The sequence below is a fragment of the Osmerus eperlanus genome, chromosome 13 (genome assembly GCF_963692335.1).
Source record: "Osmerus eperlanus chromosome 13, fOsmEpe2.1, whole genome shotgun sequence".
Taxonomy (NCBI): Eukaryota; Metazoa; Chordata; class Actinopteri; order Osmeriformes; family Osmeridae; genus Osmerus; species Osmerus eperlanus.
In genome coordinates, this window is record NC_085030.1 from 8,308,207 (window position 1) to 8,379,905 (window position 71,699).

The 71,699-nt window shown below is 45.1% G+C and overlaps 3 protein-coding genes across 6 annotated transcripts in view; 2 read left to right on the forward strand and 1 right to left on the reverse strand.

The window, feature by feature from the left end:
* Window positions 1-1,763: 1,763 nt before the first annotated feature.
* On the reverse strand, window positions 1,764-23,278 carry apln (apelin). The gene is made up of 3 exons (XM_062477136.1): window positions 22,730-23,278; window positions 9,753-9,925; window positions 1,764-6,265 (listed from the first exon to the last, which is right to left on the reverse strand). The coding sequence occupies exons 1-2, from the start codon at window positions 22,794-22,796 to the stop codon at window positions 9,759-9,761; spliced, it is 234 nt and encodes a 77-aa protein (XP_062333120.1). The 5' UTR covers window positions 22,797-23,278; the 3' UTR covers window positions 1,764-6,265; window positions 9,753-9,758.
* Window positions 23,279-57,957: 34,679 nt separating this feature from the next.
* xpnpep2 (X-prolyl aminopeptidase (aminopeptidase P) 2, membrane-bound) lies at window positions 57,958-65,574 on the forward strand. The gene is made up of 21 exons (XM_062477010.1): window positions 57,958-58,109; window positions 58,645-58,709; window positions 58,906-59,013; window positions 59,205-59,268; window positions 59,940-60,044; window positions 60,127-60,213; window positions 60,394-60,537; window positions 61,084-61,185; window positions 61,578-61,659; window positions 61,837-62,038; window positions 62,131-62,220; window positions 62,592-62,701; window positions 62,861-62,938; window positions 63,085-63,156; window positions 63,243-63,303; window positions 63,389-63,458; window positions 63,654-63,758; window positions 63,904-63,963; window positions 64,051-64,127; window positions 64,254-64,343; window positions 65,156-65,574. The coding sequence occupies exons 1-21, from the start codon at window positions 58,058-58,060 to the stop codon at window positions 65,354-65,356; spliced, it is 2,025 nt and encodes a 674-aa protein (XP_062332994.1). The 5' UTR covers window positions 57,958-58,057; the 3' UTR covers window positions 65,357-65,574.
* Window positions 65,575-67,616: 2,042 nt separating this feature from the next.
* sash3 (SAM and SH3 domain containing 3) overlaps window positions 67,617-71,699 on the forward strand; it is a 7,379-nt gene continuing 3,296 nt past the window's right edge. For 2 of the 4 annotated variants that reach the window (XM_062476510.1, XM_062476511.1), the window contains exons 1-4: window positions 67,617-67,796; window positions 69,836-69,931; window positions 71,047-71,193; window positions 71,494-71,632. In XM_062476510.1, the coding sequence (XP_062332494.1) occupies window positions 67,722-67,796; window positions 69,836-69,931; window positions 71,047-71,193; window positions 71,494-71,632 (457 nt within the window). In that variant the 5' untranslated portion in view covers window positions 67,617-67,721. The remainder of the gene's footprint in view (window positions 67,797-69,835; window positions 69,932-71,046; window positions 71,194-71,493; window positions 71,633-71,699) is intronic. The other 2 variants (XM_062476512.1, XM_062476513.1) reach the window with 1 other exon arrangement.

Below are 71,699 nucleotides of genomic sequence, written 5' to 3' on the forward strand. Positions count from 1 at the left end.
GCGTTCCAGATGTTCTACCTACACCCCAGTTCTGCACTGCAGCGTGACACAGAACACTGTGTACCTCCACATGAAAGATCCCCGTGCCTTTCGTCTCTTGCCACGGGGAGATTGTCAATTATTAAAAGAGTCACGAGAGAGTTAGTGACTGTGTCTGACACTCATTACCCAAAGTACCTTTCTCAATGTCTCCTATCCCTCGAAATGTTTTTTCTCTCTCTTCCGTATCACACTTGATGCCCCACTCCTCACCTCCTTCCTTCATTCTTCCCAACTTTCTTCAGCTCTGTGAAGCAGAGACACACATTTTCTAGCATTGACAGTGAACAGACTGGTGCCACTCTTTGTGTTGAACCTTGAACTGTTAAAAGGCCCGTCTGGGGCACTTGCAATGCCCCGCTGGCAACGCTCTATGTCCTGCTTTGCACTGTAACTCTATATCCTCATTGTCACGCACCATATCGCCCCCGGTGACCCCTAGCCCAATTATACAGCTGACCCGGTCTTGATGACATAACCTTGGGCGGCATGGGGTGCGGCAGCTCAGAGGGGTACCCCTTGTGTCTGTCAGGCCATGTCAGCGGTGCATGCTAACCAGACACTTCCCTGAGTGGTCCCGCTGGGGCTGGAGCAGGAGCAGGGAGACTAGCCCCCCACAAGAGCTGGAGCAGAGAGACTGGCCCCCACGCAGGGCTGTGGACCTCCGTACATTCAACATCACCTTTCTGATTCTTTACTGTTGCTCACAGAGACCCCCAGCATTATAGTTGGTGTGAGGAATCTTTAAAGGAAAACTTACAGCACAACTATAAATGTGTCCCTTTTCTCAGCATGAGAATAACAACAGTTAAAAGGTTGATCGAGTTTATTTACTGTATCACAGTGTAATGGCTGATTTCCTTTATGAGTCAATAGACCTTGACATTTTCCTTGGAACATTCCATGGATCAATTGGAAATATATGTTCAAGGTTACAAATAGAATCATAAAATAAATGTAATGATGTTTTAATATAAAATCAAAGGACATTATAAAGCGTACAACTTTTGGTGGTGGTTGTTGTAAAACTGTTTTTAAACTTTGATGGTTTTAACAAGGCACAGTGAGAGCAGGTTTAAGCCTGAGGCAACAATTCAATAATGTGTAAAGTGTTCATGGGAAATAGAAACGTTTTGACTCAATATGTCAACAATAATTGCTTTAGCTAAATTCCTTGAAGATTATCCGGCATCTGAGTGTCCATAATTCTTTGAATCGGGGAGCCAATGTAGCAATAAGTAGCATGATTGCTAAATGCTAATACCTCTAGACTTATCCATGATCTCCATACTCAGCACTTATGCAGTAAATGTACAGTATGCTTAGTGAGCTCTTTAAGCCATGACAGCCTGTCACCAGTGCGGTGCCGTCTGATGGCCCATGGCCTGATTCCCCCTATCAGAGATGGACATTCTACAGTGGCTCAATTGCTATGCATGAAGCATTTAGCCTAGACCATTCTCACTGGCATTGATGATGACAGCCCGACTTTGGTATGAAGACTATTTCCCCACTAAACAGTTTTAGGACTTGTAAATAGTGAAAGGTTATTCGCAGGCTATTCATTGAATGTCAAATTTACATTTAAATGTACTGTACTGTATAATATGATGAATTATAAAATGTACTTAGCAGATACAAATGGTTGTCAGTGTTTCGAAAATGGCAGTTCATGGCTGGAAAGTATCATTTTTAACTGATACAAAATGGACACAACACAAACGTTTCTTAAAATAAGATTTTTTAATATTACTTATTATCATAAAGATATATTTACACACTTTACAGAAATAGAAAATAAAAACACAAAGCTACGCATGAAAGGAAAAAATAAAATAAGTACTCCAAGAGCTAAAGCTTATCTTTTATAAATTAGAAACCAAAAGTTCAAATATGTACACAGTATTTCAACCATTTCTGATACACTTGTTTTATTCATTTATTTATTTATTCATTTATTTTTGCCCAGTTCAACATCAAAACAGAGACAGGGACTGTACATTTGGCCTGGTGAGTAATATGAACACACACCTTAAACAGGATTAAACAGGGTTCAGAAGTAATACATTGTATTTTAACGTTATTTAACACTGTTGCAATGGCATGTAAGCCTACAGACTCTGGAGTTCTCCTCAGACTGATCTGAATGATTTTGATGTTGGACGTAGTGGACAAGTACTATAAGTGTGCCATTATAAATGGAGGAGGGCTGATCTATTCTGGGTATAGGGAGCCTCACTTGAGGCTGGGAGATAATGACAGATCATTCGCATTTCCCACAAGAGTTTAAATCTAGTTATCCTGGATTGGATTGCCCGGCCAGTGAAAATGTGTGAATGCACTGGATTGAATCTCAGTCACTTGATCCTGCAGATATCCTGAACATGATATGTGGTGAATTTAGATGTTCAAGGTACAATGCAGTAAAACCATGGAATGTATTGCACGCTAACTCTTCTTTTACCTTGGTGGCCAAGACAGAATGTTGGACTGATGTTATTAGGAAATACATTTGGGCTGCTAGAGAATTGAAAGTTGATAACAGAAATTTGGAAGATAACAAATCACAAAGTTTTCACTGACTGTCTACACTACAGCTAGAGGAAAACAGTCACCCATGGCTAAGCTATTGCTAGCTATCTGCTAGCTTGCTCGTTGCTAACCTCCTCTCTTTTCTCTGCACCAGTCACGTTCATTTCCATCCCTCTGCTCATCCCTGCTTGTCACACACTCCCAGCCAAACACACATGTTGACAAGTGAAAAATAGCTAAACACACACACACAAAAAAAATGTTTTCTGAACTAACATACCAGGAAAACATGCTAACAAGTGCATAGGAACATTACTCAGGCCTTGTGATGTCACAGAGAGATGAGGAATCGTGAGGGAACCATAATGAAAGGATGGGAATAGTTTCTCTTGTGTAAGCCTGGCTAGAAAAGACCATTAGGGGAAAGAGTTATGCTCTGCAAGCATAATGTATTGGTTTATCATTTCAGTTTGAGCTTGGACACGCTTGTCGTTTTACACCACAAGCCCCATTAACCTGATGTTCAGGGCAAGGCTGTGGGCAATGGGTTCTGAAGAGGATGACTGAAATCTTTCTCAGGTCCACGACATACTAAGTTGCAGACTAATTTTCTATCATTGTTACAATCGCAAAAGATACAGCTTTCCACACTATAGGCTATTCAAAAAGTAAGCTTTGGACAACCAGCTAGACAAGAATCAGACAAAATAAATTGCAAAGGAAATACACTGGAAAACCATTTCATACCAAGATACTCTTGTTTTCACGGTTTATTTTCCAGCAGCATAATGGAATTGCCAAGTGCAGCCTTGCGTGCCCATACAGAAAAGTCTTGGAGCCATGCCAGGTTGATTGATGGGACTTGTGAATATTGGAGGCTTTGGATCGTGTCATATTTGGTTTTGCATGATCCAATAACCGTCATCATGGTGCAGTAGCAGTGATGAGGGTAATGTTTGGGGGACCAAGACTCAGATTGGTCCTCTACATAAATATTGGTTTGCTCCACTCCCTGGAAGGGCAGCTTGGCTGGTGCAGATGGTGAGGATACATTCATGAAGAACAATGCGGAAACAAGCATTGCTCAGCTCCTTAAACAACTTCACTTCTCAGGCTGCAAAATTGTGATTTGGCCAATTATTTTGACCCTGCTTCAACTTCCCAATTGTTGTGGTTTATGTCTCTTTTCTAATGGCTCTATCTTCCTACCATGACCCCCAATAATACATCAGACACTCGGGCAAAGCTGTCTCATTCCCAAAGAGCATTAATGAAATCTACATCTCTGTCTGAGTGGGTATTAAATAATAATTGTGCAACTGAAATGATTACTCTTCGCAGTGCCCTAAATTTTAATACATTTTTTATCAAGGTTAGCTTGGCTGGATGAATGAGAACTATGATTTTAGATGCTCTCTTAATGAGAGGTTCTTCGTGCTCGGAGGCAGAGGTGCCTGAGAATACTTTTTTCCAGTGTTAGAGAGAGAAATGGTAAGGGAGGGGAGATAAGTTATAACACTGGGATACTGTAACCAAACATGTTGGAAAACAACCACAAGTTTCCTGGTATGGTCATTTTGTTTACACTGCTTGTGTTGAAGTGTTTGGTAACAGTCTGATAGTGAATGTCAGTCATACTGTAGTTAAAACCAGATTTTTACTCATGAGAATTACTGAAAAACAGATTTGCCCATATGCCCCACACATTTCATAAACAACAGGATGGTAGTTAATGGCACTGTATGGGTCTCAGTTGTGACTTGTTACTTAGTTAGCATAGACCATCAGGCGGTTGAGGTTGGAGAGGGGTGGAGTGTGGTTCCAATCTAAGACAATTTGATAATAAGCTCAGACTGTGATTGGCTTCAGTCAGGCTTGGGGGAAACCCATGTGAAAAAGATTAGCCATGGGATTTAATGACCCTAATGATCAAAGCCATGACCACCTGTGCTGTGGAAGCGCGAGCTGGAAAGGCAACTGTACCCAACGGAGGGAAATATAACCATAATGACTAGCAAGGACTGAGTATGGATACATGGCTATAGTGGCGTATACATAGGCAGGGAGAGTAAAGATACAGTATACGAAAATATGCTCATATATAAACGTATGTTGTGTGTTTTATTTAAAATAAATGCGCAAAATAGAGACTGCTCTGATACAGGCTTCTATCACAGCACCCTGAGAAAAAAAGAATTGAAAATAGAACGAAGATATCTAAACAAAACAGTAATATATTCCAGTATGATGGAAAGGCATAGCATTCCGTCAATCAAAGATCTCGGTCAAAGGGTCAATCCAGCCTCATGCTAAACAGTCAGAAAACAGAGCACTATTGGTAGGCTGAACATGGTGGTTTATTTACTGAGCTGACAGATGACAGCTTGAATGTGTTTTTGGTCTAATTTAACTGTCCTCCTTGCTACCACTGCCTTTAATGGGATTTTATTTCTCTTTTAGAAACGTATCATAATGCATATGTGTCAGTGTTTCGAGACTTCAAACAAGAGGTAATGTGTTTCTCATTTTTCCCTTCCTTTCGTTCTGTCGTTCCTGGCAGCATTGTGGAGTAGGTTATTATTTGGCACTTCATTAAAAGGCGAGCTAGTCTGTCTGTTGAAGCAGACCACCCCTGCCAGTTAACAGTCGTGTAGAACAGCTGCCCATGGCAGCAGAGTGGTGAGGAGGCCAGGGAATATGAGTGGGACTGGGATCAGATGACTCTGATTACCAATCAGGACACTGTACTGTAGCATTAAACTTGAGCTCATCTTTAAACCCCTATTTAAATGAGTTCAAAACATGAAAAGAGCTTTGAACTGAATCTGTTTGGATGAAGGAATTGTTGAGTTGCTCAAAGCATTTTTGACAATGCATGCTGTTTAAAGTGGCAAAATGGAATCCTCACCTCAGCCCAATTTTGTTAACTTTACATGTGAATGCTGCTACAGAAATACAAAGCACCAACAACAATGGTAATGTAGCCGAAATGAATGTAATGGTTTCAATGTTTCTCTACTTTCTGAAAATAAATCCTTGGATCTACTTCCTCCTAGGCAAACAGGCTAAACTGGCTGCCATTGTATAATCTTGTATAAGTGTTGGATAACTGCAGTCATCAAATTTGGGAACTCTGCCACTGCCCTTCCTCATAATCACCACCCTTTCAATAGTAAAGCCAGAAGTAGCTACACGGCAATGGAAATAATGGCTGTGGTTACCTTAGTATTTGAGAGAATGGAAATACCACACCATGGAGAAGTGACTGGCGCTTTAAGACTAAGACTGTTCAGGACCGGGCTCTCCCTCGGCCACACGTCATGCAAAGTGTGCGACACCCAGGGAGACGGCTATGACAGGGCTCTAGAAAGCAAACGATAGAGAAAACACTCGGGAGGAGACAGGGATAGAGAGTGAGGGAGTGAGAGAGAAAGAGACGGAGAAATAGAATCTGGTAGCTCGGGCTCAATACCCCCCCACCCCCCCTTCCCTGCCCCCGATCCTTCTCAGAGCTGAGGGTGAGCGGCTTGTCCTGATTTTTTTGTGGACAGAAGAAGAGTTGCTTGAAGAACCAGCAGGTGCTATGGACATCACTCTTCAGGATGGGCAAGCGTAGACCCCTGGTTGCAAGGCCCCCCAAGGCAAAGGAAGAGCATAGGAAACAGAACCTGGGGGAGGGCGCTCGAAGCAATGCCTGAAAACACAGAAGAGAAAAACCGCCGTTAGCACCCTTTGCTTTTCACAAACATTACATGAGTCATGCAGACACTTCGTTTTCCCTTTATAACAGAAAAACCCTGAGGGACTGGACCTGCAGAAGTTTCTTATCTTACCGTTGAATAATGCAATGCTGCATTGAAAAACAGTGATGGAACATTATCGTTTTCAGACCCATATATCGAGCTGATTTAAATGCATAGATAAAAGTGTACTGTCTCAGGGAGAAAGAAAACAATGACATGTCTCAGGCATAAGTTATACAGCCTACTGTCCACATGGAACTGGATGAGTTCCTCACTATAGGGGTCAATCTTTTATCTTCCAGTAACTTTTATCTTCTACGTTTTATGATAACTCAGGGAGATGCTAGATGGCTAGCGCTTACAGTCAGCTTTGTTGCACACTAGCATGGTCCTTTGACTGATTACAGAGAGCTCTTGTTTCTAGATTGCATATTTCTGTGGTTGTGTAATGCCAGTGCACCAAACCATATTTAAGTGTCGTCCCAGTTGTAATTTTTGTTTGTGTCTACATATTGTTTATTTTCTCTTTGGAACTGCATAATATGAGTATTGTAGCTCATTCAGGCAAGGCCCTCTAACTGCATCACAGAGAGAATGCCTGGGTGAAATCTCTTTCTGCACATTGAGGCTTTGAACCTAATGTCCTGTAGTCTGTTCGCGTCATTGCTGTGGCTGGGACTTGAACATACTGATAGTTCACCATCTCTCAGCACCTCTTCATCTCCTGGACTCCTTTCTGTCTCGAGGGGATGACCGAGGTTCCTGCGTTTCTTCTAGTGTTCCCTCACATCTGGATTATGTCATTCTGTCTCTGTGTCTCTCCATCTCTCTCTCTCTCTCTCTCTCTCTCTCTCTCTCTCTCTCTCTCTCTCTCTCTCTCTCTCTCTCTCTCTATGCATTAAAGCCCCGCTCATCTCTCACGTTTGTCTCAGGTGTCAATATATAATGTATGAGCTACCTTTGACACCGAAATGGAGTGGTGGGGGTTGGGGGGGAAAGGATCTGAAAAAGTAAACTGTCAATCCTTACTCATACACGGTGGTACACTAATTAGGAAGAGACCTATTATGACTCATCCACATGTATCTGGAATGAGGAAAGAAGTCACTATTTTTTGTTCTGATCTCAGATCTTTCCTCTTGGGTGTAAGCCACATGCCTTCCTTCCAAGGAGCAGAAGAAGAAAGCAGGAGACAGGAACAAAGACCGAACCTTTAAAGCTGATATGGTCTCAATGTTTCCCATTGGAGGGCTCCCTGCTGATTCTCAGCCCTGTGAAGAGTTCATTCCTCTTGTCAGGCACTCCGATGCACTCATTGCATTAATGCACTCAGCTGGTAAAAGTGGACCGGGGAGGCTGGGGAGGCTGGGGAGGCTGGGGAGGTTCTGGGGAGGCTGGGGAGGCTGGGGAGGTTCTGGGGAGGCTGGGGAGGCTGGGGAGGTTCTGGGGTTTTCCAATCCTGGAGACTGAGCACCAGCAAAGATTAAATGTATCTGACTCTCAAACAAATTCACACTTTAGTTAATTGTGTGTGGATTTTATTATGCTACGTAGAGTCTCTAACGTGACTGAACCTTTGATTAAAATGTAGTTTATCTAGAAAGAGTGTAATTATGTTCTCAATTAAGGACAGTTGATCATCTTCCTTTCGTGTCTCCTAATCTATATTTCAACCAACATAGACCAGTAGCTTGATTGGCATTCTGGTCAGGTTCAGTTGGCACTTTGGTTGGAGAGTAGAAAAAAAGAGATTCACTGAATGAGGTGAACTATGAACCTGAGTAAGGCATGAGAGGAGCTGTAGACGGGCTAAACAAAAAGAGAAATCTTCGTCTTGTTGTGATTGAAGTGGTGTTTGTGGAGACAGCATTGTGAGTCAGTGAGCCATTCCCTTTTATAGAGCTTCACAACTTCCTGAAGCTCCCCTCTTTGTGTGGTCACCATTCTGATGCTGAAAACAAGCATTGATCGCTCGACGCACAGAGAGAATGCTCTCATTTTAATGGCCGTGCAGAGCTTTGAGCTTCTGAAGTGCTGTGTTTTTCCTAAAACACAGAATCCCGTTGCTTGAGTCTCTCTCTTTGTGTTCCTACTGTTGCGCCACTGCCTCTGAAGTTTCCGTTGGGCAAGAGACGGGAGGCAAAAGAATTCTCAACACTGCCCAACAAATGTATCGGAACAATAACAATCCATAATTCGCCACAGATTGTAAAACCTATAAAGTAGGGACTTCTCAGACTGGAACTTCTCACCTTCTGTGCCATTAATTTGCTTTTCTTTAAATCTGATTAACCATGCCTTGAGGGAATGACATGTCTGTCACTCCCAACATAGCCCCCTCTGGTATGAGGTTAATTTATGGTGGGCCTTTGCAGGCTGGCGCTGTGTGGTTGGCACCTCCTGCAGGGGTATTGTGCCCTGCGAAGCTCCCAAGCTCCCCTGGCTCACACGGGGTCTGGGAGAGATGTAGAAATGGGCCGATCTCTTCTCTGCTCATGGATAGGCTGAACTGAGGTCCTCTATTTAACGGTTGTTCAAAAGGTCAGCAAGTGCAAATACAGAGGCTTCATGCTAGCAGCTCTGAATATGTATTAGTCAAGAGTTGATATTTCCACACCTACATTAGTAGTGATGCTACTGGTTGTATCACAGGCCATTCAGTGAAACCAGCTCTGAGTTACTGTAATTGCATGACACAGGATTTGTTTTCGTTGGAGTGTCAAAATGTTCATACCGATAGAACTCAGAATAGGTGAAAACGTCAATATTTTCCTTGGTTTATGGATGAAAGAACTTTCAGGCAAGGCTTATTTGTCTTCACTGAAAGTAAAATAATTCTTATGAAAGATTCGCCATGGTGGTACTGCTGAGAAACTAAATTCCAGCAAGTATTATCTTTGGTAAAGGATTTTAATTGACTTGATCAGATTGTAGGTGGATACTCACAGATCTTGAGTTGACACACAGGTAATATTTCTAAGAATAAACTTCTCCTCTCAAAAGACAGCATATTTGGTTTCATCACATAAACACAACTGGAGCACTATTGAGACATAAAAATGGCTGGGCTACAGTCCAGTAATCTGCTTCTTACATAGTAATTCTCAGTGCCAACAATAGCCTTCCTGTGTTGTGGTTGAGTTTAGAGAGGGGCTGCGACGTCCATTAACAGATTTCCCGTCTTCCTGTAACAGTTTCACTTTCCCATTTACTGTCTAAACGCAATGAGGGACTCTGCCAGGAGAAGAGCCAGCCTGGCAGACTTCAGGATCTTACTGTACACTAGCCGCTTGGAAATCCATTCCATTTGGCTACAGCAGGTACGCATGAATTCGGGCTCCTTCTCTCTTTCTGACTATAATAGACTGCCATTGGTGGGAAGGTTGTGTCAACCAAAATGATCCAAATCATACAGTGTGACAGTAGCATTGGTCTCACCTTGCTTTAGAATGGCATGGGCCCCTTGTGGGAGAGACGGGGCCGTGGGCGTCTCCTCTTCCAGCCGGCTGGTCTGTGGGTCTGACCGCCCCTGACGGGGTTCTGCTGGACCATCTTCCTCACGGTGGCTGCCTCCTCCAGCTCTCTGCCATGCTCCGTGGAGGTCATGGGACCTGCAGGAGAAACACAACTGTTACGCACATGCCAAACGTTCACCTCTGAAGACCCACAATTCGTCTCCTATCATCAGCCAGTGTTTTTGGTGGTGGGCTGGTTCAGCTGCATGAGTGTCTGGAGAGTGTGTATTGAGATTCAAACATCACATAGAAATGGTGGATGAGGTAGTCAAATATGTATAGACAAGAGCATGTGTGTGTGGGGGCTTCTTGCAGCCCACCCAGCGTCAAGAGTTCATCAAGTCAACGTGGTGGAACCAAAGCAGGCCAGATGGAGCTCAGTGAGAAACTCAAACCCTGGTGTCTCATGTCCCCTGTCACTCTGCTTAAGATTACACATGTCTCACACACCAGCCTCTCTGGAGGCGCATCTCACACCACCCTATGTCTGACCCAAGATAAGACTTGGGTAGACTGAATGGTAGCGTGAGTGTGGGTGTGCTTTGTGTGTGTGTGTGTGTGTGTGTGCTCTGGATAAGAGCGTCCACTAAATGACTAAATGTGTGTGTGTGTGTGTGTGTGTGTGTGTGTGTGTGTGTGTGTGAGTGACTGACTGACTGACTCCAGATGTTTCTGGTCATCTCTCAATAAGTTTGGTCTGATCCTATAAGCCACTCTCTCCCAAATGCTTCCAAATAGTTTGATCCACTTCAGTGTCTCGGTAACCTTTCAACCCGCCATACATCCTCAAGGGAAGACTTTTTGGGTGGTTTTCGTGCAGTATCTGGATATGTTATTTGATATTTAACACGGTTGATCTTTCACACCACAGATTTTCTTCTTAAGTCCAATGAGATTTAAATGTAAGCTTTAGTTAGACTCTTTATATGGTTCTGTCAGAAAGATTGAAAGTCTCAGAGTGGAAACTTCCAGCAAGACTAAATCTACTGCAGTCAAATGTTTTCTTATCCTTATGTTCCATTGTTTTGCTAGGTTGCTAGATGAATTAATCAAGTAAGGTAATAATCTCCTTGAGTTAGCCTAGCTATTCATTAATCAGTCTATTGTAGATCAATGGAGTAGGTAGGCTATTTAAGATTATTGTCCCTATAAAGTCCCTTTAAAAGTCCATCAAACACAGATTGATTTAAACTGTATGTCCTACAGCAGGGATCTTATACAAAACACCATGCCACTCAGAGACACAGTATTCTCCTCAAAAGTAAAAAAGGATTCCCTTTAGTCATTGGCTGTCACATACCTGTGTAACATCACTAACAGGGGGCCATGACATTCCAGACTCCTCCCATGAGAGAGACTGGCACCATTTTTAGAATTCTCCAGAGAGCAACCATTCTTGGTTTTATGATGCTCTCCTACCATCAACCTCCTAAAGATGACTCCACAGTCTCCCACAGAGGTGGGGAAAAGGGAGCCGGGTTACTTAAGACTGCATTGGAGCAGCTGTCAAAACCATGGTGATGCCAGGCTCCAGTGATTCCCTTAATTGACCAGCTTTGTGGAAAGTGTCTAGAGCCATCTCTGCTTCCTGGCTCTTTTCCCATGGCCACATCCTGCATTCAGCATACAAAAACAGACCAGGAGACAAGGAGGCTAACATGACGCTAACATGGCCTATCAATAGGTGGGGATTTTCTGACAGGAGCTTTCAGACGAAGGTTCACATACTTCTCTAATGCATTCTACATGTTATATCCTCTCCATCTGATATGGTGAACTCATTTAAATGGAGGACAGCTTTCTGCAGGTTTCATCAGAATTTACAATGGGCATGCCATCACAGTAAAAGCAAGCCTGTCTGCATACATACAGCACTAAATAACATCTATAAAACTCATCAAACTTCTACACACAGTGTCTAAGTACTTCCACTGACAAGGATGGGAGAGAGAGGGAGAACTAAGGGTTGCACAGCTGCCAACCACGATGATTGCTCTAGAATCTGCAACTTTTCGATTTTCGTGCATTTTCAATTCATAGCCCCTTAAAAAACAATCGTCTCGAGTTCCATGTCCTAGCTAATATTCTTCAAGAAGCAAATAAGATATTTGCGGCCGAACAGTGGGCTAATTCATTTGTGCCAGTGAAAGACAGCATTTATAACAAATCTAAAACCCATCTTTTCCCTGGCTACTCTAATCCACACATTATCCTCATGTTATTGTACCAGATACATAGAATGAATGAGGGACGTTTACACATTCTGACAGCGTTCAGCTCATTTCTTTCTAATCTGAGGGATTTAATGTGTAGAAAATTGCCATATGGAAGCTGCTTCAGGGTCTGACAGGAGCTCTCACCCAGGGCCCCATCTAGGATTGCCCCCTGAAACACCCTCTCCAATGTAACAGAGGAACCACAGCATGGAGGCCCGAGTCTGGACCATGCCAGACCTGACAGTACGACCATTAACCAGCCCTCCCCAACCCCCCACCGTGACTTATGTGAGTGGCAGGCTGTTTTAACAGGCTCTGCACAGTACAAACTAGAAACCCCCCAAAAGCAAGCTCACACAGGCTCACAGACACACATACACGCTGACACACGTACTGACACACACACACAAACACACACACACTAACAGACTCTCACGAGGCAAGCCAAGCCATACAGTAATTACACCTGGGCCGGCTGCACTGAACACAACTCATCCCCTGCTTTCCTCTGGACGGCCCTGTCTGTCATAACCCTGGTCTGTAATGAGACAATTTAGATGTTTCCTGCCATGGCAAGCTGTCAGCCACTGCTTGGAGCCGAGCTTTGAGGGGAGCACATCTCCTGACAAATATCGGCCCCAGTCGTCGCTCCACAGGAAAGAAAAGTGTAATGAAAGCTGCTAAAAATACACCCAGTCCCAGTGATAAGACTGACAGTTATGTATTAACTCCTACTGCCAGGAGGAAAAACATCGCACTGGGCAAGACATGATATAGCAACTTCCCACTGCAGCAATATCCACAGCCATGATGGCCTGAACAAGACAGCAGCCATTACAAATGAATAATATATTGATTGAGTGCTCAGTATTGTTATCATTGGTTAATGCATATCTTATCTGCAAAAATACAAATATTTGTATTGCTGTGGAATTGGAACCAGTCCGTATTGCATCCCATCTGATCCTCCCTTCATGGGATTACCATTTCCCATAGACATGATAAGCTGGTGAGGAAACAATATGGTCTGATAAGATAGTTCTCACGATAGCAGGTCCTTATCTTCAGGTCTGACCTCAAAGCCCAGGCTTTGCCCTCATCCCAGCAATCCCAATGTTTTTTTTCCCCCTCCCCATTGGTAATTCCCTAATTAAACTTTAATAAAGAGGGAATTTATGGAATGCATGGCTATTGCCAGTACTACTGATGCCTTTCCAGGCTGGAGAGAGGAGCAGGGGAGGGAGGAGGAGCAGGGGAGGGAAGGAGAGAGGAGAGAACCGGCAGCGTCACTGACTGGCCAGTTTCCAGACGAATGATGAATAGCTGGTCAGCAGATATCTAATTCTCTGTTCTCGCCTCCACACCCTCCTGAGGTGCTATCCATTATGTAGCCTTTTTCGTCTCACCCTCCTTACTCTCTCTCTCTCTCTCTCTCTCTCTCTCTCTCTCTCTCTCTCTCTCTCTATCCCTCTCTTTTTTTCTCCCTCTGTCATTCCATCTCATCCTAGCCCAGTACTTCGGACAGCCTTTCCTTGTCAATTCCCCCCTTCGCTGATCACCCTGGGTGAGTTGTACATCTCAGAGCACTTGTCTGTCACAAGAGAAGAGAAATAGATACCCGCTGGTGTGTTGCCAGGTTCATCGATTTCCAACCCCCCTACCCCCACTCTCTTCTCCCATTGGATGGTCTGAGCCACTGTAAACCCAGGATATGGCACGAAGATGGGGGGAAGCACAGTGGGTATGATGAATGTAAAAAACAAAACAAAAAAACTTTTACTGCAGAACCAATAATGCCACACTCTAGCTCTAGCCTTCGGGAATGGGAGATTCAATCTCTGGCTGGCAGTGATAAACAAGCAATAGGTAAGAGGTCTGCTCTATCTGTTTACAGATTAAAGCTGCATGAACGTGCTTGATCATGCATAGCTGGAGAAATTGAAATCTTGCTGTGTTTAATTTTCAGAGTGGAACAATGAATTGATAGACCGTTCTGTCAAATCTTATCTGTTTGTATACTGACACAGTCGTGGTTATTGTCTCGCTACACTGATTATCAACCAATTGTGTGCCTTCATATTGATCGACTTTCATCGACGGTAGGGCATTCTATTCTCCATCTCCCGTGCTTTCTGCTCCTATAATCTGTCTCTCCTCACTACTCTCCCAACAGCATGTCCAAGCACGGAGCAGGGTGTGATGCAGTCAAAGAGGCATCTGATGTATGAACAAACATCAGTGGAACTGAAAGCACTGGCCTAGAACTGACGGGTGACAGGAGAGGATGGGAGGCCCAGAGTGCCCACTGGGTGCACCGCCCCTTCTGGGGACATCAGGAGGCTCCTAATTGATCTTGGCACAAGCTAAGTGCCTCCTGTCACAGATGATGGGGCATCATAATGAGCTTCATCTATTCACAGATTAATTATCCGTTAAAAACTTGTTTCGCCAGAGGCCTGTATTCAGTACACATTAAAGCACATTATGTTCCCTTTCTACGGTAGACCAACATGGACATGCAGGTGTAGGGATGATGCACTCACGTTAGGACATGGAATGAGGAAGTAGGCATCTTCAGTCAATGTAGCACAAGCTGTGTAATGTACTAAAATAATAATATATTCTGGATCTAATTGTCAATATGGCTACAATGGTTAGTTGTGATGTATTGTGAGGGATTTCCAGTAAAATATGTACAAAACAAAGCATGGATATTTCACATTTGAACAACCTTTTAAATATCTCCTTTTTACTTAGTGCATGTTGCGACTCGTCATTGTACATAAGCCTATATAATCCTTACGGGGAACACTGCACAGTGTTATATAATAAATACCCTACTGTGTGGAGCCATGGTTTGTTCTCCTGACATTGGAAGTGCTCCATCACCTGATTCGAATCCTCCATTCACTAAACTGAGAGGACTAGCGTTAGCACGGTATCTTTAGCAGGTTGCTCCAGCTACACAGACACGCTAACCCAAAAACCCAGACACACACGCCCAGAGACGTCTCTCTCTCCAGGAGCCCATAAGGGGATCAGGAGCATTTAGGCAGAAAGGAGACATGTTAATCGTGCCAACGCATTCTCCTAGCTTAGCCTAGTGTAAGCCTCTGATGCCTCCACATAGCATAATGTCACAGGCGGTGGATTTGCTAGCCGTATGTTAGCCTTCTTGCACGTCCACTTGCTACAACTTCAGAGATGGGAATGCAGCACAGGAAAGCAACACTCCTCCCTCCCTTTTTCCAGCACTCACAATCGACAGGCTCCATTCTCCAATGCCTTTTGAAGCTGTTGAGTGTGTGTGTGTGTGTGCGTGCTGCTTATCGCATGCCTACCAGTAAATCAGGGCCTTGGCAGAAACTGGTACCAATCTCTAGCCGATTTTCAGACCACGTTACCATGGCAGCCACTGTGAAAGGCGCTCAGTTAGGAGCAAAGAATGACATTGTCAGTTGGAATGGATCAGGTTTCCAGTGTACAAATTTCAGCACACAAGCCCTGAATCCTTGATTAGGCTGACTTACGGCTGCTGTATTTTAACCCTTCCCCTTATGGAAGGGCTCCTTTTCCTTTCCCTTTCCAGCTTTTCCTTATGGAGGAAAAGCTGGGCCACAGAGTGTTTCTCTGGGATGTTTGTTTGGGTGGTGAACGCTGTGTCCCTGCTGCCTCGCACTGTTTTATATGCAGCATTGTTATGCAGTGATAGAACCGGGCTTCTGGCTGAAGCAAAGGCTGTCTTTGTCTCGTTCAACTCCATAGAGGAAGAGAAAGTGCATGAAAAGTTCTGCTCGTTGCCCAGGCTCTTAACTTTAACCCCTTTGTAAGCCCGCAAAAAATACCCCCCTCTCCGTTCTGGTTAAGGCCTCAGAAACAAATTAAAAGCTAATTGTGTAGCCCTCTACACTCTCTGTTCCTGCAGATGTCCTTTTGAGTCCCTCTACCCCCTATGAAGACAGCAAAGTCCCAAACCCTCAGTGAACTACACATGCTCCCAAATGAGTGAGAGTGTGTCGTGATGAGGTGCGAGGCAGGCTGTTCTGGTATGATCAGAGCACTGGGCCTTCAAAGGCCCTGCAGTGGCGGTTGCGGCAGCTCTGGGCCAAACTAATGAAGCCACAGGGTCCGCCCCCCTGAACACCCCCCCTCCCCCAACAGCACTGCATCCTCTCATCCCCCCTTCCTTCTCTGGTTCTGGGGGTGAATCTTCGGCTAGAGGTTACCATAGGCTGGGCCCTGCTAAACATAGGGAAATCAAAGAGCTGATCACGCAAAGCATCTTAAGTGAGATTTCTCCCGAATTGGCTTCCAGGGTAATGGCACGCTGTCTCAAAGAGGATTTAACCCTGAGGGGGGTGGAGGTAAGCAGGTAAGGGAGAACACGTTCTGCTGGCCTCACAAACCTGGACGTTCCAGTCAGCAGGGTAGGCAGGAAGGTAAGAGCCACCATCCGTAGCTCTAATCTCCAGGGACAGTGTGCCAAGGGCAAAGGATCATCCAACAGACCGTTTCCATGGGCACGCTAATCAGATGTGAAGCATAGCCCCTCCCTCTCCTGTGTCATCACTGTTCCCCTGCTGTGAACCTGCATGCCTTCTCTCCCATTGGAGGGGAAGTCTGTATGTGTGTGTATGTGTGTGTTTGTGTGTGTGTGACGCCACTGAGCAAGGTTTACTGCAGCTCTCAAGTCTATGGGGACCATCACATCCCCCATAGGATGAGCTTACAGGAAAATAGCATCTCCATTGCATCAGGCTGTGCAATCTCTCAGCCAACGGGAGCATTATGACAAACATCTATTTCAAGGAAGGTCTGGCGAGATAAATACACATGGGTTACCTGAATCTGTTCCAGTACTGTTTTTCCAACATTAACATTCACTTTTCAGCAACTGTGTGATTTATTTATGTGAGGATTACATTTACAACATGCAGTATATAAAAATTGCCCCTGGAGGTAATGTTGAAAGACTACCTCCAACAATCTTTCCAAACATATAAAGCTAAACTATAAAATTCAGAAGACATTTTATTGATACCTGAGGTACCATAGGTAAACCAACTTGAGTTTTTATGGCTGAAATCCATGAAATATTTATCAACTGCTTAGAATAAACTGCATCTGTTATCCAGGTACATGTTTATAAATTCTATGTATTGTTGTTGTCTTCCACTTAAACAAACAGCTGTTCAGCGTCAGGATCTGGAGGGGAGTGAGGGAGCCTCTCCACAAGGAGGGAAGCGTGCATGGCCACAGTGGGAGGCCCTGCCCTACACCCAAAAATAGCAACCAGGAAATCCTATTCTCCACTATAAGGTGAAATCAGACCTATCCTTTTATCGACCCATGTTTGAACACTCGCTAGCGTGCATGAAATAGTCTCAAGGTAAAATATCATTGGTAATCAAAGGGGGAGAGAGGACAACTTCCTCACACATGAATAATTTATAGTTTCATAAATGAATGATTCCCGTGTAGCGAATGAAGGGACCCACCAGGGCACAGGAAGGAAGTGGATCTAATGGTTTTCATTTTCATGCGTTTCATTTCAATCGGGTGAATAAACTAGCATAAGGTGCACCTTGCCTGTCTGTCTTTTAGAGAATAAAAGGTGTGGGCCAGACTAGGATTTCCTGTGGCCTGAGGCATTTAGGATGATCCCTGTGGGGATGCTAGTAAATGTTCCCAAACTCTACTAAGTCCCTCTGAAAAATCCATAGCTCCTGATGCAATCTCCAGAACTTACCTCGAGTCCAGTTTATAACAGTATATAACACAGGCCAGCTGTTTAGGGCTTTGGACTGGTAAAATGAAATATGACGAATCGTTAATGGCGTCTCAATAGCCTTATTATTAGAGAGATCGTCACACCTTTGATCCTATACTGTCAAGTCGACTCTGTTCCCTAAGTGATGTCCAGCTGCTTCTCTGCATACGTTTTACATTGAATTATGAATAGCTGCACATGAAACAAAACAAAAAAAATTCACAGGGAAACCATATCTGTGACTACTTCAGTTCTATAGTAATATTTTGCCATTCCATGTTCTCGCAAATTGAGCGTGAAGGTAATTAAAGCCCATTCATTCCACAACTCCAGATATTTATTCTGCGGTTTGGTGTGCTGTTAATAAAAATGTCCTGCTGTGGTCCTATCAGATGAGACACCATTATAAATCTAACACTTAATGTTTAAACATAGAGTCATAAATCACGTTAATATTGGGCCCCAATGGAAAATAGTGTGGCGTTTGAAAATATCTGGCTTTAATTAAGTTGTCGGGAGACAGCCTCACTGGAGCTCTGCTGGACTGGGGACAAGGTCTGGTGTTCAGGGGAGGCCTGGTTATCATGATGGCTGTTCGCACCCTTGAGGCCCCAGGCAGCGGGCTCACCACTCTAAGGGCAGGGTCATACAGACAGGACCCAGCAACAGGCCCCAGAACCATGGCTTCCAAAACACCTCTCTTTCAAATCAAATGTGAGACACTTTTATATCTCCCCCACTTGTCCACCTGCAAAATGGGAGAAGTCAGACGAGACCACCAGCTGTGAATGTCAGGGTTGGTGTGCTCCCTCTACACTGAAAGCCCACACGACTTTCTCTTCCTCTGCCCTGGCCCTTCTTTCATCCCTCTGTTTTCTCCTCTCCATGTGCTCCCTACCACGTTTGTAAGTGAGTGGATTTATTCATTCAAAGGGGTTCTGAATTACATTACACCGGCCAAGCAGTCACACATGCCAAAGCATTCACCAGCTGAATCCTCCAGGGAGTGTTAGCCCGAAGGTTAGCCTCATATCCTTACCAAATGACTTATGATTTCCTTCAAATCTCCTCCCTTCCCCTACCCTTCTTGAGTGAGGATTATTTTTAGGAAGCCCAATGTGAGGGGGAGTAATGCAGATGTATGAGGTGGCTTATCCCAAAAAGCCCACTGTCCAAACTCCCCCTTGACACTATTATGGGTCACATATTTTACAGTAAATCAGGTCTAATGGGATCTTTACATGCGCTGGGATAACCTTGACAACATTTTTACAATGAATGTGAGTGCCAGAATTGGCCACAGTTATGCCCTCCGGATAGTCACCATGCTGTACTAGATGTTTAGCTAAAACCAGGTACTGAATAGCCACAACCCATGTTGTCAAATGCTGTAGACGCAGATGCTGATTTCAGTGTGTAATAAGGTGCGCATGTGTGTTTGTTTGTGTGTGTGTGTGTGGGTGTGTGTCCTGTCTGCTGCAGACAAGCCACCCTCATCTTAGGCTTCAGCAGCCTGTTGGCTCTGATTCTTTGCAAGTGCTGCGTAGAAAAGATAACCAGGTTATTCACAAAGTACATCTGATCCACTGACCTGTGTGTGTGTGTGTGTGTGTGTGTGTGTGTGTGTGTGTAAATGAGGGTAAGCCCCCACCCAGTAAGCCCCAGTGCCTCAAAGAGCGTCTGTATGATTCTTCATAATCCTGTAATAACTTTTCCCCCATGGCCCCCCTCTGAAGAAGCAGTTTGCCCACTGTTATTATGTTATTGCAGGACATCTGGAAAAGTTTGGATGTTTCTCTTTTCTCCGAGGCCCCTATAATCACGACGGCCTACACATCATCTTGTGTACATTATCTGGGTCAGTGTGTAGGAGCTGAGATGATCATTCAAGACTTCCTGGCCACTGTTACTTTAGGTCCATTGGTGTTGTTTAACCAAATATCCCATTCCTTTTAAAAGAAACATTGAGTGTGTGTAGGTACCTATAGGACGTGTTGTATTTATTTAGCCGGCCTCTCAGTGGCGCTCCCTAATTTTGACCCTTGGAGCCAAACAGCTGAAAGGAACCTAGGTACTGTGTGTGGGTTGAACATCCCTCTGCCAGCAGCACATCAAAGTTTCATACAGAATAACAGCAGTGCTGACAGCTTTGGTGAAATGCCCCCACCTCCACCCCCTCTTCTGGAAACCATTTCTTTCACAGATAATGTCAGGGATCCCAAAACCCACATGCCCTCCAACACACACACACACACCTCACCTGTTCAGTTGTGCTCCAGTAGAGTCAGAGTCAACTGGGCAATTAAAATTACACACCTCAGGGGCTTTCTATGTGCGTGTGGTGTGTGTGTGTGCGTGCATGTGTGTGTGTGTGTATCAGACGGCTTGTTTTCCTCCCCAGCGCTCAGGGAGTTAGCCCATGTTTTCAGCCTGTGAAGGATGGGTCTTTTATATGTTTGAAGGGCTGACAGGCTTGAGAGGCCAGCCTGTTTCCACAATAAGGATTGTTTACATACCAGCCCTGAGAGTTATGGGAGATGGAAGTGCGATCGTCCTCCGAATGAATTATGAATACCACGTCTGAAGCAGTGGGCACTCTCGGCAGAGTGCTCTCTGGAAATGGGTTGTAGTATGCTGTTCAGGGATGCTGATATGTCATCCACAAGGCCACAGTCAGTTTGGGAGTTGATAATGAGTGGGAAGGTGGATGGAGGTTGATGGTTAGTCACTGTTGCCTGTTGCACTTCTGACTGCCACACACACACACGCACGCACGCGCTCAGTCCCCACCCTTTCTCTGCCTGAATGGAGCCTATGCTTGAGCTTCCAGGAAATAAATTCAGCAGCTACAACCTCACACGCGCACACACACGCGCCAGAAAGAGATAGCCTGGCAAACTCCCGGTGAACTGGAAAAGCGTTTGTCTGAAGATGAAAGGCTTCACACCCACTTCCTACACACAGAGCCTCTTCCGACACCTTCCCGCGACAGCGCATGCTGTACAGCAGAGGCTTGTGCTGCACGGACAGACTCCAGCCTCCGCCGTAGCATCCCTCCCCACACCCACCGACGCTGCAATACCACAGCATCCTCTCCTTCCCTTTCTCCCTGTGCCTCTCCCTCTGACGCTCCCTCTGCCTCTCCCTCTGACGCTCCCTCTGCCTCTCCCTCTGCCTCTGCCTCTCCCTCTCCCTCTGCCTCTCCCTCTGACGCTCCCTCTGACGCTCCCTCTGACGCTCCCTCTGCCTCTCCCTCTGATGCTCCCTCTGCCTCTCCCTCTGCCTCTCCCTCTCCCTCTGCCTCTCCCTCTAACGCTCCCTCTGCCTCTCCCTCTAACGCTCCCTCTGCCTCTCCCTCTGCCTCCCCCTCTGCCTCTCCCTCTGCCTCCCCCTCTGCCTCCCCCTCTGCCTCTCCCTGTCATCGAGAGCTGGACTACTACGCTGGCAGACAGGGAACGGGCCGGCACATGAACAGCATGACCTGAAAGACGTGAGGAAGAACAAGCCTGGAGGCACAAGCCTCCTCTTCCTCCGTCGTCGGAGCACACGCGTAGCACGGGGCTCTCAGGCGTGGGGCGTTCTCAGCCACACGCAGGGCGTGAAAAAAAGAGAAAAAACACACTGACCGTAATGCAGGGTAATTGCTTCCCATTTACTCGTGTGCCGAGAGCCTGAGACTAAAATAGCATGTCACCGTAATGAATGTGCTGGGGAGCATGGGTACTGAGAGAGCTGCACCTCGCACTTTGATACAGGCAAAGTGGACAGCACCTTACACACACACACACACACACACACAGGTAGGCACCCAGGCATATATGTACTCTGCACAGGGATGCATACAGCCCACAGCGAAGCACAGACATGCAGATACAGCTTTGCAGACAAACACACTGCGAAATAGACACAATGGACAGTGTCTTCCACACACATGCCTGCCAGCAGTGGTTCATAGATAGGTGTCAGTCCTCCGAGAATGAGCAGCAGGCATTTACACAAGCCCGACTGTTGTTTTCTCACACTACACTGTCACTTGAACCACATCTGTGGCTTGGCCACCTAACTGACCCCTACCGTCACATACTCTTCTTACCCAGACAGGCGTGTGCCTTGTTCTCTGTAGAAATTGTTACTCGTAAAACAATTTGTAGCCGAGAGACATATTCTTTTCGTACTGGAATCCAACACAATGGCACCAGAGCTGCAGCGGCACTTTACGGAAATTTACTGTGACAAATGAGCTCCTCAGGAGACCCTCTCTGGTGAAGCCATACATCTGGGATGTATGTCCTCCCCGTGGAGACACACTGAATACAGTCACGGACATCACTGAGACGACCCCGATGGAAGGATTACCATTAGAACAAGCACGCATTAGCAAACATCATATGTGACCCTGTAACGTCAATAGACTGGGATTCAGCCAGGTTGAATAGCTTGTACAACATGCACCTTATCATTGAATACAGTGTACCAAACCACCTTACAGTACATGTGCAGTGCACATCTTTCATAACAGCCACAACAGCCATCCACATATTCAGCCTCTCACTGAGGCATGGCACTCTGCATAGACAGCAATAGCCATCAATAAAAGCCTCTAAATATTTCACATCACAAGTCACAGTCTCTGCATATCCTCAAACAGAATCCAGTACAAGACAAGCCCATGGCACCTTCAACTTCCATATCAACCCCCCTAGCCACAATAACAGAAGGAACCACTGCAGTGCAGTACTGTACAAAACCAGGTGCTGATATTGCTTGTCTTTTAGAGACAACAGAATGCTAACCATGCTGGGGAACTGATCAACTACAGCTGCCTGGCCGAGCCCAAGACTAAAATACACAGAAAATACAAGCAGAATACAGAGAGGCCACAGGCAACAACCTGGGAGCCTGTGTAACACTTACCAGCACTGGCAGAACACAGCAGACACACCAACAGCACAATCACCAGCGTCAGGATCTTCACATTCATTTCTGCACTCCCCTCTGGCTCTCCGTTAGTCGCTCACTGATATACTGTAGTGGTGTGTGTGTGTGTGTGTGGATTGGAGAAAGGGAGAGGGAGGGAGAGAGACAGAGAGAGCAGTTGAGCGAGCGAGGGAGGGAGAGAGGGAGAGAGAGACTGTTTGCTCCCCTATGTGTGTGTGCCTCTGTGTGCACGGTGGTACGTGTGTGTGTGTGGCTCCTTGCCAGTGTGTGTGTGTGTGTGTGTTTGTCAGTTTGTGCGTGCGTGAGTCTAAATGCGTATTTGTATATGAGTGTGTGACAGCGCCACTCCAGGACTGAAGGCACGTCTTTATGGGAGCTGAGCGGCGGAGGTGTGCGTTGTTTCTCCTCTCTCTGAGCACGCAGGCAGGCAGCCTCGGACAGGTTCACTGGAGCTGGGAATGTGCTGGTCGTCAGCTTGCAGCAGGTCTGCGTACAAGTCCTGTTTGGCTCGGATAAGGAGCTCCGTCGCTCATGTGGCTTATGTATCACTGACTCTGTGGGTCATGGAAAAGGGGGCCTCCCCACCCCCCATGTTGCCTCCCCCCCCTCCCCTCCCCCCCCCCCCCCCACACACACACATACTCATTGACCCTCCCACCAAAGAGAGAGAGAGACAGAGATAGGGAGAAAGAGAAGCGGGGGTCGGGGAGGAGTGGGGTTGTTAGTGTGTGTGTGTGTGTAGTGGGGGGGTCCAGGTTTATGATAATACCCAAACAGATGCTCTTGTTGAAAACTCTTTGAATTGCAAAGAGGTTGCATGCCAGGAATCTACCAATCAAAATACCAGCTTATAGGGGGGAGTGGATGAAAGAAGGGAAGGTGGGAGATGAAAGAAAAGAAAAAATAGGTTCATGTTTTCCTGCTTTTGTGTCTTTCCCCAGCTGGGTAGAATAAGCTTCCTTACATTATTTTCTACCTTATACAGCAGTCATGGCAGTCCTGTCCAACTCAAGGGAGGGAATACATGATTTGTGCCACTTCAAAGCATGCTCTGTGACATTGGTAGGAACCAGAGGAAAAGCTTATCAGACTCAATGACTGATCACATCGCTTTTCTGCTTCTTCTACCAGCTCAAACTCCTTTGTTTAATTTTGTTTTGGAGATTTTATTCTTTCGGTGAACAAAGCCCACAGAGAAATGCCTCCCTGTGCCACTCTGAAAGAAAGTTCATATATGTTCTCATTTGTTTATCTTACAGTAAACAGGAAAGGTTACATTTCTGGTGCTGAATAGTGAGAACTGTGTGCATGTACCAGTAAAACTATAACAAGCTCGCTTATCGGGTTTTACCACAGATAGGAGAAAGACCAGTGTGACATCAGCGCAACTCGTCTCTCTGTCCCCATATGGAATGAAACCCTAGGTTAATTACATCAATGTTATATTTTTAAGTAAAAATATTTTATGGTGCTTGTGGACCAACCAATTGGTTCTTCACATGTTTTGTAAGTTCAGCCTTGACAGTAGAACCAATACATGCAGAAGTCAACACAATGTTTTGGAAAAAAAACGTATCAAGTTTGAGGTTGTAGGAAATTGACATCATACCACCTAGAACATAAAATGTGATAGGATTTAACAATCTTACATCTTACATACTCTTTAACGATTGAAAAAAGTATGAATAGAAGCCATGAACATAAACCATGTTGGTGGAGTGGTGTGTATAATCCATATTGTTGGTGCATAGAGGCCACTAAGTCTCAGCCCATTGACCAGAGTCCCTAAAGAAGTCCAGTGACACATGATGGATGGACTGCCCTTGGTCACAACCCCCTGCCTCAGAGACCCTACTCTATGTGCTGTCACAAAAAGTCACTTTACTGGCATAGACCTAGGAACAGAGGCTTTGTCCCCTCTCACATAGCCCCGCCATTGTCTCTGCCGAGCCCCAGTCCCAGGGGCCAGCATGTCCCTGCCACCCACTTGAGAGGCAACAACAGGAGCACCTTCCATTTTTACATGCCGCACTTGAAACCTTCACCTCATGTGAAGTAATCCTCTCGCCTCAGGAGTGTCTGAGGCCTGGGCTAAAGATGCTTATCTGAGCCTGTCCTTTTTTTAGCATTCAGATAATTCGCTCAAGCACTAAAAAGAATCTGTACATTCTCCCATTGGTGCTCATGATTCCTAGTAGAGAAAATGGCTTTTTTTCTACGGGTGTACTGTGAGTGATGCTTTTGAGAAACAGCATATTCCCAACATGGTTGCTAGTCAGACATAGTCACATTCCTTCCTAGTTACCGTGAGCTGCATCATGTTTCAGGCCTATTGGGATAACCACGTTAGGGTTAATTTACTGCGTGTGGAAAGCAGAACTGAAAAGCCTGGTTACGGCAGGGTGAAAGCAGTACATACTGGTGGGATCCAGGTGTCGATCTGGCCATTAGACTTCATGGCTTGGATCTATTACTCGTGAAAACGTCTAATGCAAAGAGAGGAAGGTGCGAGACATCGTAAAGGTGCTAATAAAGTTCAAACATTTGCACCATATTACATTTAATTATCTTAGTGTGAAGTAAAGCCTATAGTGAGAGCATTGCAGATGGCATTTCCCCCCATAATGCGGTGGTGGTCTGGAAGGTTTGTGCTGACGTGATTGCAGGCTAGTGGAGGTCTGTCTGGTTGGTCCTCCCAAAGGGATGGGGTGAGTCATAGCGGATGTGAGTGCCAGGCGAAGGGCATCAATACAGTCACATCTGCCCTGACAGAGGAAGCACCTCCATGTTTACAGGAAGTCTGTATGATAAAAGAATTCCGTGTATGTCTGGATTTTGTCAGCAGTGACGACACCAGTGATGCTCTTGTGGTCAGTAAAGAATGTTCACCTAATTCCTGAGTTATTAATACTAGGCAAACTTTACATTCCACAATTTTCAATGTGAGTCTGCTGTAATAGGAAGGACAAGGGAAATCGGTGCATCTCTTCATCAACGTGTTTTCCACTCTGTCACTTGCAGAAATATCAACAGGTGCCTCTCAAACCGGTGCTCAAATTAGACCATTTGACGTTAATAAAGATCTCTACCGTTATTTTCTCCATTCAAGATATGGAGACTTCCTGTTGATTTTCCGCCTCTAAATGAAGAATAAGAAAATGCTAATGATCCTATGATGACCTTAACTGGACGGATGTTTGTCTGTGTCGCTGGGATATCCTGTCGTTTAAATGAGTTGAAGTTGTTGTCGTTATTACTGTGAAGACGTCAACAACCTGGTCTCAGTACTAAACCTGACCAGTCCCATTCCCTTATCACACTTCAGTCAGTCAGCGCAGGTTCAGAAAGGCCTCTCGTTATAAAGCCATGCAGACGAACACAAGGACGCAGTCAGGCCTGTACTCTAAGTGATAGTTAGAAGATAAGAGTTCTCATGAGATCACTGAGGTGAAGGGAGAACTGTTCAGAGACGTCTTCATCGGGGCTGCTTTGGGTCTGCGTTCTAGGAGAGAGATCTGAGGACGTGCGCAGAGCTCTGTGCCAGCCGACTGGCAGACATTTCAAACCAATCCTTTCCTCCCCCTCAGGCGGACTGTGCTTCGTAGCGCAAATGTCAAGAATCAGAGGGCTGGAGTAGGAACTTATCTGCCTTTAATCGCGACATTATCAGCGGCGCGGCGATTCGACTGAGAAATGCGCTCTGCTCCCTGAGGCTCTAGGAGATAGGGGGACAATTTTCTGCCAGTCTTTGATTCTCACTGTCACCTTGGTTTTCGACGATCACATTCACGCTTCCCCATCAGGTCACCCTCGGCATACAGAGCGGCCCTCCTGGGAAGGCTTTCCTGGAACCCATAAAGAATATAAATTCAAGAAGGAGGTGTCTTGAAGTCATGTGACGGTCGATTACATACTGTAGCTCATGCAACTCTTTACACGTCTCTTCTGAACAGGCTCCATCTACGGGATGTATTACACTGAGTGGGAGCTCTTGGTTTAATATATGATGGCTGTGGGGTGAAAAATGGGGGATGTGCTTTGTTTTTTGTCACTATCTGGCAACCCGTCAGGGTTTTATCTCCTAGGTCTGGGGAGTCAGGAAAACAGGCTCACTTTGTGGTGAAGAGTAATCACTGACTCTTCATTTAGACCACTGCTCTGTCTGGCCTTGTCTTGAAACGACTCCACAATCACCCCATCAATACAAATCAACTCCCCAGCTTCCCTCCCATAATAAAAAATCCACAGAACATCATCTCTGTTGGCCTTCACTCCTGACTGGATTGATGAGTGCAAAAATGAGAAGCTTTTTTTAAATGATGCATTACTGTAATAACTTCGAAGATCAACATCTCCTCTCTTTCCTTCCCTGTGAGAATACTTGCCATTCATCCCAATATGCATGCAAAATGTACATAACTTCAACTTGTTCCCTGTATCACCTTCACTACCCAGTTTTCCCGCACACTCTGAGCTGCCTTGGGCAATCATCCCATACAGCCATTTGCTGTGGCGTTGCATGATGCAGCTGTGTCTGTAATTCTCCCCATCCCTGATATGACATGTGACAGTTTAGGGTTGATGTCTACACAGAGGAAAGAGGAATGATCACAGGGAATCTGGTCCTCCACCATCCAGCCTCCAAGACCCGTTTTATAAATCATCATATTCCTGTCAGGTAACTTCCTTCTGGGATGATTTGTGGGTATGGAGAGCATTCTTCTCTGTGATGTTGCACCTGCAGGATTGGACTAGTTTTATCAAACATGACAGAGGCTTTTTAGACAAGTTTTCATGTTGGCTATAGCTAGTGCATGTACAGTATATTTGTTGCTGTCCTCTGAAGCGAGGGCGTGATAAAACCCAGAGAGTGTGTATAAAACATTCTCCACACCCTCATAAGCCTGTCAGATCCTGATTCTCTCCAGATATCGTAAAACAACAAACAAAGGGTAGCTTTTGAATTCTTTCTCTCCCTTGCTCTCTAATCATAGGTAAGATCTTCTGAGGGGTATCTCCAGGTGGCAGGTGATACCAGCCCTGTCCCTGACGTCACCCACATTGAGTTGTGACTCAGGAGAAGTGTTAAATGTCTGTTCAAGTGATATCAGGGTGCCAACAAAAGTCTAACAACTAACCCCTGGTTTGATACACCCTGTACCCAGGGTGTATGACTTGATGGGCATTTCTGTTTGTGTGTGTGCATGCATGTGTGTAGTTGTGTGTGTTTGTGTGGAAAAGGAAGAGGGAGGAAGCCTGCCAGATTCTCACACACGTCCATGCTCTTCACCGTGTCAGACGTCCAGTCTCTACTCTGTGTCTCTGGAAGCATGTCAGAGGGACGAGATGTTGATCCTCCGTGGTTCCTTCATTGTAACAGAACATCAAAAAGAGTCATAACAAATTGAACACTAAATACAGTAGCCAAAGCGGATAGCTGCCTCTTCCCTTCCGATATTGTTGAGCTTATCGGAATTTCAATCAGTCCACACACTGTGGCACGCAGTTTGGAAACGGCCGGCTTGTTTCCTATGGATCCTGGTTTTTAAGTGCTGGGGGCTCGAGAGAGAAGGGGACTGTGCGTGCCGCGGCTTGGTCTCTCTGACACATGGTGAGACGGAGAGACGGAGAGAGGTGACCTGACAGACGAGAGATAAGAGTTTGTTTTCTGAGGGAGAGGACGGGCGCTGCAGACAGGCATAAGGTGTCACAGAATGGGTCTTTGAAAGTGCACAAAGCCCCAGCCGCCATCAGCTAATAAGAGCTGGAGATCAATGTCTCTCTGTACCGTTTCGCTGAACCTTACACTGAATTCTCTCCTGTTTACACATTTTTCTTCCTCTCGGATATAAGAGCTGGGAAGTTCAAGGACAAAAGGTTGTTTCAGAGAGTGAAATGTGGCAAACATGTCCCAAGACGTACTGCAAGGTTGGTAATCCAAAAACCTGTTCAGCATGTTGTTGTGAGCGGATTTTGGCTCTCTCACAAACAAGTGTTTTCCTGTGCTCGTTTAAAGTCATGTTGTAAATTTCATCATTAGCTAATGGTCAATGTCTGCAACACTCTTTTCCATTCTTGGCAATGGGTCGCTGCCAGCAAGAGATTTTCACTCAAAAATTGAAGTAATTTTCTCTGAGAGGTTATTTTGGTGCTGATGCAATCAGGCCAACAAAGCTGAGAGGGAGAAGTGTCATTAAAGAGAAGGGTGTAGCAAGTGCTGCTACGGGGTCTGCCAATGCAAAACTAGTTTTCTTTTTCATTTCCCTGTCGTGTGACCGCACCTCTCCCAGACTCACGTTGACAAACTGTCGTTTCGCTTCTCGGAGTGGCCTCTGGGTCATGGACAGGGAGTCTTGTCAGAGTCTGGGATGGGGAAGATGGAGGAGCACACAGATCAAATGAAAGTTTTTTGAGGCGTTGACTGCCGCTCTTCCCATTGGACTTGAGAGAGTGAAATATAAACAGCCTCTGCAGACGCCAGGGCAGACTGGCAGTGTTCTGAAACCAGGCTTCTTTTGTCTCTTATCTCTGTGAAATTCTTCTTTGATGTGCTGTCACCTTTTCTATTGTGGATTCTCTTTGCTCTTTCTGTGAAGAATAACAGTCATGATTCACACTTCATCATTTAGCATTTTCTCCGGTATGGCATGTTATAAAAGTAATTTATTTATTTGTCTCACATAAAGTCAAAGTCAATAGGTCCTCCAACACTTCTCCCCCAGCTGTGTATTGTTATCAACTGAAAGAGAAACAGGAGGGAAAAAGGCAACTCCGTTAATGAGCCAGAATAGTTCATGGCTGGCTTAGAACTTCAAATATCCCCCACATAAATCCTCTCTTTTTGTTATGTGCCACTCTGGACCCCACCTGCTTCAGCCAGTGGAGTTTCAGGGCTTTTCTCTCCATGGGCTCAGGGACCTATTAAACAGGGTGAATTCTTACTTAATGGAACAAATATGGAAAGCACCTGAAAATCTCCTGGATGGCTATCGAATTCACTGGATCACACCGAGAAACGGAACTCTTTTTTTTTTATTGAGGTAGGTGAATGATATCCAGAGAAAACGAAAACTGTTTTCAGTCACGAATGATATCTGTGATAATATCACTTTAAGGAAGCATTATCTTTTTTCTACCAGGATGAAATACTGTATGTCAATGTATTTGTGTTGTGACCAGACTCTGAAAGAGAGTTCAAAAGAAGAACAGAAAGGAGAAAGAGACACAAAAAAGGGAAATGGAGCCAGTGAAGGATGTGTTGTCCTTTGTATGTTTGGCACGTTGGCGGCACTTGATAAATGGACTTCCCTGGAGAAACCCGTTCTCTTCACACAGTGAGTCTGACCCCTCTCAGTTACGTAGCAACTAGACTTTCGATGGAAAGAATTGTATTTCACATCATTTTTATCTATGCGTGCACACAGTCATAAATCTGAGGGAGCATGTGTTTCATTAAAAAGAGAGGCAAACATTTTTTTTTACCTGTGCTTGGGATCTAGTGAACAGTTTATGTGATGTGGTTTCAGGCCTGCTGGACATTGTAACACTGACATTATGTCTGACACCACCAGACAAATGTCTCACGCCCCAGTTCACCCCTCAAACACAGACACACACATGCACACACACTCACCAAGGTAGGATCAACTGTTCAGCTGGTGTTGTATTTCCCATGATATTTTCAACCTTGACCACTTGTTCACCACACAACAACAGAATCATTAAACATGATCTGCTTTGAAATGTGATTAATAATATGTCTTGATGTTTGACAAGGAAAATATGATATTATGAGTGAAATGCATAACTGCTACCAGATGAATCAGGCAATTTTTCACAACACTGACTGGGAATCAAAGGCTCCAGGCCACCATCCAAAGCAATTATGAGAAAACGTTTATCGTTATTGTACTGGGCATTTCAGCCTCCCAATAGATCCTGCAATCTCTCCCTGCCAGCTTGAGATACAATGCGTGAAGTTGTTTAGCTGTAAGGTGCTTCACAATAATTGTCCCCAATCAAACAATTGCAAATGTCAGTTTTTAGACGAAAAGCCAAAAGTCCTTGCAAAATTAATTACCAGGGAGCACAAAAGTTCTCAAGATGTTTCTCAAGACCTCAAAATGTTTTAATGGTAAAACAATATTGACAGAAACCATTTTAGGCCCTTTATGTGCGTAAAATTGAACAGAATACTGTGAAAAGCTATCAGATTTTCAGAGCCACTCATACACATATGACACATACATTCATCTCTGTCACTACTGATGTACAAGACACCTCAGTTGTGACAGAGAGTGATGCCCAGTCTGTCACTCGGAGCTCCAGTCTGAGGGGTTTGGGAGCTGGGGGCACGCCGTCCCCAGATCTGCCTGCCTCAGGTTTCAGCCACAGGGGTCATACTGCATGCCATCCGCGCCAACCCAGCTCTGCTCCCCATCTGGCATGCAGACCACCCCAGAGAAAACATGCCCATGAACCGCACTTTGTCCACGTGGCATAGGGATGACTTGTTGGGCACAACCCAGGGATGTGGCAACGTGGCTGGTTCTCTGGCTGGACCCTTCCACCCCAAACCTGATCTGAGCCCAAAGAATGTGTCCAACTGCCCCCTATGTGTGTTACTGCATGTAACAACCCATATTCTAATACAGCAAACAGTGACGTGATATAGCACATGTATTTCTCCATGTGTCTATTTATTTGTCATTCTTAAATCTGTGAGGATCCTTAACAAATCTGTTTTACATAGTTTGGTTAAAGCAGAGCAGTCACAGTTGTGTGAGTTTCAAGGACCATAATTGTGTACAGGCTGAGAAAACGCTCCCTGATTGCCTCATCACTGGCCCTGGTCCCTGATCATGTGCTTCCACTATACCATGCTGCCTTGGCCTCAGACCTCTCACTGTGACTGAGCATATCAGTGTTGTCTGGATCCCTGCCCTCCCACCAACACCCAGCCCCTCTGACAACCCAGCCCGACCCAGAAGAGCCTGCCAGGGGGAGCATGACGTGATACCCCTCACTTGGGAAACAAGGAGCAAGCTATCCAGGGAAACAGCTGTATTGTAGGTGCTGGGAAAGCAGAGCAGTGGACTGGAGGGTTCTGCATGGACACGTTCTCTTCTCTGATCATCACTCTGACCGCTGCCAAGACAGTTGAGTGAGCAGGCTGGTGAAGTGTCCACGTCGGCTGGTTTGGATGTGTCTGGGATAAACTAAACAGGCCCGGCACTGTTGTTAATTATCAGGACACCAAATGTACTTTATTCTGTGGGAGGCTCACACATTCAGATAAGACTGGAATGCTTTCCATACAGTATGCTTTACCATGAAATACATTGTGTGGGGAACATGTGTTTTCTTCTCCTCAGAGTTAGATTGTATTATTATGAAGACATACCCAGACTAAACAAAAGATGGGTCTCCACTAATATCTTTTTTCTGCAGTACTCTCGAAAACATTCCTTGCAGAAACTTTCCCCGGAGGGTATGAAATACACTGTCTTCTCTTGTTTTTGTTGTTTCTATCCATTTTCACACTTTGTCTCCCTTGACTGCAGTTGCAATATGCCTTGGTGGTTTGTTGGAATGGGTTGTTTGTCACACATGAAAGAAAGAAGCTCGAGCCCTTTCAGCAGTTGCTGGTTCACCACGGCACAGTCGCCCAGCAGCCTAGAAAGCTGGAAGAGAAAACTCTCCTTGTGGTTCATAGCTGGTAACTGCCTTGATTCATTTGATTGAGCAGGGTTGCACACACCACATATTTGGATAAACTTGCTGCAATTATGTGGGTTCAAATTCCATGTTTATGCCCTGCTATGACAAGCTCAGAGTTTGGATGGTTTCACCACAATAGTAAATAGCTACTCGTCTGACAGCTTGAAAACAAAAAAGACAATACAGATATTTAAACTACACAAACAATAATAGGCAAGGAAGATTGCTACTAAAGACGATATTTGCAATCCCTGATAGTGATATCATCCTTTTAGTCTTTTACCAAAAACACAAGACTTTCCTTTGAGACATCTGGCAGCAGATCCACACAGTGCTGTAGGATATGTGCATGTTCAGCATGCTGCACATTTTAAACATTTGATCTCCTTGCAGTTAACCCAAGGCATGCACAGGCATGTTGAGGACAGAACTGATGAGTCAATAGTGTCTTAATCACTATGGTAGTTTGTCACTAAGCTAACTGATTATCAGAACAGAAGGTGGGCTGTCAGAATTCTTGAACATGATGTGTTCGTGTCAAAATCTCAAGGTAATCTGAACAATCCTAGTTTATCCTTATTAGCTCTTTGAAGCCTGGGCATTTGTTCATGGCAAATTAACAATGCTTCATTTGCTTCTGATAATGCTGGCATGCAACGGTCAGTGGCTCAGTGCTAATGACAACAGAGAATGTATTTCTTGTCAGGGAATAAGATATCATCTAAAAAAGGATCTTGATGGAATTTCCGTATGATAAGGGATTACTTTATTCAAACTTTGAATTAATTTAATTTGGCGTGATATTCAGAGAGCACATACTCATAGTCTATATGTGTAATGACTAATTCATTGTACTCCTTAAGATACCGTGTTTTAAGTGGTAGCATGAAAAGAACTATGGAATCCTTTGTATGTTTTAATGACAGACATCATATAGAATTAAATTGCTGAAATTTAATCTCTTGTCCTCCAAAAATATGTTGTATCCTTAATGAATGGCATAAATCATCCTTGGGGAGAATTATTAACATGTACTGGGCCTGCTATGTTTTGTTGCCAGGCTATCTCTAGTTGCTGTATATGTATTTTAAACAAAAGGACATCGGCAGGAGTTTCCTCCTCTGTTATGCACAAACGTGTATTTATTACAGCTGTTAGAAGAAATTTATAATTTGGCAACAATGTGTTCATGCTTGGAGGTAGATTCTGCTCTTTTAGTGTAATTTACAGTGCAGTATGTGGTGCAAATGGAAGGTTGGAAACATATTTTTCATCCTTGTCAGTGATAAAGATTACATGTGCTGTATATTCATGTTATTTATTTTTCTGTTCCATGAATCCCAGTGTACCAGTGCTTCCCTTTATACCAGTCTGTTTTCTCTCCTTGTTCTAAAAGACCCAAGTTACACAACGCAGGAAGTAAAACTTTAACCCCAGGGCAAATCTAATGCAACCAACCATAATTCCAGGAAGTAGGGTAACAGGTAAAATAGTTTCAGCAATGATGTTGAAGTTAGGTTAAATATTTTTCGGGAGTTTTTGTCCAGCTGTTTCAGTCCAGTCACAAATAAAAGTACCACATTATAAATGTGATAAAGGAGTTTAATCATCTCCTTATTCTTTCAATGAAACATAAGGCTCCAAAGACAGTTTCAGGTAGCTTTAATCCAAATAAATCATTTGTTTTCTAGCGTGGTTGTGGTGAATGGGTTGTCAGCTGATTAATGTCCTCTTTGCTTGCTCTTGTCATGTTGGAGTGGAGGTCATACATCACATCAGATCAGGGGGACTACTCTTCACAAGGAGCCTTTGGTACAACACTGTTTATACATAATAGTCATTTTTGCATCCACTTCAGATGAATAGATTATGACAAAATGCAGTAGTTTCCTCGTATGCTGTGGTCTAATCAAGGTAAGTTCCCTGCTGTCCTGTATAAATTTACTAGAATAGATAGTGCATACAACAGCTCGAGGGCAAAAGTGGCAAGAAAAAAAAGACAAAAAACCAAACCTTGGTGAGGGCCATCTGTGTGCTATTTAGCCTGTTCCCAGCAGCCATGGCTGCTTAATTCCAAAACTGTCAAGGAGTGTCATTAGGTGCGGCCATTTAAAAGCTTCAGATTTCATTAGCCACAGGAAAGACCACATTACCCACAGGATTAATGTCAGGTTTTGTGGTTCAGTGCTACAGCAGTGGACTGCACTGAAGTGACTGCGCTGACCCTCTTGTTTAAATACACCCTGACTCATTAAAGATTATGTAGGCCAAGGGGAACCCTTAAATAGCCAGTGAATTATGGCCATTTGGACTCTTAAGGCACGTTCCCAAAGCACCTCCAAAATCCCTGTCACCCATTTCCTCTGCATGCTAACATTCAATCTTCGGACAGTAAATCTAAAGCAGAGGCGATGTTTTCGCTCCACCGCCAACCCCTTTGTTTGCGCTTGTCATAGCAGCTTTTGTTTTGAGCCTTGGTTGTCTCACAACAAGCCGGCATCTACAGCCGCTCCTCCGGGGAGGGGGGGGGGGGGGGTTTGGGTGGCGCAGGGCTGAAGACATGCAGCCTATCCCTGGTCTCGTCACAAAGCCTGTGTCGTGGTTCAGTTATCAGGAGGAAAACGTAGTGAGCTGAGTCACTGTCGGGGCCACAGGCCCGGAGAGTGATAACTCACCAAGGATGAGCCAAGTCATCACTCTTCCTGTTTTAATTAGGAAGTGCGGTTGTTCAGCAGCCAATCATGTCATCAGCTTCCTTCCCCTGCAATGATTACTGACAGAGAGCTGCGTCAGTTCTACCTCAATGGTGGCCAAGATGTCTTGGACTCAGGGAGTAGGTTTTAGGTTTGCTCGGGATACGGTATCATATTAAGCTCCCTTGATAACAAGAGGAAATATGTCAGTTGTTCAAGACCTGATGATGCTTGAATGAGCTACGCACATCTCACACTCACAATTTTGCTTCATCAGTTTGACATTCGTTCAAGGCCAGAGGCTCTGAATATAATATGTTGAGTTCTCATGGGGACCAAGTGATGCCGTTGGATGAGAGGTCACAGAGCCTCTGCGTTTCATCACCCGACTATACATCACAGTGTCACCGTGCGCCTGCTTGTCAGGGGACCCAGCATGCTTTGCCAGGTGTGAGAGGGGTCTTGCATTTTTCGACTCACAATCAGGAAATGAGCTCAACTCGGCCTGATTCACGGCAGAGTCTGGCTGTCATGATGTATACGCTGAGCTCCAGAAGCTCCCAGGTTTAAGGTCAGAACGTGTACTTACACTCCAGAGAGCTGGACCCGCGGCGGCAAGATCGCTTTCACTTTTCCGGCATTAAACTTTCCAGAGTTTGGGACAAACCTCAAGAGGCAGAACGATGTATTTGTTCGAAAAGAGGTTCAGGAGACATTCCGTTTGATCTCTTGACTTGATGTAAAACCTGGGTTGTGTTCACCTCTTTGCTAGCCGGAGGGGTTCAGACCTTGGTGGAGGGAGAAGGGACCGCTCCACTGCTGAGTTGGCAGAGAATCCATTTTTGCAATTAACACCTTTTTCATGCTCTCACTGTAGTGCCCAGTGGGCTCTGAAATGAGCGCATAATCCTCAGAGGGGAGGGTGGTTCACCATTTAATTCCCTTTATTACTCAAGTGCAGCTCAGTCTACATTTCAGTCACAGCAGAAGACAAGTACATTGATGGGTCCAAATTGGTCCACAGACACATTCCAGACTTAAGTCGGATTAAAATTATGATATTTGAGGATAGAAGAGGGTGCACCACAGACATCTACTACAGTTAGAACGTTTCAACCTCACTGGATGTTTTTTTTTGTAGTTTTTTTGTTGGGGGGGGGGGGGGGGCTTGACTGTTCAGTTCCAAACAGTCAATTTTCCTTTCACATACTGTAGTGTATCCCTGGTCCATGCAGAAATTAATGATATGCCATAGACACTGATCATTAATTCTCCACTCCCTGTGGAGAGGAGGTGTTTTTCAGTGCTTATTTCAGGAAGCTGTCAACAAGTGTTGTTCTGTGCACTATGGTGGAAAAAGCCTAATGATGACTATACTTAACTGTGAACAGCTTATTGAGTTTTCCCTGTCAAGCCTTTGTGGTGAAAGGCTGCGGGCTGTGCTGTGGGCAGGAGCTGCAGAGACTTCAATTACTGACATCTCCCAGCCGGCTGACTTCTAACTGTGACCAGCAAATTAGAAAAAGAGAGTTGAAGCAGGAAAATAATTCAAAAGGTGAGACGAAAGTTGGATTGCAGTGCTCAGTACAGGAAACTAAAGACGACAAACCTCAAGCAGAGTTTAACAAGTGCAACTCTTTGGCAGAGTGGAGAGAGGCACCCCTTTGTTCATGAGCTGGATGCAATCCAACAGCCCGCTCCATAGGATTTGGTTTGATAATCCACCAAGTGGCTGATTTATGGATGGCAAGTGTTGACTAAACTTCCTGAACAGAATCTTTCCCTGAAACCAAACTGTAAAGTACAAGGATAAATAACAAATGACTCAAATGGATGGCTCTTTTTGTGGACTTCGGCCCACATGAGTGAACATGTATGTACAGTAACACACCTGTGGGAATCTGTCTGCTACCTGCAGCCTGGGTTTAAAATAATAATGACAGGAGTTCTAACAGCTGAAAGACAGTGTGGCTGTGTGTAAGGTACAGTATGCTGCCAATAAACAGGGCTTGTTGAGATAAGACTTTCCACTTTATAAACACAACATAAGTCTGTGTTGACAAGTAGGAGGCCAGTGGGGCATTAAACTGCAGTTAGGATAAAACATGAGAATCAAAACGCAATTTTTCGTTTCCTGCAGACAAATAACAATTATCTCAGGGTTCACGGGCCAGAAGATCAGCAGCTGCGTGTTTTAAGAGATGAGAGAGAGACGGAAGGCCGTCATATTTTCAAAGAGTCCCAGGCACTTTCAACCCGTAAGTTATTTCTGTTACCCTACTGTTTTGACTTGATATCATGTTTCCCAAGACAGGAGCCTGTCCTCCTGTGGGAGTAGAGAAAGTGGATGTGCCACATTGACATTGAGGCAAGATTACAGTGTTTTCCTAGAACAGACAGACCTTAAACAAGGCAGGGAGCAGGGGAAGAGGAAGGCAGATGAGAAGCCGTCGTGCGTGTGTGCACTTATACACGCGGCTTTAGAAAGACAGCTGTTTGAGTCATCACTGCTTCTCTGGAACCTGGGTCCATTCTCCCTCGGGAGGGTCTTCACTCGATGTAGAATATAGGACAACGGAGGGCACTGTAGAAATCTCATAATTTACATAAAATAATGCATTGCAGGAATATGGGCAATCAAGTCCAACAACATTCATGTGTGTAGCTGTGTTTGCTGTAGTACAGTAATTAGTATTGTAAGAAACTAATGTGTCAACTTTATATTCATTTGTGGTTCATGTGTTGAGTATGCCATTAGTGCAAAGCCCCAAATATTATATAAAAATGTCCTCATACATTTTCTCAGTTGTATATGCAAATGATTAGCTAAAGTAGAGCACTTAGCCTAATGCTATCTCGACTAAAACTCTGGACCCAAGATGTTTGCGGGGCTATTTTGACACAGTTGCTCTTGTTCAGACTATGTTCTTGCTAGCTTATCTTTCAGCTTGCTCTACATCCTCAGTTGGTTCAATGAGAAAGCTGTAGCTCTCCCACTCCCACCTGATTGTATGACAGTTTGATGAATCTTTTGTCATCATATGGTCCACTCTGTTAAAAATGTTTCGTTTTTCTGTCTTTTAAGTCTTTTTTTTCTCAGGTCTCCTTTGGGAAACTACGATAACTTGCTAAAAGCCGCAATTTTTCACCTCTTTATTTATGAGGTGTGAGGGAATAGTAAATTGTCATGTATTTTACTGTATTTCCTCAACTTACAAATTAAAACATTTTCCAGTCTGCCTAGAAGAGATAGGTATGTGCTTTTTCTACAACACCAGGTTCTATACTCAACATACACAAACTAGAAACTTCAGTCAGTCACTGCAGGAAGCTGAGTTTGATTGACTTGTTGAGGTTACCACTCACTGTCTGTATTTTCACTGCGCCTCTCCCAGTTGTGAAAACATCCAGCAGGACTCTCACGCATGGCTACCTCTGTACCACTACAACATCCCTCAGTCTCCACAGGCCAGCAGGGAGGAAGAGGAGGGGGGCGGGGGTGTGATGGACCAGAAGTGACATACGGCCCTGGAAGTGGCCTGGGATTTGTGCCTTCCAATATGGGAGCTTCTCTGAGATAGATGCAGAAGATAAGGAGGAAGTTCACCTGGCTAGCAGGCCATCTGTCAGGTCCTCCCAGCCAGGAGACTCCAGCTCCAGCCTCCAGATGTGCAGCTTGGGCCTGTTGAAAAGGGGACCCTGGCTTCCTGCCAGAGAAGCAAAGAGAGCATGCTTCCTGGTGTCTGGCGCCCCCGACCCCCATGCACCCCGTCCCGCTCGACTTTGGCAGCTACAGGGAACTGGATACAGGATGCCAAGGGCACACCCTTGTGCCTGGGGTGGGGGCGAGGTTGCACCTGTGGGGCCACACTTCATATGAAATCAGTGTGGCTGAGGTACTTCAGTGACCACCATCAGGGCCTTGCAGGGTAGAGGCATGAGGAATGGGAGTGGGGTGTGCATTAGCAAAAGCAGAACTGGTATTGCATAACATCCTGTGAATAGTGAATCAGAAAGATGTGTAGATTAGTCACCTGTAGTCCAATGACACACTGGAAACGTTACTTTCCCCATGTACTCCAATGATTAAAAAAACATGTACAGTTTGACATTGCGGGTTGCCGATTTCAACTCCCACTGGATTTCGTTCTCAGCAGAAATGTCTAATAAGGCCTGCACTGTCATTGGTCCATTGATCATAGGGGTCTCCAACCCCTCCAATCCTGCGGAACCAGAATAATAAAAATGGCAGTTGAAATATCGGTTGAAACCCTCATTTTCTGCTGTGAGTATTCGACCAAACAGAAATTTTCAGCTCCGTAAGCCCTGCCCCAAAAGTTCCTGTATTTTGGAAAGTACTTCCTCCGGAGTAGGGACCTAATGTTCCTGTGGAGGAGACATGGCTTTAGGCACCTACAATGACTGTCGTTGAAGACAGAGTCAGACATCATGTGAAAATACTACGCTCACTATTAAATCTAATCTGAGTTTCCTCCTTGTTCCCTCCATGCAAAGAGAGATGGTCTGTGAGCCTGCGGGCTTTACTGCCACTGATAGGCATCAGACAGAGGGAGATGAGAGGAGCTGAGCATGACCAGGAGACTGGTGGCCTGCTGTGATCATCTCCCCTCCTGAGACTGGCCCTCTCAACATCAGCATGATCACTCAAGGTCAAACAGAGAGGCCCTTCCTTCATGTTCCAATGTATTAGATTTTCGGATGCCCCGCTTCTTTCCGAGATCAAATCACTTCCTGCCAACCAGATTAGAGGTGCCAGTGGGGGGCACGGAGCAGTCTAGCAGGCTTATATTAAAATGGCCACATGCTGCTGACAAGCGTCTTTGAACAGGGGGAGCTGAGACCCTCAGGAGGGGTGCACTTGTTCTAGAAAACCTTTTAGAGAGAAGCCAAGTACAAAACATAGAAAATGCAGTACCACTGTAATAATACAGTGTGTTCCTTCAGTATGTCAACGGATTGGAGTGCACAGTCAGGGGGGCATCTAAGATGCTTTCATCCTCCTCCCTGTCACTGTGCGTAAGGAGCTTTGCGTGCTTGTGAGAGGGGCTGGTTACGTTTCCAATCTCTTTGAGTACATTATGCATCCTTTGTAATCTATTCCTAATCTTTCTTTCTTTTTTTTGCAGTGGCAACTGGGTTTAATCCCAGCTCCACTGATCCCTTCTAAATGGTTAATTGTCTGAAATCTGGTCTGTGCATAATGAGGTCTCTGGTTTCCTGTTTGGCATTGGAGCTTCGAGGAGGACCTGCATCTACCTCGGTAGGTCTACCTGCCCTTTCAGTCCTCCACAGCTCAGCCCCAAAAGGGCCGCCCCGAGTAAACAACCAAGGGCACCTAAGCCCACTGTAAAAAGCCAGTGTGCTAAGCTAATGAGACTCAGCTGTCCAGTCAGTTTCACTCGTACAGTTTATGTCTCCTAATCTCTCTGATGGCTGTGGGAGGATCAGGGTGATTTAGTCTGAGATACAGATAGGAAGGCAGAGCCCAGGCGCAGGCCCAGGTCCAGGATGTTAGCGTTCGGGGTGGCTGACAGTGTTATTCCCTACCATCTGTTTCCCAGGCGGCGGTCCAGCAGGGCTATATTGAACCCGCAGGCGCAAGGCCTAAGGTAGCAGTCTACGCCAGGCGACATCCACTGCGGCATAGTCCTGTGCACACTCCGTGTGCTCTGCACTTTCACCAGGGTGAAATGTAGCCGACCCAGCCTGTATCCCTGCCAGGGATCGAGGCTTAGGCTTACCCAGCATCTTCATTCCTTCCTTCCTTCTGTCTGTCTGTCTGTCTGCCCATGGCTCTGTCTGTCTGTCAGCCTGTCTGCCTGTGTATGGGTCTGTCTGGCTCCAAGTGGGTGGCACCCTCTCAGCCCAGAGGGGAAGATGCTTGGTCTATTTCTACTCACATTGTTAAGCTATTAAGTTACAGAATGCCGAATTAGACTGAGTGCAATAGTTTCCCATGAAAAAGTCATTCTGGGTTCCCCCCTCTTTCTGTCTCTGTCTCTCTGTCTCCCTCTCTCTCTCATGGAGATGCACAGTGGTGCCAGTGTTTGGTGACATGGCACATGCCGTAAAAAGCGGTATCGTATTCTGTTTGAGTGTGTTACCCAAACAGCACAGGAATGTTATGAGAGCAATGGGGTTTCATCACTCGGTCTTTTATGAGAGGACCTCACAAAAGAGCAGGTCTCACACGTTCTCTCTCTGCCTCTCCTGTCACCCTCAGGAAAAGTGACCGTGCCGTAAATCACCTTGGCAGGTCTGTGTTCTGAAGCTGCAGACTACCCATAGCTAGTGTCATTTTGTAGGCTGTTATTTCACCCCATGTAGTCGTGTCCTGAAATCACAGTATTTCAGTCTAAGATGTTATCCTGAAAAGGTCATCATGGTTGGGGGGAATATGAAGACATTTATAACAACTTGTCAAAGTCCCAAGTTGAACTTTTGTCCATAATCTGAACCCTACGGAATTCAGTAAATTCCTGTCGAATCAAAAATTTAGGTTTTATTGCTTGTAAGCGTTAGTTTTAACTCATATTAAAATGTGTACTAAAAATGAATTATTTTGCACATGGCTCCTAAATAAGGTTAAGGGAGAACGCGATGAAGGGTTTGGACCAGTCACATAGGCACTAGCATACTATGTAGATGCCAGAATTTAACAATTTAATTACTTGAATGTAAGTAGGTATATTTTCCACAGATCGTTTTAGTGGTTTTAAACTGCTTTGTGTGACTATAAAACACTGTATTGGATTTTGAGCCTCAATATCTCAACGCCTTCTCCATAAACGTGTTAGTCTGTGTGCGTGGGTGTGTGCAAATGCGTTCACCCGCAAATCCCAATGCATCCTAGTTTAAAGCACCATAGTGGGTGAACTGGATTATTTCTCCTGATGCCCTTTGTTTGAAGCAATTGGTGTTGATTGACAGCTCGTCTCCTGGACCCAGCTCTGGCAGGGTTCAGTGCGGATGCCTGGTTAATGAGGTCAGCATGAGGGCTTATAATCAGAGAGGGAATATTAGTGTTCTCGTGTGTCAGGCCAGAGCAGGAAACCTCCAAGGGCTGCAGGGGCAAAGCTCGCTTTTTAGCTTCCGATCGGTTCATATTTACCATACAACAACACAGGTCTATGTTGCAGACTCCCTAGGGGGGGTTAAAGATGTCTTGGGTCCGTGACAGGTAATGGGGGAAGGAGTTATGGTGGGAAAACTCACCTCTATTTCCAAACCTCTGACAACATTCAGCCCCAGCCCCAAAGTACAAATTATCTAATGTCAGCTTTTTGGCTGCAAAAAGTGCTGCTGCAGTCTGGGAGGGGTGAGGGTGAGTTAGGAGAAAGGAGAACATGATAAGATTCTCAATTATGGGGCTGAAAATGTAGCACACCAGCATCTCAGTTCCCTGACCTCCTCCATCTAAGGGTGGTCTCACCTCTCCCTCCCTGGTCAGCACACTTAAGGAGAAAACCAGAGGGAGGGAAAGAAAGAGAAGAACTGTAGAAAGCGCCGACTCACAGGATCGATGTGACATATGGAAGCCATAACAAGGCTGTTCTCCCATCTGTGTCGGTAGGCAGCCACGGACTGGTCTTTGCGCAAGTTGCCGGTAATCCTGGGAACAGGTTCCATGGAATTGTGATGAGGAGTCTGAATCCCTCTGGGAGCCTTATGGGGTTGAGGGGGGGGGGGGGGGGGGGGGAGGGGGGGAAGGGGGGGAAGGGGGTACCGGAGGAGTTGGCTTGGGGGTGTTGGCGGAAAGCACAGATGCTTGATGGTGTTTACAGCAAACAGGTGCCTGAGAGCTAGGACAAGGGTTCAGTGGGATTCAGTAGGGCTCGCTTTCTCACGTTTCTGTCCACAGTGTGTTCCTCCCCTCCTGGATCTACACCCAAGGGCTTCCGTTTACGTGTTTCTCGTCAGCTTTCAACAATCATTTACAATTCTGATGTGTGGCCACACATTCCATTGCCCTCAGTGTTGAAACTGTGTAGAGACCAGGCTAAGAACTGTGGAGCCTAGTGTTTAGTACTTTAGGTACAAAGGATTTGACTTATTTCTGTTTGGTTTGTTCTCGAACCTGCCAGACCAGAGTATTGGCAGGATCAAACTGAAACTGAATGGAATGAAAGTCATCACCTGGAAAGGAAATTGGCTCCTGATCATAATTCGCATGTTTATATTTCTGCCTCAGCCTGAAGGGATGAATTAAAAGTACATTATTAAAAGCCACATAATTGAGTGTATAGGTAATTTGGAATTATCTTGACCACATGCAATGAGATTCCAAACCTTGGTTTACTGCAGATCTAATCAGGATTTGAAATGATATTTGCACCCTCCAGTCATTCCCTGTTAGACTCCTACATGGAAATTAACTGCACATGGGAACTATACAGTATATTGTGCTTGCATGCTTTATATCAATCAAGTTTAGACCTAATGAAAGTTTCACGTGCTTAGAATAATTTGGGATGGATATAATATCCAATTAAGCTTGAATAAAGCAGTGGATGACTTGTTTTGTGGTATGAAGTGAAGTGAATGCTACGGTATGTTTTGGAGGTTTAATAAATCTTGTCTACCAGACCTCTTATCCTTTGCTAGACCTCACTAACTGGAACATTGCAAGTTTTTTGTCTGTGAAAAATTTATTGCAGTGGTAAATTTTTTATCACCCCATTTCAGTGGACCCCTGATGGTGTGCTGTAGGGCTGTATCAATCCCAAAGTGACTACCTCATGACATCCTCAGATACACACACACACACAGTAACCCAGCCCTGTATGCTGCGTCTACTTTTTGCCTATGTATGTCATAAGATTAAACAGAACTGAGAGTTGGGTGTCTCGGGTACAAACGATCCTAACAGACATACTTTCCCCACCACCTCATTAAACCTAAACCTGAGGCTTCACCTCTTAACAGAACTAATTTGCATCAGACTTTGATCCCTATGTAGCAGAAAAGGCGTAGCATGTGATCCCGTGTGACAGTGTGAGGGAGCCCCTGGGGTCATGACCCCTGGCCAGGTTAGTGCTGCCCTGAGGGCTCGGGGAGCAGGCCCCTCCAGGTTTAACACCTCGCAGACCTGCGAACACCTGGGATTTATTATCTCAGACAGCTACATGAAAAACACAGATTCAGTCTATGGCTCCGAGAGTGAGTTTGTTTGGGGTGGTACAGTACACTTGGTTCACCATGGTTTGGGGTTATGTCTTCTGAAAGTTTTAGTTAATTGTATGTTGTTTTAGGCTGATAACCTGCTATACTCAACCAAATGTATCAGTGTCAGATATTAGAGTCTAAATAGAGCCTACGTTGTCCTTTCACCCATACTTCAGAACACATTTTTCAGTGGTTTTTACTATCCTTACCTCCCTAGTTCCTCTATAGTGGTATAACAGTGAGGGGGAGGCTTGTCAAGCCTGACTAATGTGGGTGAGATAGCGTGCAGGGGCATGCTTGATATGGACACACTCTGTTTGTTGTGGCGGTTCTACCTCCGATTCTCCCTCCCCACCAACCCTGTCTGCCCTTCCAGTCCGACCAGTGCTCTGCTTCAGCAGATGGGCCAAACGAAAGAACAGCTGTCCTTTTTTTCTTCTTCTTCTTCTGGCCCATGGAGAAGTTTGAAGTTTGTCAGTGGTCGCCAGACTGGGGTCTGTATCCTTAGGATAGATCCTGACGCAGGGATGTAATATCCTACAGGAAATATGTCTCAGGGTGACAACAGCCAACAACACAATCCCACCCCCACCCCCCATTCTAATCAAACTCGTCTTATCACCAGGAAGTTTTCTTGTGTGGAAGATATTTGTGTTTGTTTGTTTTGCAAATGTATTTGCTTCCTCCGAGGTAAACACGTTCGCGATATCCTGGCTGGGGAGCGGGTGCGGGCCGGGTGCTGGGGGGCAGCTGGAGGTGACACAGCATGGTCCGGTACAGTAATGGAGTCATCCATCAACAGGCCCCATTAAAGCACCTTGACAAGCCAGCTGAGGCTGCTGCTGTCCAGTGGCCATGGTGACTCTCAAGGTTGACAATCTGCTCACAGACAGGAGCCTCATGGAAATCTGCCCAGCCTTGACTGTACTCAGTGCCCCGTTAATGCATCTCCTGTAAGGTTTACAGAGCTTACACCTGACTGGTTTGTTGATTAGCCTCATGGTACTGTATACACAGTCCAAAGTTCAAACCTGAGGTAATAATCTGGCTTGTCTTGCTGAACTACAGCCAACTCACTGTTTTGGTCACTGTTCTGGTTGTCTGGGCCCAGACCAGGTCAGACAGCATTACGCCAAGACTGGGAGTGATGCAGATTTGGTTTGATGATTGTACGTTCCCTTTATCCAATATAACTATCGTGAACAGTAAATAAATCCTGTATATGTAACATGACAAAAACAAAATGATCTAGGGGTCTAGATGGCTCTAGTAGAATGTGTCCTACATGGGCCTTTCTGCTGTGGTCTGTATTTGAATTTGGCCTTGATCACCTGCTACAAGTCTTTCTCTCCAGTCACGCTTAATTATTGATGTCTAATAAAGAATGAATATTCCTAAATATATTTTGTTTAAAAAAACTGGTGTACAAAGGTATTTTAATATCTACTGATAATTAATAAAGGGCAGAGTAAACCATTGCAAGCAAAATATGATTACTGAGAAAGCAAAAATTTTGCCTAGCGCATTTATTGAGAACAGAATGTGTTGTTAGCATAAATTGCTTTTTTGCTTTTGTCATGGCTGTTTTAGGCTGTTATTGTTTGTTCAGCCCTGTACTTTAAGCCCTCAGAGAACTCACTCAATCTGAGACTGAGCAATTATGTGCAATTTTAGCTCTCAAGCCCATCTCCAACAATCACCATGGTGATTTTTAAAATGTGATTAAAGTCAGAGAACAGCCACGGAAAGTGGAAATGCTCTCTTTTCTTTCGGTTGACCACTCTGTATTTGCAGCTTTTGGATGCAATGCTTCGCATTCAAACAAGAACATACTGATTATTCATTCAGGAGTTTTATATGCTCATTGCCTAAATTATTCTCATTCTCATAAAAAAAAGTGGTGAAAGGAAAAACATCATTGTCCACACCAGTTTTGTTGTTGCTTTGAAGTTACTTTGAAGGATCTTTTTTAGTTGCCATTTAGTAGACAATGTATCCCTGAATCCTCAAAGACTAAGACAGTGGTGTTTTTTCCATTGTCCATTTCCAGTTTCACCACAAAAATGGCTGAGCATACTGAACTATCTTTCTTGCTTAGTTTGCTTGGAAATCAACATCTGTAAGACAATGGGCCTCTGAACGCTCAAAGACGACAGTGGTGCTTTTTCTATTTGCCCGAAGTGACTGACACAGTCCTCTCATGTATACACAACATCTCGCCCCAAGGTTTGGGTCCAGAGGGTCCTATCTCCCCATCTGCGGCATGTTGACAGGCATCCTCCTGAATTCCAGACCCTTTGTTTGCAGAGCTACGGGGGGAAGACTTTAATGATTCTTCCGTCGACTTGACATCCTTGGAAAGTCCGCTTGGGCTTCACACCTGCTGCTGTCCACAGGGAGCTGGAATCCCTGCATGACGGCCGTGGAGGATGTATCGCCTGAAAAGTATGCGGGGCACACACACACTAGCCCCTGAAGGCAACACAGCGTGCGCCGAGGAAACAGCCAAGAATGTCAGGCTGGCCACTGTCCACAGGGGCCACCAGGAATTCAGCCATTGTTTTACGTTAGGCGGTGGTGCCTCATCACTGCTATTGAGCACCTGTAGACTTAATATACTCTTCTGCTCCATTGTTCCAGGTTTTCCCCTTTTGTTTTGACTGGCATCCAAGGGCAGGGGTCGGCAGGTGACTAATGTGATGTGACGGGAGTAGGACACACTACAGTTGCTGATTAACAGTTTAGTGAAACAGCAAGCAAACTGTAGTTAACGTTCACTTAACAAAGCCTTTGATCAAAGCGCAGTGCCTTCGCTGGGACTGGAAAAGTCACCGAGTGCAATGGCAGATAGACAGGCTCTTCCTTGATGGGGACAGAGTTGGACAGGCTGCCAGATGGATGTGCATGCCAGGGCTGGAGCATGGATCCCTCAGGCTGCCAGCTTGATTGGCTGCTGATGAAGACTCAAACACCATGACCAATTGAGTTATTAGGGCCCCGGCTCATTCCACAAAACAGAGCAGTAAACCCTGGCGTCTTGGCGCTGTCATATGTGGGCAGGCATCTGTGATGGCGAGTGCCAGAGGCTGCCCACCTGTATGAAACTTTGATGTTCAATGGCACAGCTCAGACGCCCCACATCACAGCTCCACGAGCCATTTAATCTCCTCCATTAAATCTGCTTTATCTGATCTTCATTGTTTCAGATCTGTTCGGTCCCACTGGACTTGGTAAATACACAAAACGATCAAACATGGAATGAGGATCTGAATGTAGAGCAAGGTACAAAGCAGGGGTTTGCTGTGATAGTGGAGTGATAGCAGTAAGAGTCCATTACCATAAATCTGTCAGACAGGTTGTTCTAAGTGACAAACACATCAGACCCATGGCCTATTTAAGTGCAGTCATCAGTATCCATGCGTTGAAAAACACCAACCTACTGCAGCTTTGAGGAGACCATAATGGATCTTGAAACATCTACTATATACCTGTTGGCCTTGGCGAGCTTATATACCTTTTTATATATTATTTTATAGTACTGCTAATGCCTCTAGAACAGTCCTTGAAAACGCTTCTCCTAATCCACCAAGTGTCTCTTTATCAATAGGTTTCACGGGTCAGTCAGAGTACCAACCTTATTCTTATCTTCCCCATCTGCATGACCTAAGTCTTTCCTCAGCTCAATAATTCAACTTTCGTAAACATGCCATATCCTCTCTCTGTACCCGAGTCATGGCTCTGTGTCGGTGTGTGGTACTTCGTCCTCTCTGGACAGCAAAGAGTTAAACCACCACAGGCCATCAGAAGAGGTGCTGAAAGGTTAGATGTACAATCAGGAAATTCTCCCCGATGGTGGCGGAGTCCCAGTGGGGGGGCTGGATTCCCCTCTGCTGCATCGTGTCCTGCCTTTCCCTTTCCTCTGCGGCCCTGAACCAACAAGGCACCCAACGGTGAAACGCTGGCCTGAGGGCTCTCAGAGGTTCTGCTGGGAGATTTATGAAGGCCATGCTTTTGTTTGGTCAAGGCGTCTTGCTTATTTTGCTTTACTTTAAGAGACTGCAGGTTGAGATAATGAATCAACAGACCGGGGAGAGGTCAGGCCTCCACCAACGGTGAACTCCAGACCAGTCATCTGGTTTGAGCATTTGTTCAATGCCCCAAGACAGAGGATGTGTTGTCCGATGATGCCTTAGCCTCTCCAGATGATTGAAGCCAAACATGGATTGCTGTAACCGTCTACAGCCTGTGGCCTCGCTTTAGGGTGATGGCTGGAGATCAGACGTATGGACATAAGCAAGCGTTTCAGTTTCAGACTGCATCTTGTAGGCTGACATTTAAAAATCTCTAGACCGAATATCAGCATGAACACATCAGAGGATGTTGGAATAAAAGCCAAGTAAGTGTTCCAGATTGGAATTTTGATGTAAATGTTAAGTGAAGGGACAGTGAAAGGTGATAGCCTGAGAAGAACGGGTGTCAGGGCTATAATGAGCTATAAATAGCCCGTGTCACCTGAGCAGTGAGAGGAGGTTGTGTAGAGGGGTCACATCTAACAGGCAAAATGCTGTCTGATATGCTGAGGGCACTGTGTGCGTGCACACTGCCATGTCTCCATGTTTCTATTGGTCACCGCAGACAGCCATGAACTCAGAAGAGTATCAGGTGGCACTAACAGTCCAGACATCCATGCTTTTGTCCCTTTAAGTTACTGCTCACTGCCCTGACGGTGTCTTTTTATGGTCCATCTCTGAACAGTTTAAATGAAGTGTATCTTATATGAATCATACACATTTAAATCACCAGCCTATTCTCTGTGAAGAATCCAGTTTTCCAGTGACATTGCAGAGCTCCAGAGTATCGTGTGTTTAATGATGTCTCCCTCACTCTCAGTTCTCAGTCTAGTATCGTCACTTGAGGTGTTGATGATCTCTCTCCCTCTCTCTCTGTGCTCCTAACAAGCTACTGTATGTGGCCGTTTCCATAGAGAGGAATGGTTAGGATTTTCAGTCTGTATGTTTGCTTTCTTCCTCCACAAGTCTGCCTGTGCTTGCCATACACCGAACATGCAGTTTCTGCATTCAAAAAGGCAGCTTGTGCACACAAAGTTGTGAGACCCCCTTCTCTGCACCAATGTCTACCTGCAGCCAAACTTAAGCCCCTACCAGAGCTAACAATGGGCCAACTTGACTGGTTGTCTCCATGCCCAGTCCTCCCATTGTGTCAGGGTCAGAGCTGGCCTTGGAGGAGCAAGTGTCAGGAGGAGAGAAGAAGGAAATAAAGGTTCTCTCAGTGCGGTGTCATGAACTCCTATTCTACAGCTGCCGCCTGTTTTCTGTGGCTCAAGGGTCTTATTCTTGGGGGGTCGGGGGTCAGGTTGAGTAGCATGTAAATCCCTTCTCAAGCCTATTATGGGATCTTGAATGTGTAGACATGAACAGAGCAATGACGCTGGTCTAAAGTCTAAACAGTTCCTTGGTAGGGCATCGTCAACTCTTCAGCATTAAGCTTGATGGATACCCAAAGTACTGTCATCTCCACAGCATGAAACTTGATGGATACTGTTGTAACATGTGATAATGTGTTAAGCATGTTCTTCAACCATTTCCAACTATACAGTATTCATTATTTTCATTTACGTTTTTCCTTCTTTGTTTCCAACTCCGCTTGGTTGGAAAATCAACCACTTATCCAAGATTAGGATTTGTGAAAAGAAGGGGGAATTTAAAAATATCTTTTAATCAAGCTGCAGAGTTCAGTTGGCCATCTGAGCCATGCTACATAATGTCCGGATCAGAGAACACGTGTGTCTGTGTTTGAACAGTTGGCTGCTGATGGACGCCAGGGAGAGCAACGGAATTCCTCAATGCCGAGTAACATCCTAAACAATTAAAGTGGAAAGAATTCCGACCGGCAATTAAGAGCATCAATAATAGGCATCTTTAGATAAACAAGAAGTTACACACCGACACACAGGGCCCCGCCAATGGTCCCATGCGTGAACACACAAACACACACCACATACACACAGGATGTCCGAAACTAAGGAAACCGAGGGGATCGATAGGAAACAACACAACAGGAGCCGGAGTGTGTCCCCTGTCCCTGAAAGCAGCGTGCATTTGAACCTGCCGCCTTCTCCCGTGGGTTTTCCTGTTTACCGATTTGCTCGGCCCGCTTGTTTGGTTGTTTTTCTTTGCTCCCTAAAGTCAATATCCTCCTGTGCAGCGTGAGCTCTCGCCTGGCTGCACCGTTCTTCTCTGGGCTGCCGGACGTCATTAAAGGGCTTAGAATATCGACCCGGGAAGTCTGAGGGAGGCCAGTGTGCTGTGCATTGTTTTTGAAACCAAACTTCTGTTCTGTTTTGGGCTATTTCAGGAGCATAAATCGCCTCCCTCACTTTGAATGTATTCAACTGTAAGAGGCAGTTATTTTCCACCCACGACTGCGTTGTGAAATAAAACAATAAGACTTCCTTCAAGGATAAATTCAATTTCCTCTGTAAACGGACTAACTCTCTCTGACTAAAACGTTGGAATGTTATTCAAACTTCTGAACAGTTACACTTCAAGCTGAATTTAAGTGTCAAAACTACATTTCTCTGTAATGAATGACAGGGTATTGGAATTACAGATGGTAATGAATGAATAATAAACAATGTAGTGGCCTATGCCAAAATGGCAGAGTTTCAGCTGGAAGCAAAGCTCAAGATTGACTTTTGAATGTCCCCCTCTTTGACTGCACTGCTGCATTGTGGAGGAAGACTGGGGGAGGACACTCTCCACCAGCCATTTCCTGACATCTTTTGGCAGGCGCCCAGCTGACCCCGTGACCTCTAGCTGTGAGGCTGCTCATGTGGTGCACTCAGGCCTGATACCTGGATCTCAGATCCAGGCGTGGCGATTGACCTTTGTGTGGCGTGTGCACGTCCCGCACAGAACGAAGCCACCGAGTGGAGATCTTGAGAGCCTATTCCAGCCTACTGAGACAGGTTTGTTACTCAGTGGCTCAGAGTTTCCCTTCACTAAACTGACAAACACATGAGGACGCACACAGTCACACACACACTTGTGCTTCTCTTTCCCTGTGTGCTGACACCCTCTACAGCTGTCCTTTCACCCATACCCAAGATCAACTCTCACAACATTAGAAGAAGGGGTCCAGTCAGATGTGTTAAAACACCCATAGAAAGAACTCTCCAGAAAATCTCAGCGTGTCATTCAGACCGTCAAGCAGCACATTCATTAAAGTATATTGGCTCAAGATAGATTCTTACGTATTCTGAAACAAGTGCAGTACAAGAATCAGTGGTTAGGAATGTGCCACTGGGAACAAAGAGGGGGGTTTGGCAGAGCTCTCTGTGGAGTGTCTACAGCTCTGGAGCTGTGGAATAAAAACCTGTCAACCCACACGAAGCATATTGGGTGTTATCTGCCTGGCACTCTGCCAAACATGCCAGCACCTCACGAAGGTCCACTCGTCAATCCAACCTTTTAATGACAGAGAGGGGCCGTACCTTGGCTTTGACTAGGCCACGGAGGGAGATAGACAGGCTAACAGGGACACTACGAATGTTCTTCCTTAGAAGCTCTGGTCATTTTTAACAACTGTTGCCTCATTTGAGTCAGGAGATGTAATGAAGCTCATTTCCCAAAGTCATTTAGTAACTGTGGAATTTTTTGTGCGTTGAATAAATCACAGGTTCTCATCTGGTTTGGATTATGCCTTTTCCACAGAACTTCAACTGAGGTGAATCATTTTATTCAGTTTCGATCATCATCCTTGCTTTGACATGTTCGCTCCTGATCACATTTACATTTACATTTAGTCATTTATCAGACGCTCTTATCCAGAGCGACTTACAGTAAGTACAGGGACATTCCCCCGAGGCAAGTAGGGTGAAGTGCCTTGCCCAAGGACACAACGTCAGTTGGCATGACCGGGAATCGAACTGGCAACCTTCGGATTACTAGCCCGATTCCCTAACCGCTCAGCCATCTGACTCCCACTAGTGCTATCCTGAAGGGTTATCGTGTCTCTTTGGTGCGGCTATCTCAGACTTTCCCAGGCTCCTCCTGGTTCCTAGAGGTTATCTGAGGTTGCTCTGGATAAAGGGTGTAGGCTGGCTTGTATCACTAAATGCAACACTTTCAGCCATGAATTCTTTATAGCACAAAGGACTCCAAGAATTCTTTATCACCTCCTACCGCCCAAACACAGACAGACACAGACACACTCACACATACTGTACACAAACACACACAGAGACACACACATGCATACACACAAACACCTGCACCAAATGCCCGACTGATGGATTTAATTTCCAAAACCATACTTCTCCTGTATATGGAACAGAGTACATATTCATGAGGCTGTATAGTCTTTTCGCTGTGTAACTGATGACAGATGAAGGGATTGTCAAGGGGGATAATTCAGCTTGGCCACAACATTCTGCAAATTGACTTAACCATGCTATCTCATATCCCAACATCCATTACATTATTGGAGACAGACTGGAGAAAAGGCTGCCTCCGCCCCATTGCTCCCTAGAGCTCAGAAAGCTCCTCTACTTATCACCTGATACCTCTTTATTAGTTCTGCTGATTGGGAGAGCAGCCAGTAGGATCTCCAGATTAAGGCCTGGCTTCACTGGATGTGGGGCTGCATCGTTGCACAAACTGTACGTTAGTGGATTTACACATTACATGATCAAATTGTGTGTGGGTGTGTGCATGCGTGTGTGTGTGTTGTGTTCTATCTCAGTGGGTGTGTACGCACAGTGAGGCGTTAGTACTCAGGAGACAGTCTGCTGATTATGTAAAGCCCCATCGCGTGTGTGTTTGAGGCGAGCGCCGAGGGGGAAGTGTAGCATCCATCTCGCCTGACCCCTCCCGACCTTCTCATAATCCCGCTCATTCTCACTATCTCACTCCCCATTACCTCACACACACTCACACACATGCCTGCCCAAACACCCCCCCCCCCACACACACACACACACACACACCACACAGTCACACCCAAATGTACACAAAAGCAGAAACACACAAGCTCCAACACATTCCCCGGCATGAACACAGACTGCCTCTGCATCGAAGGTGGCAGGCTCATCCTTCAGCAAGGAGAGTGACAGCAGACAGCATACATCATCCACGACTGGTCTCGTCCTCCCTGCTTTCCAGCGGTGACTGACCCGTCTCTCCACCACCAAGGCCCTCTAGGGGATGAGCACAGTCGGTATCTCAAGATGGATCATCAAAGATGGGATACGGTCTACTCACAAACGTGTTTTTAACACCAAACCTGTTTTCTATCAAACTTTCCACCAGGCTCCACCCCCTTTAAAAATCCAATTTGCAGACAGTTATCTTAAAGGTTGTATATTAGGGCACAGAAGGTGTACTGAGCGTGATGCTGAATAATGAACAGCAGTTGTAAATCTACCATCAGCAGCTACTATGTCAAGACATTGCTGCAGCTCTCTCTGCAAACATCGGCTTTGCTGCTTTTGTCTTCTTACCTGATTTACAACCTGCTCTCCTCGGCCTTCACTATCTCTCAGCACAATCTGGTTTCACTTGGCCTCCCATCTCCATTCAAGAGCACTTTGTCAACACCATGAAAGGGGTAGATATTCCTCCTTGGCTGAAGAGCCCCAAATTATGTATTGTGTAGCAGAGAAAAGGAAGACTTATTTCATACAGTTGGTGCTGGAATCAGTAATGCCTTCAAGATGTTGGAAACCGGTGGAGGTTTTAAAGCAGACTTGAAATGAGGTTGTATTTTTCCAACATGCCACAATATCCAGTAATCACAACCCAATTGTGTTGCAAGACTTTCTATAACTGTGTTGACTTTTATCTTGAATACGTAACTTTCTGGGTGTTCAACATCTTGGAAAGGAGACAATTTTCAAGTGTCGTGCAGCAGGGCCGTAATCATAATATATATTGGGGGGAATATATTGTTAAAATCTGGTTAAAATGTCCCCCCCAATATATTGATATAAAAATCTAAATAAAATCTAAATGTGCTACGCAACGACAGGCAGCCACGCACTCTGTCCGAAATTATCATAACAAATGTAATCCTATTCATAACTAAACGTAAAAATTGCCTTTTTATAACTACTAGTATTACTGATACCTTTGTTCTGTACGGGATGTGTAAGCTCGCACTGGTTGGTAAGGATGAGATGAGAGAGCGTGAAGAGAGAGGGGAGAAAGCATGAAGAGCGAGGCGGTAGAGAGCGAGTGTCGAGCTAAATATTCCTATAAAAGAGTGAGAAAGTTCAGCAATAGTGTGGACCAGAAGATTTCGTTCCCCCCAATGTTGACTCCATGGCTACGGCCTTGTCGTGCAGAGTATAGAGTGCTGTAGAGATTGTATCAAGCTAAAGGGAAATGGTTGAATTTATAATCTGTTTCCCTGGGAGCTTGAAGTGGCACTAGAAAACAAAGGCGTCTGGGTTATGGAAGTGATTGACCCCAGAGTGACCAGTAGCTGTTTACTCTGCAGCAGGACTGACGTCAGGGGACCTAACTGCTCTCTGCATACGTGACTGAGGTCACTAGCCCACTGTGCAGCAACCTACCTACACAGCTCATAACCCCTGGTTGTGTCTGTCGCACTGTGTCTGTATCTATCTGACTCTGACTCTGACTCTACACCCCTTCCGTCCTTCCTCTCCTTCTTTTGCTTTTCTGCAAACCACATTCATCAGTTATTTTGATGTTCAGTTTAGATCCGTGGTGTCCACATTCTGTAGTCTTGACAGAGATTTATACTCTGTTGAAAGCCCCCAACAGCCAGCGTTACAGCAGAACACGGTTTCATTCTGAAAATGTTCACAACAATAAACAGGAATGGAGACCACAAACTGAAATACAACTTCCTCAGTGAGTACTGGGGATTAGAACACCCAGGGTGAAAGATAGGGAAGACCACAATCTTACTCTGAAAACATAATAGTTTTCATTGTGAACCCAATCTCTTCTGCACATGCACATACATCCTCATCTTTCTGGAAGCTTTCATCCCTCATCCTTCATCCGACAATACTAGTTATATTCAAACTAAATTCACATAACAATAGAACATGATTAAATACAATGGACTAGAATTGTTTTTCATTCATTTGCTGATTTGTGGTGCCTCCATGAACAAATGTGAATCTTTGGCCCTGGTGGTTCTGGTGAGAGGGCAGCCATGTTGGACCCCTCTTACTATCTGTGTGTGTCTGTGGCCATAGTCACCTGCCCTCCCCTGTGCCTCTGAGATAGCTGCTTCGTCTCACCCACTGAACACAGGGAGCCGTTGCCAGGGCTACCATTTATTAATATCAGTCCATAACTTTGAGCGGTGAGCCTCATCTGAGCTGATAACAGAGACCCGCTCTGAATCCTCCGGCACATTTATATACACACCTACATGCTCTGTGCTAGTGCTGCAATTGAAGTGAACTAGAAATTAACACACCAATCAGTCCGGGCTTTTATATAATTGTAATTAGAAGCAGGGTGCTCATTGTGGAAGCTTTGTCCGCTTGTGTTGATCACTAGCGCCCCCTACTTTTGTAAGGCCGATACGTTTATATAAGTAAGAAATCTAAATTAGAGCTGCTCATGTCATATTTTAGGATATTAGGATCTAATGTGAAATGATCATGATACTGCAATAAACAAATTATGTGGAGGCAATTGCAATCATTCCAAAAAGTTTACTTTACCACAAGATGTACATGAATGTTTCATTTTCTGTTGTTTGTCAATAAATTCAATCAAAATTAGTCAAGGGACAGAGTAATGTTTTACATTAGCTTTTTACATAACACACTGAAAATGGTTAAATGATCTCCAGTTCGGACAAGAAACAAACATGGAGCCGATCTGCCCCCAACTGGTCACTTACTAAAACTGCATTTAGCAACAAGAAGTAGCTCCCCTCTTCTGTAAGGGCAACATGATTTATTTAAATGTGTCTCTATGTAGTGTAAATATACAAGTTTTGCAGTTGTAGTAGAATGTTACTTGAGGGACCGCTGTCGTTTATGTACTTTCTGCATTTATGATTTTCCACTCCTGTTACCAGGTCATGGACTCAAATATGTCTTTTTTTATTTCATGAGGTCTGCCATAAACATTGAGCTGTGTCGTGAGAGATTGCATTCTTTTTTGCTGAACCTCCAATCCCTTAGATGGGCTCTGTGTGTTTGAAGTCTGTGTGTCTTCTTTGTTTTATTGTGTGGTGATGAGAGGTGATCCAGGATAGGGTGTGTGCCTTTTTACTGACAAAAACCTTCCTCCTCCTACACAACAGATGTTGGCCAAACATTAACCGCTGCATGTCATAACTCCCTCTCCCCAACCTCGTACAAGCTATTCTGATCTGTGGCCAAAGTCCAGCAGAGATCCTTCTAGTTCATCTTTAACCTCACACACTGTTAACAAGCTCACACAGCGTGTAGTCATTCACTTTGGTTCGTGTTCGGGCCAGCTGGAATCAAACCTGAGTCTCCTGTGAAGCAGAAGGGCTGTATTGACACGCTGTCCTGGGAAAGTCTGGTAAATAAAACAGCTTCAGAAGCTAACTCCAAGTATTCAGTTAGAGACAAGATCACTCAGAATTCATCCCTCTAGCAAGCTCGCTATTCGTCTCTGACACACTTGGGTGTTTGCTACATCGGATTTCCATAAATCAACACCAGACAGATATCCTAGTAGGCTTCCCAGGATGTGTTGCTATGCAATAATTGGCCGGGGAGCTTAAGACTCTCCAGGTACTGCACTGTTCAGACTGTGGAACACAGGCTTGTGGCTGATAGCATCTCTGCCCTGCTAAGCCTCTTACTGCTCCCCTCCCTGTGCTGCTCTCAGGCTCACCGGCATGGACACACGGAGGCTGCATTGTGTTTTCTGTTGAGAGCCCAGTGATTTGTACCTGTGAATCCGCACAAGTTCCCATCCACATGCACACACACAAACATGTTTCTGTGTGTAAACTCAAGCACACCGACAGGACAGCGTGTGTAAGAACACACACAATTCCATAGACACACACACACACACATATATGTAAATTCAAGCACTTCTACAGTACGGGTACAAACACACACAATCACGCACACGGGCTCACACACACTTATCTTGTGTGTGCATCCAGACCCTGTTTTCGGAGCATGAATTGGCTGCGTGCCTGGAGTCTGGGTGCCTCTCATTTTACTGGCAGGACTGAAAAACAAGGTGTCAGAGATACAGAGAGGGAGGATGACCACACAGTGGGACAGTACTATTGCTGGATAGTTGCGTGGAGTCCGGAGGTGTGTGCGATCCGGACCGTTCCTTGCAGGCGTTTCTACGGACCACTAGTGGACCACGTACAGGGCAGCTGGCCGGACAAGCAGCTGCCAGAGGGTTTTATGGCAGGGAGCAGAGTGATCCTTCAAAGCCAGAGTTCCACCTCTGACTGCACATGATTCTAATCACTGGGCTGAGTGGTGATAGTGTGTGACAGAGACAGAGAGAGAAGAGAGAGAGAGAGAGAGAGAGAGAGAGAGAGAGAGAGAGAGAGAGAGAGAGAGAGAGAGAGAGAGAGAGAGAGAGAGAGAGAGAGAGAGGCACATACCCCATATACACACAGCGTGGGAGCACCTGCTTTGCTGTCATTCTGCCTGTGGACTTCCTTGTGGCAGGCTGGTAGCACCACAATGGCCGGCTCTGGTTGGCTCCTGCTCGTGACTCTGGTGGCGTCTCTCCAAGGTAAAACTTACTTCCATACCAAGTTCATCTGAGAGAATTCATCTGTCTGTGCTAACAAGCACACAGCGCATGCTTTTTGGTGTTCGGGCTCATTAACTGCAAAGGAGACATTAGATGGATGCCCTCTGTTGTATTAGTCATGCTGGTTGCTTTATTCATGGGATATAATGTATTTGCATAAAATGTGTTGGTGAAGAGTCCTGTGAATGTCTGAGCGATCGCATGTATTCATACAGGAGACTGGTCTTGAACAAGGAGCAACTCCTGTATTTTGGGCGTGCTATCGTGTTGTGCTTCTGTAATAGCTGGACTGTGACAGAGTTACATTGTTGGCATCTATCCATGCTGCCTCTTTTGATTCCTTCAGTGTTATGAAAGTCACATTTCCTCGTCGGGTGAAGTCAGATGAGTTATCAAACGGAAGCAGGATTCAACTTTAATCTTCAAACGTGCTGACACGGTTCACTGTACAGTAGCAGCAGGGTCATGTAGTTCCACTTTCAAAGTTATTTTCCCCTTGCCTGTGTCCTATCAGGAAACAGCCATGCTCAGGGTTTCTCACAGGAGAGGACTGAGAGGAACTGCTCCGCAACCCCACCGGTATGATTACCCACATGTCCTTTTCTCCAGCTCAGCCAATGTTCCGCCACTAAAAAGACAGTAATGCCACTAAACAATTTTTTTTCATATGAAAGGAAGCTAAATAGTCCTGTGCATATGCTGCTTGCTGGCTGTTCTGGATCATGTGTGAGTAAACAGGTTCAAATGCCTCATATCCTTTTCCTGTGCTGTGCAGTACCTGCCTCCCACAGCAGTGAACACCAGCCAGATACTGCAGGCCTTGAGGGCAGCCATGCCCCTGAACATCTCCGCCTACATCATCCCTGGAACTGACGCTCACCTGGTACCATGACATTCACCTGGTTTCCTGCATGGACTGTAGACAATGTCTTACTGTAGGAGTAAATATGTGTGTGTCTGTGTGCGTTGCACATGTGAATGTGTGAAAGGATTTCATGTCTGTGTTTGTAAGAGGGTGGAAGGGGGCTGTGGATGTGTTTGTATGCCTGACCCCGGGTGTGTTTGTCCTGACAGAGTGAATACATCGCTCCCCGGGACGCCAGGATGGCCTACATTTCTGGCTTCAATGGTTCCTCAGGTGGGTCTCTCATCCTCCCTCGCTCCCTGACCTCCCCCACTCCCCTTTCTTTCTCCCCCTCCTCCTAAAGCTCGCCCTCTTCCTCAGTCCCACTTGCCTTCCTCCCTCCCTTCTCCTTTCCTCTTAGCTTCTCAGTTATTCCGCTCCCATCCTCTCCCCTTCAACCCTCCATTATGCAGTCATTGTAATCTCATTCCACTCCTCCTATCCTCCCATCTGAGTGATTTGACTGTACCTTCTCAGTCCTCTCATTCGTCAGACGTCCCTGTGCTGATTGGTGAGTCAGGGAGACGACTGTCCCAGACTGATGAGCTGCTCAGGGCCATTGAATGGGCCATTTGAACTGTTCTGTGGTTTGAGCTCATTAGATGAAATAGATATACACTGTTTGATTTTAATAGCTTAAGAGCTAGTCAGACTGTTTCAGGTTTTACACTGGCAGCTGTAGTCTTTGCAGCTCTTTGGCTTTGTTTAGGACGTTCACACAGAGGTCAAAAACCTTTGTTCTACTAGTGCTGCCTTTGTCATGCGAGTGAAAACTTCTCAAGTGTAAATATGTAAACAGTGAGCTATTCTACAGTGTGACATCTGTGGTTCAATAGACTCAACTAGTCATTGAACCAGCAGTCATCCATCCAGCAGTATGTGACCCAGCGAATGTGATTCCTTAGGCACAGTGGTGGTGACCCAGAAAAGGGCAGTTCTATGGACCGACAGTCGCTACTGGACTCAGGCTGAACGCCAGTTGGACTGCAACTGGGAGCTGGAGAAAGATGGTGAGCAGACACACACACACTCTACACCAAAGTTTAACCAGAAACTGCTGCCTCATCTATTTGCTCTGCCTCTCTCCCACAGTTTCCATCAGCAGTTTAACAGACTGGCTCATCTCGGAGGTGGCACTGGGAGAGGCTGTAGGATTTGACCCCTTTCTCTTCTCCCTCAGTGAGCACACCCACTGGCTAGCATTGACAGTCTCACATCAATGCAGAGTTACAATAAAACTAAGTAGATTGGAAAGTATTGATCTGACATTTTAGACAAGGAAGCCACAGAGACCATTCACTTGACATTGATTATTGGGTTGCTATATGCACTCTTGATGGCTCCTTTATTTCTCCATAGAAACATATGAGGACTACAGTAAGAACCTGGATCCAGCCAATCGGATCCTCAAATCCATGCGTAATAACCTAGTGGACCAGGTGTGGAGCGACAGGCCTCAGATTCCTCCAGATAACCTCACCCGTCTGCCTGACAGGGTCATAGGTGTGTGTGTGCACGTTTTTGGTGTGTGCTTGCTCTTTGTACATGTGTGGCCTTGCAAAAGGGCAACACCATTACCTTGTCTGTGTGTGTGTGTGTGTATCAGTGTTTTATATGTGTGTGTGTGTGTGTGTGTGTGTGTGTGTGTGTGTGTGCGTGTGCACTTCGGGCTCCTTATCTCTAATCTGATAAATACCTGCAAACAGGACCACAGAATCATGTGGACATCAATCTCAAATTGCACCATATAAAGTTTAATTACTTTTTATGGTTCCTTATCAGCACATGTCAGTACGGATGAGGACAGTAAGGGAAGCAGACACACAGACAGTACTGTTTGTGTGGGATAAGCCTTCCAGGCTTGCATTAGAGAGTAAATAAACTATAAATGTAAAGACCATAAAAACAATGGTCATGATATGATGATTATGACCCTGTGTGCCTGTGGGTCTGTGTGTGTGTGTGTGTGTGTGTGTGTGTGTGTGTGTGTGTGTGTGTGTGTGCGTGCGTGCGTGCGTGTGTGTGTGTGTGTGTGTGTGTGTGTGACAGAAAGGACCTGGCAGATGAAGGTGGATCAGATACGGAGTCAAATGAGGAACAATCCTTACAAGCCCACAGCTGTTCTTCTGTCTGCCCTGGATGAGTCTGCCTGTAAGACATCCGTCCACCTTTAAACACTCTTCCTTCATCTCTCTCTTTCTTTCAAATTGCAAAGACATTGTACAAAACAGTAGGTGCCCGTCTGGACACATTGTAACCGGGTGAATTATTCAAAGACGAGAAAGACAAAATAGAGTTAGTCAGAAACCAAAGCTGCAGAACCATCACTGTGTCCATGCAGTCAGATACAACCAGATAACAGATATAAAATCACTGTTAGCTATGCTCCCCTCTCCAACCTGCCTCTAATAAAGACAACACATGGAGAGTCACGAAAGCCAGGCACACACTCCTGGCATTGGTCAATCAGACCTGGCTTGAGTGTCTGCGGAAGACAGAGTAGTAGATTCTGACAACCGCCTCTTGTATTTTTGGTGTTTAAGGGCTCTTCAATCTGCGGGGGAACGACATCCCCTTCAACCCTTTCTTCTACTCCTACACACTCCTGACCTTGGACGATATCCGGTGAGATGGAAGACATTCTATATTCTTTACAGAGCAATTTCCATGTTGTGTGTATTTTGCCAGGAAATGATCTGATTAGGACCAGAGGATATTACAGCAATCCTTCTCTTCCTTCTCATCTTTTCCTCGCTCCCTCTGCCCCTTCCTGTCTTTCCCCCTCCCCCTTATTTCTCCCAGGCTCTTTGTACACACAGAAAGAGTGAGCGAGGACTTGCAGCTCTACCTGAACTCCTCCTGTAACTCTGCCCTCTGCGTTCAGTTGATGGACTACGACAACGTTCGGGAGAACCTCAGGGAATATGTGAGCAATCCTGACGTGAAGGTGTGGATTGGAACTGAGTACACCAACTACGCCCTCTACGAGATAATCACTCCACAGGTGAGGCCAACGGCTCCAAACAAGCTGAGGAAGGTGAGCTGAAGCGCCTGCGGTGTGTAATCCCCCATGTTCTCTCTTTCATCCTGTCTCAGGAGAAGCTGCTGACCAGTGCCTACTCCCCAGTGTTGACCACGAAAGCCGTGAAGGACGGAACCGAGGAACAGAACCTGAGAGACGCTCATGTAGGACGATTCGCTCTGCTGCGTCACACACACACACACGCACACACACACGCACACACGCACACACACCCACACACACCGTTTTATCTGGGAACAATACTCTGTTTCTCTTTATAGACTCATCTGTGGTTTCCCTCTCTTATTGAGCCATAAAACTCCCCACAGAGGCACCAGAGGCTCCACAGCCCTGTCTGAGAGCTCTCTGTTCCACTGTTTTATCAGCCCTCATCAGCTGCCCTTCCATTCCGTACTGGCATATTTATGAGACATCGTCCATGTGTCTCTTTGGTTGATGTTGTTCGTTTTACAACAATATTGGCGCTGTGTGATAGCACTGTGGGCTCAGTGTGTCCCTGTGTGGCTCTCCGTAGGTGAGAGATGCTGTGGCAGTCATCCAGCTCCTGATGTGGCTGGAGGAGAGCGTTCCACTGGGCAAGGAGACCGAGCTGACCGCTGCACACTACGTGAACGAGCGTCGAAGGTGAAGGGCTTTCACACACACACACACGTACCCTGGGCCACACACAGCACATAGCAGACTCCTAACACATAACATTCAGCACACACACCCACACACATTCAAACAACATGTGAAGCCTCATGCCTTGCTGTGTGGCTGTGCCTGTCTGGTGCTTCACAGTAAGCAGATGGACAGCAGAGGGCCCAGCTTTGAGACCATCTCTGCCAGCGGACCCAACGCTGCTCTGGCTCATTATAGGTGGGTCTGCACCTGCCAGTACTCCATCTGTCAGTATCCCTCCCCAATGTCAACACAAACTTTAGAGCCTTCATCATGATGACAATATCTAGTTTGGTGTTCCAAATGTTTCTTATACATTATGATGGGGTTATTTTCAATTGCAGCCCATCTCACGAAACCAGCAGAAAGCTGATTGTGGATGAGATGTATCTGGTGGACTCAGGTGGCCAGTATCTGTGAGTAAATATTCCAGCCTGTAGGGCATCTACCGCTCAAACTCACTGTCTGACATACTGTCGATGAATCTTGCTTGTATTTGTAGGGACGGGACCACTGACATCACAAGGACGGTGCACTGGGGGACGCCCACAGACATGCAAAGGGTACATGTGCAAGGACATTTCTCTAATTTCAATTTCAAATAACTTTTCACTAATCTAACATTCTCAATGTCTTGCACTGTTAAAGGAGGCCTTTACCCGAGTGCTTATGGGGAATATTGAGATATCGCGCACCATCTTCCCATCAGGAACAAGAGGTCTGTGTACAGCATCGAGCATTCGCTCAAATCACGTGTTATAGTGATGCTCAATCGAGCCACTAGAGAGCACTATGTTTCCACTGATTTACCAGGCAGCACATCCTCAGCCTGCTTCTCATTCGATTTTAGAGTTAGATTTAAACAGGAAAGGGTGTACAATATGCGGTTCCTAATGTGTCTGCTTATCAACAGGGGTAAACATAGAGATGCTGGGCCGCCGGGCATTGTGGGAAGTGGGGTTGAACTACGGCCATGGGACAGGTCACGGTGTGGGGAACTACTTCGGCGTCCATGAGTGTACGACCACTTCACGTGTACTCATACTATCAGTATAAATACAATTATATGACTTATAAGTCATGTTTTATCTTAAAATCTGAAGTTGTCTGCCCACACTGTTTACTCAAAATGTGCATTGATCCTCTGTCCCTTTGTCTCCCAGGGCCTGTTGGTTTTCAGTCCAATAACATTCCATTCCAGGAAGGCATGTTCACCTCCATAGGTAAGGCTTTCATCCGAGCCAAACCTTGACTGCCTGGCTTGACATTTTAAGATTTAGTTGTCAATGAGCCTTTGCTTTCTGTCTCAGAGCCAGGGTATTACAAAGAGAATGACTTTGGGATCCGTATAGAAGACGTTGCTGTTGTTGTTCCTGCCACCACCAAGGTGGAGTACTGCCTATAGACTCAAATACAGTGAATGAGAAATAACTCATCCTGTTCACCTGTGATTGTACGTGCAGTTTTTGTAATGTAATGGTGTGTGGTTCTCTGCCTGCGTTTGTCTCTCTAGTATGGGAACAACTACCTGACCTTTGACACCGTGTCCCTGGTCCCCTACGACAGGAAACTGATTGACACCTCACTTCTGAGTCCACAGCAGGTAACACAACACCAACTCACTCAATGAAGTTCCTCATGACAGCGCCATAGTAAAACAGCAATTACCATGTCAGCAAGAAAAACATACTGACAATGAGTCAAAGACTTAATAAAGACAAGTTGAAATAGGAATCACTTGGCGCCATATGGTAGCAAAAGAGTAGAAATCTTCTACAAATATTTCTTTGTAGAAGTTGAAATTTCCCATTTTACTGCACTAGTAAAAGTCCCATAGAATAGGTGTTCCTGGTATGTATGCTAGTGATGACGTCAAGAGAAACATGGCTGATGTTTCTCTCAGATAAGTGTTCCTTGTTTCCTCCTAAAAAAACTTTTCTCAGCCACGCACTTCAGCATTTCTGTGCATCTAAACTCTGTTCGAACCATATGTGAAATCCAGCTGTGATATTAAAAAAAAATGTATTTGTGGTTTCACAACCAGAGCAGCTACTTTCACAATGTCCACTGAATTTGAAATGGAAAAATGTATTATGGTGAAATATGGTATACTGCAAGTGTACAACATTATGAGGTCATTTATAAACGTCAACAGTGTCATACTGCTACTAGAAGTAGATCTAGGTCAACATGCAATAATGCATTCATTCAAGCAGACACATTTATCCAAAGCGATATACAGGACAGGGGGGGATTTTAAACTACAATCAACAACAACAATCTGCAGAATGACTTTAGCCCAAAATTCTATCTCCCGGCAGACACACTGTGTAAAACAGAGCACTGCATTTGGATAGCCTCTGACTGTACTGATGAATGTGCCCCCCCCCCCCCCACACACACACACACACACAGCTCCAGTGGCTGGACACGTACTACCAGACTATCCGCAGGCTGATGGTCCCAGAGCTGGAGGGGCAGGGTCTGGTGCAGGAGAAGGTGTGGCTGTTGAAACACACAGAGCCCTTCCACACAGCTGGCTCCTCTGCTGCTGTGTCCTCCCTCTCTCTGACCCTGGCCGCCCTCACCACAGCACTCTTCCAGCACATCCTCTGAAGACCACACTCCTGGTCCTCTCCCTCTCTGTCACCAGCGAGCAGAGCTGGGACTGCGCTTGCTGATACAGTTTGGAAGTACACACTAGAATGCTTCAGGGTGAAATATGGATTTGTAACTGTCGATCGTTTGCTTTTGATTCGTGTTTTTCTTTCACCCTGACTTTTTGGGTTTTGATGTACTGTTAATATGTGAAAATTGACCTTTTTTGACCTTCACTCTGTCTCCAATCTGTTCTGAATTAGATTGTTCAGTGCTACATATAAGATTTCCTGTCTTTGGTCAATGCCACTGTACAGTACAGTATGATTAATAATTTATTAAAAGAGGACTATTTCTCTATTCCTGGTTGGCATTGACAGTTTGTCTATAAATTAAGATGCAGTATTGCCACACTACTTTGACACAAACAGGTAAACTAACTCATTTTAACTGTATAGATTCAGCATCATAGTGTACCTGAACATGATGCATGTTATGTTGCGATGTTTGTCATTTCGTTTTTTTCTGATACTGTGGGTATCAGAAATCACTGTCAATCGACAGTCCTTCTTACAGCTTAGTTATTGGTCGTATTATGGTCTCACTTAGAGCTTCACCCTCTCACCAGGCCTGAGAAGAGCTTCACCCTCTCACCACTGTGTGAGGCGTTTTCACCAGGCTTGTGAAGAACTCTCGAGACTTGCATGTCCCACATGTGAAGAGCTCATTCCAGCTCATGTACCGTTGCCTGGCAACAGATATCGCAGAGCTTAGTTGCCAGTAAGGTGTGAATGTGTTTTTTTTCTTCTAGGATGTCTGCCCTGCATTCAAGCAAAACCACCTCTCCCCCCTTCAGTTGTTTGGTTTTCATTGCAGAAGTTTCCATGGCGTAGTACGGATAGTGTCGTACAAAAAGTCTCTGAGAATTTACCAGAACACTCAGAGGGATTTAGATTTCAGAATCTGTAATGAAAGGACCATAGAGAAAGAGGAACACCAAGATGACAATATGATAGTCCTCATATGACATCATTGTTTTTGTCGAAGCAGAGCTGCTTCCAGATAGTTCCAGACAAATAACCAGATACAAAACTTTTACACACTTGTTGCCTCTAAAGTATGTTCATTCTGTACTGGTTACATTTCTGACCCACAACATTTTGCACACAAACAAACAAAAAAAGAAACTGAGGAAACCAAAGTAGAGCATGTCTCAATCATGTGGTCTGCCAATAATCCAAAATACACACACACCATCCCGCACACACTGCACATACTGTTCCCTACACATGTGCACAAGTGCATGGCATGTTGTCAGTCTAATGTTAAGTGTTCTATTGCAACTCATACAGGGTGCCATGTCAAGGCATCCTCCTATATTTTATAACCGTCCGTCAAGTTTGGGTTCTTGATTATGTTTCTTCATGAATTTGAAAATGCAAACAGATCTGCCAGTGTATGTGTCTTGTTGCACCAAGTGTCTGCACCTGCCCAGAGATAGTTGTCAGTGGTGTCATCTCATCTATTTCACTTCCAGGGCGTTCTGGGAAAGCACCTGTGAGTGACTGCATAAAATACAATTTAAAAAAACTTGAATTTTAAACATTCCACCCATTCAGGCCTTCTGGGCAATTTATGGCCAGAATCATAATCAGCCTACCTGACACAACGTTAGTCCTCTCTACCCTCATAGCAGACAGTGGCATAGTCATGCTTCAGAGGAAGAGTGGTAGACTGGAAAATGTGCCTGTGTAAGAGTGGATAGTAAGAGAGAATAGCCCAGCCGTTTTAAATGGCCAGCACCAAGATGTGTGCCCAGTCCAAACCTCCATATAGTGGGTCAAATGAAGAGGAAGAATTGGTTTACAAAGACGTGTTATATGCACAAGAGCAATGACTCACAAACACACTTGCTACAGCTGTCTTTGCGGTTGTTATGCAAGAAGTAAACATAGCATGTCATGTTCTGCCTTTTGTTCTGCAGCAAAAATATAAAACATGTTATACCCTCACATACTACTTTACACTACTTTTATATTTGATACCCCCACATACTATTTCTTCCCTCTAGTAGAGTTTTTGAACGCATATTTTGAGACTATACATTGTCAGGTTTAACTTGTTAAATGTGCAATTCCAGTAAAGGATATCCAGCACAGTCAACCAAAACACACAAAAAAAAGTGAACTTCTGTAGTTCCTGTGTGATCATGTGACTTCCCCCCAGTCTTTGCGTTGCACTCTACTGCGCAGGAAGTGAGTTTCTTCTCTTTGTGTTTTGTCTGAGAGCTCTAACTGTGACAGCAGAGTGGCAGGAGGCTGCGTTGTCTACTTCAGTGCCTGGCCGGTTCAGATTTTTGAAGATCCAAGGTCCACTAAGCAACATGCTGCGGCGAAAACCTTCCAACGCCTCAGAGAAGGAGAAGGAAAAGGAGCAGGGGCAGGTTCAGAAGAAGAAGGTGAGGTTTGTGTAGATAGACCATCATTTGGTGAGGTGACAGTAGGACTTTAGTGAGGGCATGCCATTTTTCCAATTTTGTGAAATACAATTTATGAGTGACTTAGAAGAGCCATATGACTATTACAATAAGTTAGTCAACCTCTGATGCAAGTAGAAAAAGTCAAAGAGCACCCTGTCAAAGCACATCTTTGTGTGACAGGATGTACAAAGCCTTTGTGGTGATCTAAAACCACAGTGAACCTGAAACCAAGCAAATGTGCACTCCTATTTATGGGTACCAAGAGACAGAAGACAGAGCAACACCAGAAAATCAGAAGAGAGCCTTTAGAACTTTTTAAACAAGTTCTCTAAGTTCTCCTTCAGTAGGTCGACACTGTGATGGTGGCAGTTTGGATTCAGTTTGAGTCAGACCAGGGTCTGTGGCTTCTCTGGTTGTGCTAGCTGGCTGCTTCACTCCTACGCCTCACAATAGTTCCCTGATTTTCCATCATTGACTCATCTTCTGTGGTCTAGTCCTGGCTGCAACACACATCTCATTACCCCCGCTCTCTCACCCACCCATCACCAGCACCGCCATAATGCTTATCAGCTCACACAGGAGAACAATTTAATTTTTTATTTTTCGGCAATGATTATTTCACCTCCTGTACAGCACTTTGGTCAACCGTGTTTATTTTAAAGTGCTCTATAAATGAATGTTGATTGAATATTAATGAACTAACTTTGGATTGTTCTGTTAGGTACCATTCAGGAGCACAGGGAGAACAGTTTATAGAGAACAGTAAGAATAATGACTTGAAAAATCAGTCAGAAGCTTTGCAACTAGGTTTGATTGAGATGTAAGATCCTTACTCATGCATGTAGATTTATGCATGTGTTTAAATTCTGCTCCCATGCCAAATCACTCAGCTCTGACAGCTGCTGTAGATGGTTTAATAAGCATAAAGCAAACATCTTCAGCAAAGATAGCCGGAGTCTACCTAACATCACCAGACATCAAGGCTATCTGTCTGTCTGCAATGATTGGCTGGCAACCGTTGCCCAACATGTCTACTTCCTGTGGTTTTAACAAGAAGCAAGAAGGCTGGGTTGTGATAAGAACTGACTGTAGAGTAGGTCTAAAGGCTGACGGAAAATAATGGATGCACTGTGTATATGAGAGAACTGGAATTAATAATTACAAGTGGCTTTTGTAATGCATACATTTGATTCTGTCATTTTCTTAGTGGCCAGGATCAGCTCAAAATAAAACTAATTGCACAGGACAAATGACTAATTTAATTGAGCATACTCAAGTTCTACATGCTACATATATTTGACAGCAGTAATCATGAATAGTTGAGACTTGTTAGATGCGTCACATTTCATTCTCTAGCTACGAACCCCTCATCCTCTGTCCTCGTTATTGATTTCTGCTCCAGGAAAGGGACTGTGGGGACTTTCACTAACAGCTGCCATCTGTGCTGCCACATTAGGAGCTGTCTCATTTAACTCTGTAAATATTGATCATGTTTTATAACTCATCACTCAACACAGCACAATAACTAAGTCTTGATAAAGAGTTATCTTATGAGCCTTCATTGATAGACGGACTGAAATTGCAGGTTATTGGTTTTCTCAAAGTAAGAACGTCAAACAACAGCATTGTAATGGTAAAAGCATTACCATTACAAGTTGAAACCTGGGAGGGGGGGGGGGGGGGGGGGTTGGGGGGTTCGGTGCAACGATGATTTTCAAAAGGCACAGGTCAAGTGTTTAAGTATTTATTAGAAAACACATTTGCATCACTGTCATGTTCTACTAACCTTGACAAACACTAGCTTTAGCCTCCCCTCTGCTGTGAACAATCATTTCCTCTTCCTCAAATGTAAATATATTTCCAAGCTGTGTTTTATACAACACCTCTTTATTATACTGTATGATCAATATATAACACGATTATATCTGATGGTTTTTCACAACGCTATGACTTTGGAGACTGGGGTTAGCAGTTCCAAATGGCAGGCGCTGTATCCATGTTCTTGTCTGTGTCCCCAGCTCACACTGCAGAGGTCCAGCAGCTTCAAGGACTTCATGAAGCCCAAGCCCTCCTCTCCTACAGTGACTGACAGCGACTTCACCTTGACTGAGACAGTATGTTTGTTACCAGGCTCGCACACGTGCACCTTATGCACGCATGCACACATGCACGCACGTGCACTCACTCATAGTTCTGTGTTCTAGTTTAATTCGTTTCATCTTCATCCACAATCCCCACATCGTGCCAAGCCACAGCTTTAGATATACATATAGATATAAGTATTCAGGTTCTGCTTCCCAAAATGACCAAAATAAGAACTGAGACCAACAGTGGTTCATTCCAGCACTTCCTCGGGTTGTCACGGCATGTCATCTATTGTAATTAAAATTGGAAATGCAATCGTTTCTTTACAGTAGTTTACATGCAGACTGCGTGAAAGCCAAGAGACAAGGAGTTACATAGAAAGTTGTCAGAGGATGAAGTTGAGAGTTGCATGTTAACCACATTGACACAGTGTACCCAGGAAGGATGTCCTCCATGGTGAAAGTTAGTCAGGCAGAGAACCTCTGCTCCGGCAGACCGGATGCTTCCCCTCACACACACTTCAGTCCTCTGCAGCTAATGAGCTCTCTCAAACAACATGACTCCATTCCCATTTTGTGCCCTCTGGTCGTGATTAAAAATTGAGTTAACTGCCCACGCGGTGCTCCAGTGGAGTCTCACTTTTTAAAAGTGTTTCTTTCACGTGTGTGCATGATACTGTATGTGTGTCTTTCATGTATGTGTGTTTCTTATTCATCTGTGTTAGCTAGTGTTAGAGACACATGGGGTCAACAAGTGTAGTAGTAGGATCCAATGTGCTGGTGAAGGTTGCTCATTACACAACAAGAGTTTCTGTTCAGGGAAGAGCCTGTATGAGTCACTGTGGTAAGGGTGGTGGAGGTGTCTAACCCGAGCACTGCTGTATTCCTCTCTACTGAGGCCTGCTGGTGACTGACTCTAACACGCACCATGCTTAGCTGGAAGTGTTCTTCAGGAACTACATTTACATACACACTAAGTTCCGACTGCTGATTCATGATACACATAGGCTGTGTGTGTGTGTGTGTGTGTGTGTGTGTGTGTGTGTGTGTGTGCATGTGTGTGACAGAGAGAACATATCCGAGTATGCAGTACATCATGTAATTAACTGTACTGTGTTTTTCAGTAATTCTAAACACAATTACAGCATGTGATGCAGGTGGAAGAGAATGCACAAGGGGAGGATAATGCGAAACATGGCATGAAGCTTGGGAAGAAATGGCGTAACATGGTATCACGCACCATGACCCGCAAAACATCCAAGATGGTTCAGAAGGCTCTTGCTGAGGAGGGGGTGAGTTCCCACATTTCTGGTTATACAAAATACGAATTTGTTTTACTATAACTAGTGCTAAAATAGACACAGATATGTACTGTATAGGTTAAATAGGGATTCATTCTTAATATAATCTTGAACGCTAGTGCATGAACACCGCCGTCTCTGTTCTGCCTCTTTAAACACGAAAACAAGGTGACAAAGGATTGAAAATATCTCCCCCTGGTGGACATATATATAGAGCATGTTGGAACAAAGGCTTGTGTGAGTGTCACCAGCACATTGATGAACTACACTGTTGTCCTCTTGTTCTTCCAGGGGGAGAGTGGAGATGAGGGCCCTGGGTCCCCCGTCACTGACTGGCTCCCAGGCCTGATCACAGGTCAACGGACCTCAGTGTGTTCCACCGGCTCAGAAGACACAACACCCAGCCCAGTCTCTCAACAGCTGCCTGGCTGTAAGCTAAACCTCCACATATGTCACAGAAACCCCATGATACAGCGCACTGGGAAATCAGGATTTTT

Excerpts from the sequence above, each read along its gene's own strand:
- xpnpep2 (XM_062477010.1), top strand. The coding sequence starts at position 58,058 with ATGGCCGGCTCTGGTTGGCTCCTGCTCGTGACTCTGGTGGCGTCTCTC. Across the intron at positions 62,039-62,130 it reads ACGAGATAATCACTCCACAG|GAGAAGCTGCTGACCAGTGC; the intron begins GTGAGGCCAACG and ends ATCCTGTCTCAG. Across the intron at positions 63,964-64,050 it reads AGGCATGTTCACCTCCATAG|AGCCAGGGTATTACAAAGAG; the intron begins GTAAGGCTTTCA and ends TTTCTGTCTCAG.
- apln (XM_062477136.1), bottom strand. The coding sequence starts at position 22,796 with ATGAATGTGAAGATCCTGACGCTGGTGATTGTGCTGTTGGTGTGTCTG. Across the intron at positions 9,926-22,729 it reads GCTGTGTTCTGCCAGTGCTG|GTCCCATGACCTCCACGGAG; the intron begins GTAAGTGTTACA and ends TTTCTCCTGCAG.